The sequence below is a fragment of the Oryza sativa genome, chromosome 4, assembly GCF_034140825.1.
Source record: "Oryza sativa Japonica Group chromosome 4, ASM3414082v1".
Classification (NCBI taxonomy): Eukaryota; Viridiplantae; Streptophyta; class Magnoliopsida; order Poales; family Poaceae; genus Oryza; species Oryza sativa.
Window position 1 is genome coordinate 18,056,077 of NC_089038.1, and position 60,948 is coordinate 18,117,024.

Below are 60,948 nucleotides of genomic sequence, written 5' to 3' on the forward strand. Positions count from 1 at the left end.
CTCGTTTTATTACATGATTAATGTTGTATTAACTAATTTTTAAAAAGTAGATTAATATGATTTTTTAAGCAACTGAAAAGCGTGCGCGCGGAAAACGAGACAGGTGGGTTGGGAAAATTGGGGAAAGAACACAGCCAAAGGGTGGGCTACTGGCTACGATCTATCTCCAACAATGATCAATAAAGGTTCCGTTATATTTTTTACAAAAGTTAACATCTTAAAAAAGCTTACGCATACATTGCCTGCTTGCATCTATTAGAGTATAAATGAACTATGTTATTCTCCATTGGTTTAAACTTTCCCCTGAACTGGCTGATGCATGCAGCTCACCAATGCGAAACTTATTGACAGGATTAACGGCTCAGTTGCACCATAATTCTCAGAAAAGCTAGCCATCGAATCACTGTGCACCTTCATTATTCCCCCATTTAATCTGACAGGATCGACTAATACATCATCCCAAAACAATTAAATTAACTCTTGTCCAGCAGAGTTCACATGCAAGTAAAAGCCCTCGATTCATCCAATCCCTGAAAATCTCCTAGTTATTTTGTGTACTAGTATTGCCGGTTTAATTTACCATGGCACAGTATTATGTAATTAAGTAGCATGCAACACACCTATTAGAGGAGTCAGAACTAACCGGAAGAATATCCGGACTTATATATAACACGTGTTTTCTAGTCGACCAGCAGACTAGTTCTGAGAAAAGAAGAGAGCTAGGGAGACAAGTTGCACTATATAGTCTGAAAAGCCGCGGGCGACTTGTACAACCTTCCCTTTCTTTTTCTTCCTCCTGGCGGTCATCCCCGATTTCGCCGCAGTACTGGAAATCGCAAGGAGGGTGTTCTCCCCATGGAGAAATGTGAGAACCTGCCCCAGATTTCGCAGGAGTCGGACTAGGGGTGTAGCCATGGGACCCATCATCCTCAGATCTCCCTTCTTCTATAGTGAAATTGTAGGAGCTCCCTACCCGTCCCCTTAAAAAAAAAATCCATCACTGCATGAGATTGGAACTAAACATCTATGAGAACTTATAAATAATATTAAGTCTATGTACGATACTTCTAAATTGTCCAGGCAAACATCTTCAGGGCAGCATTACAAAGGCACACATACACCAACACGAATCAATGCGAAGTTGTTGTAGTCAACAATGCACACATATTTATTTTTTGTTGCATATAGCAACTACGGTTAAATAAGCAGGGGGCAGCCAGTCTTAGCAGCCTGTAACGAGTTGCCTAGATAACTGATGGTAGCCAATTGGAATGCAAGGCATCAGGACACCAACCGGAGCTGGCTTTTCTTTTCATAGGGGGTCGTGATGTCTTTCTACGGAATCACATGCCTATTTATTAGATCCTACTTGTGGGGCACTATTTTGTGGAATATAGGTAGTGCTTATGACCGATTTGATAGAAAAGTGGGAGTAGTGTGCATTTTTCGTTGGGTCTTCCTTCGATTCCTTATGCAGGATATCCAATCAATTAGAATTCAGGTTAAAGAAGGTTTTTTTCCTCGCCGTATCCTTTATATGGAAATCTGGGCCAGGGGCCATTCCCTTGAGAAGTTTTTTACTGTACGAGAAATTGAGCTTTATGCAAGACCTGTGTTTTACCTACACAGTGTGCCTAGCTTAACATCACAATGCAGACACCGTGGAGGTATTTGTTGGGAATAGTCCCACATTGCTTATCTATGGGGAGTTGAATCAACTTAAAAGTAAGTGAGGGGAGTCCCTCACCTCTTAAGCTACCTTTTAGAGTGTAGCAAGGTTTTCACCAGGTTGGGCTAACGTCTCTCGGTTTTGGGCCAACAGTATTGGCGACTAGAGCAGTTCTATGTTGATCTGCCCTGAGTCTTCTGAAACACAAAGAGAATGGGGAGTTTTGGGACTTTTACTGCATATCACGTGATCATAGAGAAGGGCGAGAGAAGCAGCAATATGTACAAGCCTCTAGTGAGAACAATGAAGAGAGGAAGAGATGAACAGCGTGCTTGATTAGTTTGTTGCGTGTTGTGTGCTTTGTTACATGTTCCATGAACGATTGGACCCAGGTGGCACTGCACTGGATAGAGGATTAAAATCATCCAATAAATGGAAAAAGTATTAACCGGTTCCACAAACTTCTATTCTTCTTACTTAGTTTCATTCTGCTCTTGACACAAACTACCAATCTCTTGTCAAATAATAAAAGTTATAAAAGATTTTGATCAAATCTTATCCTAAACGTCAAATATTCCGGGTGAACTAGTTATTTTTCACTACTGGTATCATGTGTCAATCCTTTCCTTAGTGATAAAGGAAAATGGTTCTCCATTCCATGCAACTTTACTACTGAAAATCCTTTTAGCTAATGAGCTGTATGGAGCATCCTTTTCTGGGTAAAGAAAGAGATGGTGGGAGAGCAAAGAAGATGATGGATGGAGATGACATGTGAGACCCACTTCCCTATGTGCATTTGGCTCTTTTCACCTCATCCGTCACCGTCGGATAGGCGGAAGACGCAAAATTGACATGTGTACCATTTCCCCCCAGAGCAGCTGAGGTTAAACTGGATTTTTCACATTTTGGTCCTTTTAAAAAACTTATTTCGCAAATAGACCCTTGGAAAAACTTATCCCAGAAATATTCCTTTTTGGGGCGCCACAGTGGCTGGCGCCGTCGTCCAACGGGACGGCGCCAGCCTCTTTGGCGCCGTCCTCCTGCCACCGTGGCACACGCGAGCCGACGTGGCAGGAGGAGGGCGCCAACATGGCTGGCGCCGCCCTAGGGAGGAGGACGCCAGCCATGCTGGCGCCGCCCCCCTCCGCCCCACCCCTCGCCTCCATTCCTGTTTCTCTATATAGAGTTGCAACATTTTTATTTTTGTTTTATTTTTTCCAATGTTTTTTCGCACTTAAGATCACGATACAACCAACTACCAGAGAAAAAAAATTAAACTCGAACGGAATATACCATTTAGCTAGATATCCGAAAATAGTATACCACTTAGCCTACTTTGCACCTTCATTAAAATTAAACCATAACTCCTTTAGCATGTTAAACATAATCACTCTACCACTATATGAAATTACTTAATCTCTAACCACATGAAATGATGTAGTTTTTTATTTTTATTTTATTTTTTGATATTTTTTCACACTTAGGAGAATACAGGAACCAACCGTAGAAAAAATAAACTTAAACGGATAAAATATGTGACTTCTAGAATTTTCCAAAGCTCTCCCGAAAAGTCATTCATGTGTCATTTATTAAAATAGGCGTAACTTTCTCATATGGACTCGAAATCAGGCAAATAATATATCCACGTACATCTACATAAAAAGTTCAGCAATATTAAAACCTCCAAATTCCGCTTGCAAGATTGTGTTTTCGAGGAGAGAAGTTTTTCGGTAGAGCTTTGGAAAATTCCACATGCCACATATTTCATCCGTTTGGGTTTATTTTTTATATGGTTGGTTCTTGTGAGTTCCTAAGTGTGAAAAAAATATCAAAAAAATAAAATAAAAATAAAAAAGTTGCACATCTCTCTCCTCTGCACTAGTTCGGAAAGAGAGGATAGGAGAGGAAAAATTTTACAGGTCACATATTACGTCCATTTGGGTTCATTTTTTCTATGGTTGGTTCTTGTGTGTCCCTAAGAATGAAAAAAATATTAAACAAATAAAAGAAAAATAAAAAATTTCGGGGGGGGGGGGGGACGGCGCTAGCCATTCTGACGCGCTCCCCCTAGCCACCTTAGCATCGCCCCGCCACGTCGGCAGGGGGACGGCGCCAAAGAGGCTAGCGCCGTCAAGTTGGACGACGGCGCCAGCCACTCTGGCCCCAAAAAGGACCATTTCTGGGATAAGTTTTTCCAAGGGTCTATTTGCGAAATAAGTTTTTCAAAAGGACCAAAATGTGAAAAATCCAGTGAGGTTAAATGAGTAGAAGGCACAAAACCTGAGCCAGCTATCCTCTGCGACTATATGGGCTAAAAAGAGAGGAAGTCCAGCAGCAATTAGAGAAATCGGCGGAGTTGCCTAGAAAATATGATGGTAGCCAATTGGAATGGAAGTCACCAGGATACCAACACCAGCCTGGAGAGTCTGCACGTTATTCTAGGCCTGATTTTACGTACATGGCAACCTTCCTGAACATTCCATCACGCAGTGAAGGAAGGCAATAAGGCATCCTCAATTCAAGCCAGAGCATAACATCTCGGTATCGAGTGCTCTAGACCAGCAAGACAAATAGTGGAGGCGCCCTGATCATTGTATGCTTCAAAATGGCTTGCATACGCTAGTAGATCGTTCGAGGGCTGGGACATTATGTCACCATCATTAGGTCCCTGGACACGTTTGGATAGGTTTAGAGTTAACAGATGGTAGGATGCCAGGATGGCATTTGCAGGTCCAGCTTTTTACTTGCGTGCGTGAACAATGAGATAATTGTACTGATCAGGGATGACCAATCCTCATCTTAATTAGTTTCCATCACTAATACGAAAACGATTTTTGTGTGTGGTCGAAAGGGATTTTCGCGTGCGGATCTCATGCCCGTCTACAATGGGGTGTCTGCGAAAATACGAAAATTTTCATGTGGGTGACGCACCCGCACGCGAAAATATCAGATTTTCGCGTGCGGTTGGCTTATGTCGCCTGCACGCACAAAAAAAATGCAAAAAAATAAAATCAAGAACCTAACCCTAGCCGCCGCCCACCTCATGGTCACCGCTGTCATTGTCGTTGTTTGCCGTTGCCTTCCGCCGCTCCTGGCCCCGTCACCGCCGCCCACCGCCGGATCCATGCGGGAGAGGGGCGCCGCCTCCAGATTATGCCGGGCGGGCGAGGGGCACCTCCACAGGGTTGTGCGCACGAATCCGCTGCCCGCCGCCGCTCCTGGCCGCCGTCGGCCATCGCAGGCCGCCGTGCGCCTGTCGCTCGCCTTTGTTCCCGGCCACCGCCGGCCGCCTCGCACCCATCACCGTGCCCCACGCCTGTGGAGAGAAGAGACCAGAGAGAGATAAAAGAAATAGGATAACAACGAGTAGGTGGAGACGATAAGATAGAATTTTTGAAGTGGTTGAGAGGGGAAAATGCCTAAGGAGGAAGGGGATTTTCGCTCGCGGTGCTCTTAAGATGATAGTCGCGTGCGGGCCTTTCAAGGGTCCGCACGTAAAAATAGGCTTATTTTTGCGTGTGGACCTCTTAAGGAACTGCCCGCGAAAATCATTTTCACGTGCGTGCATCTTAAGGATCTACACGCAAAAATGAGAGGATGATTTTTTCAGACGCGGTCAGTTATGGGCCGTCTGGAATCTGACGAGGGGTTCATCCAGGAAAATCGTTTTTTAGGAGTGCATGATTTGTTTGCTGCAAAATAGCATAGTCCACATGATTTTGTTCTCGAAATTTTTCTATATCTTCCACATATGGTAGAGGAAATCCCAAATGCCTCTGGAAAGATCCGAAGTAATTTGAGCTGTAATTGTACGTAGCGTCCACGCCAGGATACAAAAATAAGTGAAAACCGGCTCAGGTATTAGAACTGGGCAACCGAAGCAGAGCAAAGGCAGATCGCCGTGCCTTTGGTGAGAAGAAAGAACGGATTAAAGCATGAAAAATTGTGCTGGGCAACCCAACACAGAACAAATGCATCAATGCGCGCATGTGTGTCCTGTTTCCTTTGGTGAGGGGATGGACATGATCACTCAATCCATGCAGCTCTTTATTTTTGAGTCTTTGCTCTGGTTATTGACATGGTTGGTGAGCCCTCTATCAGAGCTAAGAATGGGAGAAGGTCACCATTGAAAATTGAAATTGATGGGGTTGCTGAGATTGATAGATGTTTATAGGCTGGTAGCTAATTTGTATTAGTGAAAAGTAAGTTCCAAGATGTCACAAAGATGAGCCACATCATATGTTGATTTGTAGTCAATGGATTCACAAGCAAACAATAGGCGAATGGATATTAACCATCCGATAGAAAAATAAAAGAGGAGCCAGTAAAATAAAAATAGAGCCCATCAAAACACAGAGGTTCCGGATGATTTGACAGAGCATGAAAGCTCCTCCCCTCTGGACTCTCCTTCAACTTCAATGATCAGCTAGAGAGAGAGAAAAAAGGAACAGCTACAGCCTACAGGAATGGTGACGAAAAGGAGAAGATCGAGAGATGTTATTATCTCTTTGCTTTTTAGTTGTACAGTAAAATCAAATTTACAAAATAACCCTGGAAGTACATAAAATTTTGTATGTAAAATGAAATTAAATTTTTTAAAATATAAGGATAAAAGAAATATATAAGTGGAGGATGGGGGTCATGCAGTAGCATAGATGGTGCGGCAGTTGTTCAAACAACAACAAAGTTGTTGTACAGGAAATGTCTCATTCAATACTACGTTGGTTTTTTCGTGTGAAGAAGCGAGTAAAGCTGCAAAACACAAATACCAGTTGTCGAGCATGATCAAGGTTATCTGACAGCTATTACTACCATACATTTTTGCTGCCAATGTTACCATAGTCCATAGTTCAACTTTATCTGGTCTGGTGGTCTTAATTTTTTGTGAGTTGACAGCCAGCATACACTGTCTGGCATATTCACATGTCAAAGCCACTATATTTCATAGAAAATTTCAAGACCACCAACCCATTTTGGATTTTTTTTTCTACCTTATAACACATAGTGTATATCTCAAATCATAGGCTCATTTTATATTCTGCATTAACAGTATTTTCTTTTCGTCCATGATGAATATGGGATGGCTATTTTCTAGTATCTGTCGTTTATGACCAATTTAATTAAGTCGCCAGTGTCTTGGGTGGTCAGAGGCGGGACTTAATATTTTTAGTAGTTTTAATATGCAGTAGCTAGCTTTCCTTTGCTAAATGAGAAAGGCGAAAGAGAGGTGTCGACTCTCATTTAACATTCGTACGAAAAATCCGCTGAGTTAATGATAAGTTAGTGTTTTTCTGTTTGGGCATATAGCATCTGTCGTTAAATATGTATAGCAGCCAGCCATGCAACCTCATCACTCATCAGCCAGTATAACATAAGCAAGAAAAGATGGCCATGGACAATCAGATCGAAAAACAAGCAGGATGACTGTTCGGAATGCAAGGTATCAGGATATCGGTCGGAGCTTACTCTAAACATGATTTTGCCTGCACTGTGTGCCTACCGGCATATCACAGTGCACTGGCTGCATAGAAAGGCAGGTAGTGTTGGAACAGCTCCGTGTTGGTTCCTGCCGAGTCTTCTGATCCATCAAGAAATTAAGCATCACGCCGACTGATCACTCCATTTGACAGACCCAAATGAAATCAGCGTAGTGATCAGAGAAACCGTTTTTGAGGCTGTCACTCTGTCAGACACTCGCACCTGAGATAGAAATGGATGAGCGAATCATCAATAGATACAAACCTTAAGTGGGATACAAGATCTGTTAAGGCAGGAAGTGATGAATAGATGTGCAGTGCATGTTTTGTCCATGGTGTTCTGTGTACTTCGCATATGTATACTGTGAACCATGGGAACAGGTGACAGTAAGTAGCACAGTAAAAGTCCGGTTCCCTAACATTTGTTCTTCTTTGCTTCAAAAGGAAAAACATTCTATTTTTCTTCTGTTGTTTCCTTCTTCTCTGTAACCAATATCCCCAATATATTGCAAAATCATCTCCTTTCAGTGTATTATGTTGCTATGCTTATCTGAATCTAACTTCTGTAAGTTAAATTCTCAGCACACTATATATGATTCCATACAGGTGCATGTAGGATTGAATACCAAGAACTAGACCTACTAGAGAGGTGTGAATGGTAGGAACACCAAAAATCAAAAACTTTTAGCGAAAATAAAAGTTACCGTCAAAAAACTATGAAGATCGGTCTAACCGGAGTTGACAAGTCGGTCTGACCACACAGACACCTTCAACCTTACTGGTTGTTGACGGTCACTCAGTGCAAACTTTAGTCGTTAACTCATGTATACACAAAATAAAGTTTTATATCGAAACTTAGTAGTAGGGGTTTACTAATAACCATTTCCACTAGCTTTGGTATATATATGTATACAGGTCAATTATGGATGAAAATAGACCCAACATGCAACAAAATGAATCTCCGACCAATCACACGCAAGTACAAGGATTGGAGGGCCCACATGATAGTCAAAACTAACCTAAAGTGGGAACACACCATCCTTAACCACCATAGGGGCCCACTGCTAGCCTCCTAGCCGAAGGAGCAGCCAGCAAGTGGGGCCCACAGTTTGGCCAAAATGCCGAACAACCATACTGGCCGCCCATCCTGGCCTTCCACATGTAGGTTCCTGATGCTCTCCCAATTGCGGTTGCGTAGGAGTAATCGCCATTCCAACAGTCATAACACACTATAAAAGGAGGTCTTCACTCACATGGAAAACACACAACATCAACTCAAGCGTTAGGCTTTGCTTTAGTATGTGGTGTTAGTGAGAGAGTGAGGGGAAGTTCTGGAAGGAGTACCCCAGAGTATCATAGTTCTCACCGAGAACTTTCGGAGGAGTGTCGGGTTTGTCGGAATTCTTCCACCGGAGTTCCGGAGAAGCGCCGGAGCTATTAGTATTCTTCTTGCTTGTACCTCATCGAATGCTTATTTTATAAAGTAATTGTTCATCGAATGCTTGTATCTCGTTCGTAGATATACACATGCGTTCCTTGTGTACGATACAGTTGTAATACTCTAAGGGGAAGTGTTACGGCGGTATCAGTGCGTTTACAGATTTATTTGTGTATGCAACAAATACCAACAATGGTGAAGCCTTGTGGGCGGGTCTGACCGTGCACACTGAATGACCAAAACTTGTCACCACCGCTGCTGCCGGTCTAACCGCCGAACCACCATTGGTCTAACCAACGTGAAACTGCCAGTCTGACCACCATCCACTCGCCGGTGTGATCGATGCAAACGAGCAAACACAAATCAAAGAACTCTCGAAAGTTGATTGAAGTTTGTTACTTCTATTCATTTTTACAAAGTACAATAAAAGCACTCCTCTCAAAAAATTTGACTAATCTCGAAACTCGAACTTCTTTGTAAACTCAACTCTCACAAAAGCCATAAGTGGCTTCCAAAAAGATATGAATCCAGCTTGTTCAGGAAGTCCTTGGTGACATCATCGGCACGCTGCTTAATTGGATCCGACGCCGCTAGGATTAGGATGGCCAGATCCATCTCACCGAGACAGTACACTGCCGCCGCCATCTCATCCCACCAGAACATCTTCTTGATTCGTTTGCAAGTAGTACCCATGTTTCGCTACAGATTAATTTGAAGCACCTGCAGGTAGCTGCAGCTGAAGTGAGAAATATTTTCCCCACTTCCCTAAACATTTGCAATTTTGTGTCTATTGTCCACATTTTTTTGATTTGTATTGCCTTTGTACATGTGAATCTGCTTACTTGATGATTGTGGGGAACAGGGGGAGATGATTTGAGGGTTGCTTTTTGTGATTAATGTGAATCAGCTGAGGGAGATGGTTTTTTCTTTTTAGCAAGAGATTTTGTTACATTGTAATATGAGATCCGAACAATTAAATGTACCTAACTAATGGTTTTGTGATTGTGTTTAATGCGACATCAAAGACCAAGGATTAACATTTTTGGTTTTTTTTTCACACTTACTGTACATCGATGACGGGTGTTAACATGTAAACCGTTAGAGGTCAAACTCAAATGTGTCGGATCTTCACACGTTACGCATGGGTTTTTTACATCAGCGACCACACATCCTTGACCACGCTTTTATCCATCACAGATGAGGGTTAGCACCCGTGATGGATGGTGGGTTCTGTGCTAGTGGTGGTGTCATGTGCATCCGTTAATAATACTCCCTCCGTTTTAAAATATTTCACACCGTTGACTTTTTAGCATATGTTTGATCGTTCGTCTTATTAAAAAAAATTATGAAATATATAAAACTATATGTGTACATGAAAGTATACTTAACAATAAATCAAATGATATGAAAAAAAATAAATAATTACTTAAATTTTTTGAATAACACAAATGGTCAAACACGTATTAAAAAGTCAACGGTGTCAAACATTTTGAAACGGAGGGAGTAGCTTATACTGTTTTAGTTTTTGGCATATAGCATGCGTCCTTAAATATGAAACAGGCAGCCAGCCTCATCAGTGAGCGAGATAGGCTACAAAAAAGGCCACGAGAAACCAGAGAAACTCATTCAGTTACCTAGAAAGATGATGGTAGACAAATAGGAACGCCAGGCATCGATGATGGTAGAAAATTGGAGTGCGAGGCATCAGGATACTTTGCACGGCATGACTACCTGAATAGTCGAATTCATAAACCAAGAAGGCACTGCCGAATACAATGCCTTCGCGCAGAGTCTTCTGAACCAACAACATAGCACGAGAAAAAATGATCCTGCTCCAGGTGACCTGTGTTCGGGGCTAGCCAAGAGCCAACCATTCGAGGGGATCGTCGCCTGGACATTTGGGTCTGGTTTAGGGCTGTCTTTGGAAGGCAGCCGAAAGAAACCTCCACGCTGTACAACCAGCTTTTTTGACTCTCAGTATTTCACAGAAAAAAACGGTCCGTATGTTGGTTTGTTTTGTCTTGGCATAATCAATTTCTTTTTCAGATCTGTCACAATTTGCAGATGCAAAAAGTTTGGGATCAGCAGGAAGTTGCAAAATAGGTGCAACCGGATTGAGGAATTAGACGCAAACAACCAAAAGAGGGGAATTACTTCTGTGCACTGTTTAGACCCAACTAGCAAGGCAGCCCACACACATTTGTTTTGCTAGATTCCCTTCACATTTCGCTGTAGAATCATGTAACTTAAATACATTTACTCAAGGAGTATATAACTTAATGGCTAGTATTGGATTTTTTTCCGACAATATGCATAAAGCTTGTGTATATTTGTATTAAGCAAAGGAGATTTACAATTTGCAGTTTACAGCAGATCTGAGAAAAAAAAAGAGAGAAACGGTGACAATGACTTGATGTAACAAATATTCCGATAGACGGTTGAAATAATGTCCTGTATATGTGATTACTCTCTACCATGTATGAACCATGATGCTCCCATATCCTTATCTCTGTCTAATGAGACCACAAGAAACTACGTAACAATTTTTATGTCACTAATGGATCCATTTGTTCATGCATAAGAGAATACCAATTGTAACATACCTGAAGGTAAGCATAACGCACCTTCCACATACGGAGTGTAGGCGGCGTAGCTTAGCCCCCGCGTCGCTCTGATCCGGGTGACACAGGCGACGACTCAGCCCACGCACCACCACCCGCCTTCCCTCCTCCTCCCTCGCTGCCACCTGAGCGAGCCACCAGAAACCACGCGGCTGCAAGGATGGCAGTGGCGGGGTTCTGTTCTTCTTCTTCCCCTCTTATTGGACTGTTGGGCAACCAGCGAACAATGTGCTGAGGGAGCTGACCCGCTTGTGCCGGCATGCACGGCAGTGATGGAGGCGGAGGAGGCCGCAACGGCATCCAGGGCGGTGACGGAGACGGATGGGTGAGGTGCGGCGGTGGTGGAACAGCATCGGTCAGGTCGCGGCCGTATCTGGGCCACATTGCTTGGATCATTCCTTGAGACAGCGACGATGTGGCCTGGGTGTTACGGCAAGTACGTCGGTGTCCACGATGGTGGAGGCAGTGGTAGGTCGACATTGGTTAGGTCGCAGACGGATCCGGCCCTCCACACTAAAATCTGGCCATGCAGTGACGGCTGCTCCGGTGGGTGTGCCGATGCTGTCATTGGCGACGACGAAGGAGCAATGTGGCACAACGTCGGTGGGACGGCGGCAGCTAGGGCATGACCATCGCCCATATCCCCACCAGTGACTGCAACTGCCCCCTCCTTGGCAAGGGGAGGGAGAGAATGCAGTGCGACATGAGGGCAGAGGCCCTGGCGGTTGCTTGGCGCATTGGAGGGGGAGGATTAGGCGGCTGCCGGGAATGGTAGTATGGATGCCCCCCCCTATCTCTGTCCGCCGGTTAGGATGGGGGCAGTGTGGCTGGTTGTTGGATGTTTGGGAGGAAGCATCCTCGATGGCACAAGGTATGGTGACATCGGTGGCTGCTCTCCCTCCCCTCGTGCTTGGTAGTGCCGGTGACCTGGGTGAGCGGTGGCAGCGGGGATTTTGCAGATGAGGAGGGCCCCTGGCATGGGCGCACAACGGTGGGGCATTGGTGAGGTGGCTGTATGTTCAAGGTGCTCAAATAGTGGTAGCTGCAGGTAGGACCGTAGGAAGATCTCTGGGTGAAAGCCTAGTCCGTCCAGGGCCGATAGTGGTGACGCTTTCGAGCGACAACCCTCCTAGGGGTATTGTCTCTCCTTTGTGCTCCGGTGGAATCCTTTAGAAAAAAAAATATATTCCTGGTTTTTCCAGGACAGACGACGATAGTGTCATCATCGACAACGCAACATCCCTTGAGGCATCGTTTGAAGGGCCATTTCTTTCGAAACACTCTTCAGATGGTCTATCCTCTAGCAGCAGCGCACTAGCCAACGCAAGATAGCCACGTTGGCAGGCCTCACAGGGGAGAGCGGATCCATTCTTCATTGTCGCCCTCTCTCCCCTACTCCCAAAGACATGGATGGAATGGAGTGCATTGGGTCGGCGCTCTCCTTTTTGTTCTCAACAGTGCGACATATGTTGTAGGCACATAGTGTGGTTTGTCTTTTTTCCGGGTTATAGTCTCCAGGACTATTGTGTTGTAATTTTTTTTCTACTATACCAATATGAAACATTGTACTGTCTTATGTGGTTTATTTAAAAAAAAACGCATACATGAAGTTCCTTTCTTCCTGAAAATCCATTTCCTGCAGATTTCGTACTGAAAATCTGCTCGGTTAATGACCAGTAGGTGCATCGGATTTCACACAGAGCCACTGTGGTTGAATAAGGGCATGTTTAGTTGGCAAAAAAAAATTTGCCCCTGCATATCAGATATACGGACTCACATTTAAAGTATTAAATATAGTCTAATAACAAAACAAGTTATAGATTCCACCAGGAAACTGCGAGACGAATTTATTAAGCCTAATTAATCCGTTATTAGTAAATATTTACTGTAGCGCCACTTTGTCAAATTATGGTGCAATTAGACTTAAAAGATTTTGTCTCACAATTTTCCGGCGAACTGTCTAATTGGTTTTTTTTTCTACATAGGAGACTCCAGTATGTGTCCAAACATTCGATGTAACCGCGTGAAAAATTTTGTTTGGGAACTGGACATGCCCTGAGTAGCAGCCCAACAGAGTAGCAGACACCAACCTGAGCCAGCTAAGTCAGCTGGGTTCTGCGGCAAGATAAGCTAGCACGAGCAATGAGGGAAAAAAATGGCTCAGTTGCCTGACATCGATGATGGGAGCTACAATTTGAATGGAAGTCATCAGGATATCGATGGTCGCTTCAAGATACTTGTCTTCTCTACCCCTTATCCTGAGCATCCCGTTGTCCCTTCACCAGACTTGTCTTCTCTGCACCTGATTCTGAACATCCCATTGTGCAACGCACCAGCGACTCAGCCAGAGATTTGGTCTCTGTACACCTTGCGATAGGTTCGCAGTTGGGAGGATGGGATTGGCTGGTTGCGCTGGACACGAACCGGCAGGAGGACCACGCGGCTGGGGACAAGGCGGCGCCGGCCGGACCACGTCGGAGCGGCGGACTCCGCGGTAACGGACCTTGTCGTCCTCCGCACCGCACCTACTTGGACACCCGAACAGGGAGAAGATGGACAGCGCGTCGCTGCTCATGGCGAGAGAGACAACAGGAGGAGAGAGAGGAGCAACATTAGATCGAGGCTCAGAACGGCGGACGCAGATTCGGTGACATTCCCCCGTGACCCGTGACATTCTCAGTGACATTGAGTCACTGACATGCGGGACCCACATGAGCCTGGACCCACGTGTAGTGACTCAATCATCGAGAATGTCATGGGGAAATGTCATCGAATCCCAATCCCGGAACGGCCGAATGGGCGAGGAGCCAGACGGGAGATCGAACTGCATTAGGCTTGGCCTTACAGGGCCGGCTAGGATTGGGCTGCTCATTTGCTGCATTAGGCTTGTTTGGCTCTCGAGCTAGATCGAGCTGGCTCGTTATAACTAACGAGCTAAAACGCTGGCTCAACGAGTTTAGCCGAGCCGAGCCAAGCCGAGCTAGTCACGAGCTGAGCGAGTTAACCAGTTATGAGCTTTTCGTCTACCCATACGTATGTGTAGATAGTTGTGCCCATCACAACATTGACAGCCAGATTGTCACCTCTCCACGGGTATATTGGTTTATTTTCAGCGCAGTAGGATACACCATAATCCTTTTCTTATCAAATTCTTTCTTCTAAATCTGCTGCGTCGATGATGCCAAATGTTATACGAAATATGTGCTACCGGCACGAGGAATTAGAAGTGAGCGACTAAATTGGAGCAAATGCACGCTTTGCCCTGTTTATACCTAATACTAAAAGCATATCACTTTTCACTTACTAATTTTCCTTTCAGACTTCGAAGTCGGGAAGAGATTGTCCGTTCGATGCTGCTCTTCTTACAGAAAATATGGATATGCCCGGTCATTCACCATTTGGTGAGTAAATTTTTACTATGCTGAGAGCAACCACTGCTTAACAAGTAATACGTAGCTCATGCACCGAATTGAACCAGCCACTGTCGACACTCGACAGTATGATGGCGCGGCACACGGCTGTACAGAACGCACCTTGCAAATTCGATTGCAAGAAAGAATATTGCTTGAGTTCACAGATGATTGTAGAGTGGTCGGAATAAATGTGGAAATCATCAGGAGTCGAGGGACTGGAATGCTGAAGGACTCAGGAGACATTCGGGTGAAGATCACCAAGTCCCTGTGTCGGGATAACGCATTATTTTGAATGACTGATTTCTGTTGGTGTTAATGTATGGAGTATAGATGGCCATAAGGCCCGAGGCCCCAAGGTCCGGCCCACGGCACGGCATTTTGGCCTGGCGCAAGCACGGCACGGCCCGACTTGGGTCGGGCCTGTGTCAGCCCAGCCTGACCGCCGGGCCATGCCTGGGCCTCCCCACCGGCGCGCTGGGCTGGCCCGGCACGATGGGCCAGCAGGCCAGGCCCGGCACACAAAGTATAGGGACTAAAAATAGACATATAAATGTCACTGTCCAAAACATAGGGACCTTAAATAGACTTATTTTAGTTATATATATATGTCACAACCCAATAGGAGGAAGAAAAATTAGATTTATTCTGAGGAAAAGCAGGATAGGCCGTCGTGCCTTCAGGCCGGGCCGGCACAACCCGAGTAGTGTTGGGCCGTGAGTGCGGCATGTGGGCTGGCACAGCACGGCCCGGTGCGTCGGTCGGGCCGTGCCGGCCCAACAAGCCTCGGCCTAGGCAAGGCCGGGCCTGGGCCGTGCTGTGCCGGGTGGCCCACATGGCCATCTATAGTATGGAGTGCACTCACTCAACAATGGATAGAAACTTGATTCTTTTCAACTGCAGTAGGCTTTTCATGCAAATGGCGATGCATAGTTGATACATATATACTCTTAAACTTAAAACTTGGAAGTTTTTCTCTTTGGATATATTTTGGGGAAAAAATGTTTTCGTGGAATCCAATTTCTTACTGCACTTTTAAATTATATTTGCTCAAGAATGGCTATTATGAATTGTCATTCTAGTGGGCATCTGGAGCGAGGCGGTCAAAAAATACTATGCATATACGTGAATTTAACGAAGGAAAACCTAGTGATTACTTTAAAGGTAACACCGTGCTTTAAGATATATGGTACATTCCACTGAGCATCTTGAACTGGCTCTTAGAGCTTGGGGTTATTAGAAAGCCGTTAAATCTTTTGGCAGTAATTTATGACTTCTAACTTGTTTTTGGAAATGATGTCGTGAGTAGTTGTTCCCAGGTCCGGTTGGAGAGTAAGAGCCTAAGAGGACTTGCATCTAGTACCATTTTCAATGGAACAATGACGTAATTGAACCATCAAGTGTGCAGTTTTTTCAGCGAACGTGAAATGGATCATTCAAATTTGCATGGAAAGTTGATACATTCCCTTGTTTCTCTTTTCCTCTCATAACGATATGTGGGTCTAGGGAACACATATCAGTGACACATCAAGCTCAGAATCATGCGAATTTGCCGGTGGTAAATAAGAAATAAACCCTTGAAGTATTCCACATTCTGAAAATTATTCAAGCTTTTTGGCTACAAGCTGAATGTCTTTGCAACTTGAAGTATTTCACATGAAGTCCATAATATTCAAGATGGAAGTTTTCCAAATGCGGACACATTGCACTAGGATTTGAAAATATTACAAACAGAGATAGAAGAGTCGTCTCTGCTACAATAACTAGCCTATTAATCTTGTAACAAAAACATATGTACGAGGTGAACCGAAAACCACGAGGTCCACAATACTGAATATTGATAGATATATTTGAGCAAGTAAAAAAAATGAGAGAGAAAAATAAGTCACACATCTCACTAAAAAAATTAGAGCAAGTTGCACTGTTATAAGAATCCAATTTGAGATGAGAACTTACCAAAAGTTTCAGCATGAAGCATACAAAACAAATTGCATTAAATTCACACAAACAATTAATAATGTTTCACAAATGAGAACAAAACGTATTATTTAGGACATACAGATTGATTGTGGGAATGCACATGTTCCCAATAATATATAATGAAAACATCTAGAAATAATTCAATAGCCGGAGTAATATAATTTACCTTGCGAAACTAGCGGATAACATAAATTCTTGCTGCAAGCTATTGCAGTTTGAAGATGCTAAATTAATTATACCAATTGTATGAACTCCAAGAGGCTGATGCAGATTTACATATGTTTCGGATAGGGCTGGTTGCATCCCATGATTGCTTTCTGGGCTGGTACCAGCTGAACTGAAACCTTTATTTCTTACAGATTGTAATGACATTTCCACTTGCTTCATAGTTGGCCTTTCTTCACCTCGGAGCCTCAAGCATGCCTGTGCGATAGAGGCAACTGTATTTATCTCATCCTCGGTCGCTTCCTCAAGAACTTCAGGGGCAACTATCTCAGTAATTGGCCTTCCTTTTATCTCATAAAGGAAATAAATAGATAGATTTTTCTTTGTGCCAGACTCACATTCAAAAATGGGTTGCCTTCTGAGAAGCAGTTCTAAAAGAACTACACCAAAGCTATACACATCACTCTTCTCATTCAGATGTCCAGTATGGTAGTACTCTGGATCTAAATACCCGAAAGTGCCTTGTATATTGGTGAAAACATGGGTTTGATCATTAGGAATCAATCTTGATGCACCAAAATCTGCAACTTTAGCCGTGTAGTTTGCATCCAAAAGTATATTAGAAGATTTCACGTCACGGTGTAAAACTGATACTGATGCTGCGGAATGAAGGTAATACAAAGCACCCGCAGCTTCTGTAGCAATCCTCAAACAATCATCCCAAGACAATGATGATTCCCTATTACTTGTAGCACCATGAATAATTTGATTTAGTGAACCGTTTGGGACAAAATCATACACTAATAGAGGGACTTCGGTTTCAAGACAACATCCAAAGAGTTTTACAATATGACGATGATTTATCTGTGAGAGTATTGCAACTTCATTGATGAATTGAGTAATCTCTTCTTCCCTAATGATGTTAGGTTTTTTTATAGCCACCACACGTTGATCAGATAAAATGCCTTTGTAAACCATGCCGTGCCCTCCACTACCAAGAACACGTGTTGGGTCAAAGTTGTTTGTTGCCTGTTTCAGCTCTTCTAAGGAGAAAATTTTTGTGTTATCACTAGCTCTTTCATCAGATGATATAAGCTGCTGTAGTAGAAGGCCTTGGTTTTTCCTAAAATATTTTTTCCGTTGTTGCTTCAGAATGTCACTTCTTTGTTTACGGATAAGGAGTACCACAGATAAGCTAAGTACAAGAATTCCAAAACCAGCAGCCATACCGATAACAATACCTACATTTAGGGACCCTTATAAGATTTTTTGTATTTGCTAGTAAATAATTAATGATATGCTAAAGTATGCAGTGATAACTTAAATGAAACCTTGTTCTGATATGAGTCAATTAAGAGTTCAAATATTGAACTAATTAAATAACTTGTTGTACCAGTTTTTTTTTCTTTTAGAGTAGATTCAGATTCTGTGCCAACTTCTGAATATATAAAACAATGTAGAATAGAGAAGAAAATTTGATTAATTTTCATTTTAAAAAACAGTGTCTATGCATGCAGATACATTCAAGTACAAAAGAAAACATTTTGAGAAAGAATGTGAATTTCCTTTTCATAAATTGTAGGGATGTGAAATGGTTTCTACATGAACATTCAAGTACATAGAGGTTATGGCAAAACAATATACTCAGATGATAATATATGTGTACCAGTAAGCAATGGAATCTCTTTCCGACATGGTCCAATAGAAGCATTTCCTCGGGTACCCGCAGGGCAAAAACAATCATACCCGCCAGGTTTATTGATGCATTTCCCGTAGCAAAGGTACTTACTAGAATCCTCGCATTCATTAATATCTACAATCCAATTTATAACTTATGTCAAAATATATTATGTTGCTTGTGAATAAAACAAAAGCATGATGATTTATGAAAATGCTAGCACACACTTCAATACCATTCCGAATTTGGTAGTTCTAGAGTTTTGTTTTTTTGGTTGGGAGGGGGATAACTATGCGGTGAAAACTCATTTAAACCCGATCAAAAAGTCATGTAAATCTAATTATTTTTTTTAAAACAATATCACATTTAGATACACCACCTCATCACATTTTGTGAGAGTTTACACGAGTTTCACCTAAGTCAATAGTTTCCACCACAAATTTACTCATTTTCGAGGTTTTAACCGCAAGATACTTATTTCATTTTGTTTACAAGTAGTTATAACTAACACACATTAATTAACACATTCACCAAAGTCCTTTAGCCCTTCAACCAAAGATATTGAATACATCCACCAAAATGATGGAATAAGCTAGCTGGTCAGATTTGTTTTCCTATGCCAGCACAACAAACCTAGACAATTAAACTAGTGTGAATTACGGAGATCATAACCTGATAATCAGCTTGCTGTCCGTTCCATGAACTCAAGATTTGGCTAAAAGCAGATTGGAACAAAATAGCAGATTACCTCTCATCTAAGATATTAGTGTTTTCTTAATTTAATAATACATATGTTTCATGATAATAATTGACAAGTCGTAGCTCATATGAAGTATAAACTCTAGTTTTGATGTTAGCAGTTAATACTTACCAACTTGCACCTCATATGGACTCCTTTTGTTTTACCTGAAACATAATAATTTGCTTCCGTCCTAAATGGATGCTAAATTAATTCACACCTTTTTTGTCTACTTGGAAATTCCTAAAAACTGGCAATCAATAGGTAGACAGATAATTCCTTTTACAATCCTTAAGTAGGATCATGATTTATGTTACCTATTTGAGTTATCCTTTTTTTTTGAGTAATAAATAGTTATCACAATTTTATAAAATTTTGATATCATACCTACTTATACCGCTATACCCTACCCCCCCCCCTCAATGACATGTAAATACGCTCTAGACAAAGATGCAATATTTTGGTAAATACATGTACTTTAAAGCTAAAGTATGCTAGTTGCTAATAGATGATATGTAAATGCAATACTCTAGCCAGCAAAAGCCTCTAGTTGAGAAATTTACCTTGGCAACCAAACGAATCGTTCAGGTAAGGATTTCCTTCGAATCCATTTTGGCAGTTGCAGATGTAACCGGGTCCGTTTCGCGAGTTCAAACAGACGCTATTGCTGCTTATGCACATGTAGGAATCTGAATTTGTTTTAGCTTGCTCACATGTGGAATTACCAATAGCCCAGTCCACCACAAAAGGTGGCTGGCTACCAAGATTGTCATTGAACCTTGATAGGGAATTGTAAACCGTGGAGAAATTAAAGCTGGATGTCTCGACAAGTGCTGCGTAAGCACAACGAGTCCAGTTGTAGATGTCCGTTGTGTTGAAACGACCGTCGAACCAAACCTTGTAATACCGGATCCCCTTAGGGATGTTCGTTTGGCAACAACCTATCCCAGAGCACCCGGCACTGTTGATACTCACGAGATCATCGCCTATACCACAAGTGGCCGCACAACCGATAGTTAGGTTGCTACCTACATCATTTTGTTCACCTGGGCCAAGATAAGCGAGCATACGGCACCCAAAGACAATAAACTTGTTAGCAGTGTCAGAGAAAGTGAAGGGACTCCCTTTCAAGTTCAGATCAACCATATCGACGCAGTCGATATCCTTCCTTGTCGTGTTGTAGCAGTCGTAGGACATATCCATCTTCATCCGAGCCTGACCTAACGGCAGCGAGATGCCGAGCACCTCCACGTTCCGCAGGAGCAGGGTGGGCACGCCGTTCCCGGTGTCGTTGCAGCTCAGCTTGAAGCCGGTCATGGCGCAGCCGGGCTGACCGGCGATGCCGAACGGGAAAGGGATGTCTATCTCACCGCACTTCCTCTGGCAGGATGCTGCAACAGCGGCAAGACATGCCGCCATTGCTACGGTGAGACACAGTAAAGTGGCTACCATTGTGCGGCGCAATACTAGTGGTGGCATTAGCAGCGCCTGCATCATCCCTGTTGTTTTTTGGGTGGAAATGAGGGCTTCTAATAGCTAGCAGCTCTGCATAGTGCATACACCACTGGAACTAGACTGTAGTACTATATATACTGCATGGTTACCTTGACTTGGACTTGCCCTAGCTCAAAGTCGTCTTCACCTAATATTTAGGGCATCGAGTAGAGACTGCATGATTGAACCAACAAATATGCTAACTGCAGCGTTAATTTACTTCATCCTGCGGTGTTCACAGTATAACTGATAGTATGTACTTTTTCCTAGCTCTGAACATCTGCACCGCTGACCAAGATTCTCATTCGATTTAATGTGAAGCAAGCTAGATTGTCATTAATTAGCTTGATTCCTCGAGTGGTTTATATGTACCAACTAACAGCTCTCTGTCCTCTGCTTAATTAGTTCGATTAATTAGGACCACACTGAAGATGTCTAGCTATGCTTCACCTGAGTTGTTTCAAAATTTTAAAACATCAACTCCAATAAATTAATGCATTTTATGACACAGTACAGTACCGGTGGTTGTGAACGGTTTACCATCCAGGGCATATATAACTTCGTAATATTCATTGAGAAAAATAAGAGAGCTGCATAGTAGAGAGGGATTGATACTATGTGGTGTGGTGTTAATTTTAAAAACGCGTTTAACATGCAGATGTTCACAATATAACTGATATATATGTACTTTTTCCTAGCTCTGAACATCTGCGCCGCGCGCTGACCAAGTTTCTCATTTCGATTCAATGTTGATATTTTGAATTGGTTTCACACATATTGTTCTGTTTAACATGCAAAAACCAATTCACATAACAATGTGACATATGTCATATGTCATTATCGGAATTTTTCCACATTTGACTACTCCCTCCGTTTCACAATGTAACTCATTGTAACATTTTCCCACATTCATATTTATGTTAATGAATCTAGACATATAACATCAATATGAATGTGGGAAATGCATGTAACTCATTCTAGCATTTCCCACATTCATATTTATGTTAATATGTCTAGATTCATTAACATCAATATAAATGTGAAAAATGTTAGAATGACTTACATTATGAAACGGAGGAAGTATGTCATTATCAGAATTTTTCCGTAATTTTTCTTACATTTATTTTTTTTTTATTATTATTGGCCTTATATAACATTAATTATCAAATTTTTATGCTCTCCAAAAAACATTATATATGCATGAAAATAAACCCAAACAAAGGGAGAGCGTCACTTACACTAGGTAAACACATTTTTTTATGGAAAGCTCAACATAGAAATCATATGTAGTAGATTAATTAATTGGACTTGCATCAAGAGTAAACACAATTAAATGCTTAAAAACATCATTACATACTAGTCCAGAGACCCATAAGCCCTAAACAGCAAAGTTATAGTCTATGTGCACGAACACATTCAATCAGTTATATACGAGCTGTTCAAATCGTAAGATTATATTGAACAGTGAAAGGGACTTAAACACAAAGTGTTTAGTAAAACGTGGCCAATCGGGCGAAAACACCGTTCGGCTTTGATCATTTTCCGCTGGATCCCCATCCATGGACCGTAGACGGAATTCAATACTCGAGGCCAGCTAGGAATTTATGTTTTACTCCCTACATTTACTTTTGAGAGTTATTATTGGTAATTTTTTGTGACAAGTTGATAAGCACGATCACAACACCTACCGCCTTACGGTGATCTTAGAGTCGCCAACCACCGCAACCTAGCAAAAGCTAAACCACGATGGGTTTTGATAACTAAACCGGCTAGCGAAGCCGATTCTAGATAACTACCCGTCTCGTAGTCAAAACGAAAGGTTTTCAGGACAAACCTACAAAGAGGTGTGACACTCTCGCAGCGGCGACGGGTGATTTACGACGCAAAACGATAAAGATGAACAAACTAAGCGAAAACTAAAACCAATATGTAAAACGATTCGATTGATTGATTGTAGATTGGATAGTTACAATTGAACCGGCCATGTCCCTCATATAGGGGTTAGTCTTGCCCTCTACAGGCCCTCCTCCACGTCCAACTCGGGATAGAATCCAAAGGAAACCCGAAACATGCCTTCCCAAACAAGGAAACTTCGGGACTCGGCGAAACAGACCCGTACTCGGACTCTGCCGGTCAGACCAGTCACACACCGCCGGACTGACCGGCCCTCACCCGGCGGTCAGACCGGCCCACATACGGCGGTCAGACCGTCCCCACAGAGGAAAACTGGCAGACTTCCAAACTTTGATAATTTTCCCTATTTTAATCCTAGGTGCCAAATTTGGGTGTAAACAGTTATATTTTATCTTGGCACAATGACCAAGGATAAGTAATTTTGTTATGATCCATTTAAACATGCTACTAGTATTCATTGTAAACAAGCGATTCATTAATATTTATATTTCTCGACACTCATATAGCCAATCTTGTGTGGAAGAATAGAGAGTCACGCATTAAATCCAAGAAAGTTATTATAAGGATAGGTGGTTAGATTAAAATATGCCTAAATTTTCTAGATATGGAAATATACCTATCAAAAGTAGATGGAGGTAGTACTATTTTTTACAATTGCATAGGCTGTCACGTTCAGGAGGGCCATAGTGGTTGGGGGAGGCTGATTAGCGACCAGTCGCGCTCCCCGCGCGGCCCGCGGTCAGTTTCTCCCCTCTTAGTCTCTCTTCTCCACAGCACATGCATATACATTTGTATATGTATACGAAGTTTATACATATATATATTTTTGTATATATATACTTTTTAATATGTATATATTTTTTATATTTTTATGTATAACCAATATATACACATTGTTGGAGGTATACCACGAGAACCTTCGGCCGGGAGAACCTTCGACCGGGCCTACTGAAACCAAGGACATAAGCAAAGGCGCGGGCTGGAGGCAAGCGGCGAAGGTCGAAGAGACAGCATCGGTGAAAGCCAAACGGCAAAAGCCGTGGCATCGAGTTGACCAGCTTCGCCAAAGAAGGACCCTGCCGGAGGAGCATACGGTTGAAAGCCGTGAGGGGAAAGCCTTGCCACGAAGGGCATGGGTTTTGCCAAGTATCAAACCTTGCAAGGAGAAGGCCCAGCGGGCTAACATGCCTTCTAGAGGCTTCGCCAAGGACTGGGCTGAGTCACTTGGCCATTAGGAGCCCATGCAAGCAAAAGACGCTGTATGCCCGTAAAGATGTCCCTATCATACGGGCAACCATGTAAATTCTCCTGTAAAACCTAAAATACTAAAGGAAGAGTCTATAATAGGGCTATAAATAGCCCCTTAGGGCCATGTAACAAGGAGACCTGAAAAATTTTTACTAAGCAATACAATTGTCTTTACTTCGAACCACTGTTGGGAGAACCACGTCTTTCGACGTGATGCAGTTGTCGAATCGACAACACACATATACAAAATTTGTATACGATATATACAAAGTTTGTATATATAAAAATATACCAACTTTGTATATATATATATATGCAAATGCATATAAAAAACACATATACAAAGTATGTATACGCATATGCAAAGTTTATATACGTGTATATAAAGTTAGTATACGTGTACATAAAGTTTGTATACATATGTATTAAAAACAAAAAAACTGAAAAGTATACGGAAAGAAAAAAAAGAAAATGAAACCGTCCGGCAAAAAAAAACCGCAAAAAGAAAAAAAGAAAAAACTGTGGGAGAAAAATAAGAAAAACCGCGCGGCGCCGCCACCCGTGCCCCCTCTCCGTGCGCGACAAGTATTCAGTCGTGTAACTAGTTGTGCAATAGCATTCTCGATAGCAGTTAGGCACTAACAGACATGCCAACGCAACTGGCCCTCCTGTAAAAGACCGAGGAAGATGGTGAGAGAGAGAGTAGGATTTCCCCACTCCCCACCAGCACTCGCGGAGACGCCCATTCACCCAGCGCGCCGGCGATGAGCATGGCTGTATAGTAGCAACGGAAGAAGCCGAGTGTCGGTCGGTGGCAGTGGGCATCGAGGCGGTGCACGACGTGGTTGCTGGTCAGCAACCCATCGCTCCTCGGTTGGCAGGGACAGCGCGCGGCGGTGGATCGGCGTTGTTCGGCAGAGCTGCCTCCACCACGATCCACGCATCCTCAAAATGGCAGTGGGTGTAGGCTCAACTTCGATGTCGACTGAGGCTCCTGCAACGGAGACTAAGCCGTGTCCAGCCATGCCGTGATCCCTATGCAAATTAAAGGTTGGCGACGGATGCTCCATCGACCTCCCACCATGTATCCAAGGTGCATCGGTGAGAGATTAACGGTGATTACTTTACTGCCTATCCTTGGTATAAGGTCCTGCGGCAATGGCAACATGGATTTGGTCCCACTCGTCTTCAGCGGTTTCCTGCAACAACATCGACGTACGTGATAGCAGGTGGCGTTTCCTACAGTGGCGACCCAACAGAGCATGGGCGGTTTGGCAGCGGTACACATACTCCTGGCGTGCTTCCAACAAGGATGAAAGGTCTAGAAAGAGCGACTGAGATAATGGCGTTGGGAGATGCAAGGATGGGGTGTAGGGATGATGCATGCCTGATTCAGCCCAAGCGTAACTGGGTACGTTCAGTCCAAAGGGGGCAACTAATCAATTTTTTCATTTTGTAGACACGGTTTTCTTCCATTTTTTCCGTCATGAAGCAATAGATGCAAATAGATGGAAAGTAGCAAACTAATCTAGTGCTACACCTTAAGTAGGAAAAACAAGATCTTGAGGAAAAGCAAGAAAATCTAATCAATTTACTAAATTTACTAATGGCAATCAACAATTATTAAAATAGATTGATCAGCGCAGGACGACTCGAAGGAGTGGCAAGTCAGATGGTTACGAGGAAGCATATGTAGTTATAGCTGCCCGACGACATCAGTCTAGCAGTAGTGATCGATGTTGATAGCATGTTATAGAACTGACTACGTCGACGGCTCGTCCAGAACTGCTGCCTCCTCTTATGCAAAAGATGAAGCGCTAAATAGATCTAGAAGCTTGTATCCCATTGATCCCATTGTGGAGCTCTCTAATGATTTGTGCGTACAACTATGCACACGTTGGCCCTCTATTTATAGATCGAGGGTGACTAGAGTTGAACGGGTTTACCTCGAAAATCAATTAGGTCTACTTATTAAAAAAAAAGTACACAAATCTTATCTCCCCATGGATACCATATTCCGTAAAAAAACCAACCTACTGCACAAGATGTATATGGACAAGAGTTGGGTGCACGACATCAGAAAAAATATTAACGGTGTAACTGCAGAAGGAGCTTATCAAGTCCTTTCTAATCCTCCCTCAAAACAAAATCATGGCCATTATATGTTCTACATTTTGCAGGCTTTATGGGCCGGACGGCTATTTTGTTTTGGAAAAAGTACATCGAAGGTCCCTCATCTTGTCATCGGATTACAAAATTGTCCTCCAACAACAAAACCAGATATTTGTCATCCCTCATCTTACAAAACCGGGTCACTTTAGGTCCTCGAGCAGTTCTGACTCAGGTTTTGTCCGATGTGGCAACTGACTCAGCATGGACCCACGTGGACCCCACACGTCAGCCTCTTCTTCCCCTCCCCTCCCCACCTCTCTTACTCTCTCCTCCTTTCTATACGGGCGGCGGCAGGGGAGCAGCTTGGCACGCACGCCCGCACCGCCGGTGGGTACAGGCGGCGGGGGGGGGGGGGGGGAGGAGCTACGCGCGGGCGGGCAGGCCCCTCTGCCCAGCCGCCGCCACGCTGCTCGCGCTCTCCGACGCTGTCAGAGATCGCGCAGCTCCTTCCCGTCCTTGCCGACTCCGCGCGGATAAAGGATGATGGCATCGAGCCCGATCTCGTCACCCACCGGCACCATCATTGCCTCGTTGCTGCCGTCCTCTCCCGAGCAGACTCCGTCTCCATCTCGTCACCTACAGCCACCATCTTCTTGTTGCCGCCTTCCACGCCGTGACAACGATGACAAGCGCCGCTCTACCGGGAAGAGCCCCGCAGCCACAGCGGTGGTTGGTCGCAGCGGCTGCACCCATCGCCTACGCCCAAATTATTAAGGGGATTGCCATTATTCTCGTCACCAGCGAGGGATGTGCGTCGTCGGGGCTATGCCTATCAAGGACTAGCTCCATATTTTAATGTATGACGCCGTTGACTTTTCATCCAACGTTTGACCATTCGTCTTGTTCAAAAAATTTATGTAATTATCATTTATTTTATTGTGACTTGATTCATCATCAAATGATCTTTAAGCATGACATAAATATTTTCATATTTTCACAAAAAAATTGAATAAAACGAATGGTTAAACGTTGATAAAAAGTCAACGGTGTCATACATTAAAATACGGAGAGAGTATCAACAACTGCACGGACCAGCTCTATAGTTAATTATGGCGATTCAAAGAGTTCATGTGAGCTTTTCTGCAGCAAAGAGCTAGCCAAAGACAGCCAAATACTACTATGATTCTGCATACAGGACACTGATGTCTGCCGATCTATGAACATACACATCCACATGAACAAAACAAGCTCGGCCATGAGTGTTTCGCCGACATCCCAAGGGGATGCATCCTGCAGCTCATCGGCTTCGCGGACGCCATGGCCATGTCCACCCCGGCGACGGAGAAGCTCTACATCATGCTCGGAATGTACGGGGCGCTCATCGACGTCAAGTCGGACCTCAAATCCCTCTTCACCGGATACGCACCGCCATTTATCGATGCAGTTTTCGATAAGAATAAGGGAAGGGGAGGGGAGGAGGCAGCGTCGGGACGGGGGCTTCGTCGGGGCTCCCGTGTCACCGCCGTCGTCGTGTCGCCACGCCATCAGAGGCTGTTGCTAGTGCTCCTCCCCGTCGCCTGCGCCCGTCACTCGCGCCCAGATACTCCCCCGCCGCCTGCGCCCGCCAGCCGCACCTAGCTGCTCCCCTGCCGGCCACCAGCCGCACCCAGCTGCTCCCCCGCTGCCGCCCGCGCCCGCCGGCGCACCGAACTGCTCCGCAGTCCCGCCCGAGGAGAGGGAAGGAGAGAGCAAGAGAGGTGGAGAGGGGAGAGAAAGATGAGGATGACGTGTGGGGCCCATGTGGGACCCACACCGAGTCAGATGCCAAGTCAGATAAAATCGGAGTCAAAATCGCCCGAGGGCCAAAAGTGATCCGGTTTTGTAAGATGAGCGATGTCAAATATCTGGTTTGTGGTTGCAGGAGGACTTTGTAATCCGAGGACATGATGAGGGACCTTCGATGTACTTTTTCCTTTTGTTTCCTTGAGAAGCCTCGTACCTCTTTTGTGCCATTCGTCTAACTGGGCCGTCAGTACGGCACACCACACACTCAGCTCCAGTTAAATGCATGGGTTGTACGGCCCAGAAGTAAATACAGGGACATTTAGAGCCGAAGCCACAAAGCAGGAACCAGTTTTTTTTCACAGACGAGCAAGAATCCGTGGATGTTACACAATTCTAGGTTTGCTACACTTGTATATCGATTTTTTTAAAAAAAAATCAAATAAAATAATTTTCCAATTTTATAATAATTATACACAAATAATCATACACTAATCCAACGTTTTATTTTACCTACCGGCCAAAAGCTCAAGCAAGTCGCACATATATATAAACCCGGCCTAAACGTCAAGAGTTTGGATCACCTAATTAGCAATTCGGTTGATTAATACAAGATTATCATTTGCTGGATAATGCTTCTCAAAAATACGAGTTCTTAAAAACTCTCACGTATTGTATTGCTAACATTACTAGTTATGAGTTATATATTTTCTATGTTTATTTTCCAAATATTAATTTATATTGCTAATCAAATAGGCCATCTATTTCATTTCACACATGTTTCAACGTTATACCGCCCCCTCTTATAAAGGCACGATGAGACAACGTTGATTGTTTCATCAATTCGTTGTAGCTCGTAGGCATAGCTCAACCAAACATACAACCGGGCATTTCCTGGTGTTCTTCGTTGCATGATAGACAAATAGTACTGTCAAACAAAATGGACGTTGCAACAATTGAGGGGTTTTTACTTGGTGATCTATCTGTTTTTCTATGCATCTACTGTCGTCTTGATTATAAGTTAATACTCCCTCTTACTTAAAAAAGGAAAATTAATAGTCGCTCCATCCCTTAATATTTAAGGTTTGTTAGTTCATATTTAACGCGCCAACCATAAGCACGCCGTCGCCACCTAGTCCTCACAACTTCTGCCTAGACCACTGCAGCCGACCGAGGATACTGAAAGAGGCGGGGGGAGGAGGAGGAACGCCACACTAGTAGGTGGGTCATGTACTTTTTTTTTTTTACTAAACTACCGCATCAGCGTGACAGTGTAAAGACCTCGTGGTTTGGGCTGAATGCGATGATTTGAATGGTTCGAAGACTTGAGGGGTGCCATATACTCCCTCCGTCCCAAAAAAAACCCAATACTGGGTTTGAATCTGGACATACACTATGTCCAGATTCAAACCCAGTATTGGGTTTTTTTTGGGACGGAGGGAGTACTCTATTTCAAAGTTAAGGGCGTGATTTTAGATAAATATCATAAATGAGGGAACAAAATGGGAGATTAATTATTCCTGGTCTACGTGTACATGCAATGCCAAACCCCATGGACACAACTCACAAGAAGATCATGTTTCTCTTGAGCAGGTAGGAGCTAAGCAGATGTGAGCCAAGTCTGTTCCACATGTGGGGGAATATAGCAGAGTTAAGCCAACAAGTGCATGCGTGCCAGAGGAACTGGGGGAGGCAGGAACTGGACGAGCCGAGCTAGGGAGGGCGGGCAGGGCCCTGGCCTGCCTTGAGCTTGAAAATTTGCACTACGTTTACAGTTACTTTTATATATGAAATTTCGAAATATTAGTATTTTTATCATCTACTACCTCCATCCCAAAATATTTGACGCCGTTGACTTTTTTAAAAATATTTGACCGTTCGTCCTATTAAAAAAATTTAAGTAATTGTTAATTCTTTTTCTATCATTTGATTTATTGTTAAATATACTTTTATGTATACATATAGTTTTACACATATCACAAAAATTTTTGAATAAAACGAACGGTCAAACATGTTTAAAAAAGTCAACGGTGTCAAACATTTAGGGAAGGAGGGAGTACTAACTTATGAATTATTTTAGTGTTTAGTGTTTCTCGCTCCACAGGAAGAGAGAAGATGCAGGATTGAATAGAACATCAAGTGTACATTGCCATTTCTCAAAAGATCTGACGAATATAATGTCGTTCTTAACAACAACGGGTGACGTTGACATCAAGTGTAAGAGATGTGAAATTCAATCCAATAGCGTCAGAGGAAATAATTTTTAAGTGATAGATATTGAATTATCTTTTTTTCAGGGGCAAAAAAATTATTCTAGGGCATAAAAATGGTGATTTTATAGTCGCTTAAATAGGTGTTTGATGGTGTTATTAAAATTTAAATTTTAAATTTATTTTTAGTTTGCAATACCTCCTTCTACGTCTCTACTATGGAGCTAACCAACAATTAACTAAACTAGGGAGTAAGCCCGCACAGATGCGCGGGCAATTTAGATATTCTTTATTAAAAGAATATTAAAAGATGTTATCTTACCATATTTTATTTAAAATCCATAGATTATCTTATCTCTACCCTAAAATTGACTATAGACTTTGATGATACACTAAATTTAGTTATAAGAATGTCTCTGGTATTAAAAAAAATCACCTGGTTATATATAAACTCCCCTATCACAACTACTCATTATTGTTCTCTTGAAAGAACCGGGTGCCTTTTTAATAGATAGAATTGCTTATTAAAAAACAAACTGAATATATCATTAATACAATAAAAAATCATCTCCATTTTATACCGAAGTGCACATGTCTCACTTGTGTCTAAATGTATAAATATTTTTAAATACCTCTTCTATCAATTAATAAGAGAAAACCATTAAAATTATATATAAATTTTAACACCTAGCTCATGGTCTACACACTTACAAAAAGTGTATTAGTAAGTAGGCTAGTGAGTTCTACTAGCAAGAGTGAAAAGAGTCATAGAGGAATCGATGGAATGATCGTATGTAGCTAGGTACAAACATAATAAAGTTTTAATTTTAAATTTGAGGATTAGGAGGGAAAGATTAATATTTTTAATCATACATGTGTAGGTATGTTTTTCTAGGTTTTTTTCGATGAATAGTACATATTTTTTTCTGTGGTATGGACACGGGAGATTAATATGGAGGGATCACTTTAATACATCTAAACTAATGTTTAAAAATAATGGGTCACATGACGGCTTAGGAGCATTTGTACGATGTTCAATGGCATTTTAGAATATAATAATATTCTTGCCTCAATGATTGGTGGATAGTAGTACATACACAGAATTGATAGAAGGGTTTAAGTGTAACATAGAATTGACACGTAACGCAAGACATGTATGAGTCGAGTACACTGGACTTTATATACTATATACTCAGATTAACTTAAGCTTTCTAGTTGATTTAATCATTTTTATAGTCCTTGAAATACTAAAGATATAATTATATCAAAATATTTATCTGGACATTTCTAGATTTACATTGTTGTGATAATTCATATTTTAAAATGGAGATAATGTTTTTTTAGTGCTAATCACAATTAGAGTATTCTAGTTTGGGATATTGTATGTTGCTTTAAATATTAAAGTTATGATAACGTCAATTTTTCTGAAATATTTAACTAACATTACTTTGTTTTGTGAAAAATAATATTATTTTAACATATCAATATTTTAGAACAATGAATTTTTGTGGAGTGCTAACCACTAACCAGAACTAATTATTATTTTTTATTTTTTGATATTATAGAGCTAATCTAATTACGCATGACTGTGAAGTGATATATGATGATATGATCTACATTATCTTTGTTCTACACAATATTTTTTTATTGTTGGATGGCATACGAAAGGTTCGGATATGATTTAAAGTAATGGAAGAACTATTTTTCGAATGTTACTCATGACTTAAGTGTTTTTTATTTTTTGTCATATCTATCATATTTAATTTATTTATGAATGTTTTATAAAGTGATACATGATCATATAATATACATTGTTGTTTTTTCTTTTTTTTTCACAGCTTCAATAGCATCCTAAGGTTAGAATATGATAAAAAATAAATATTTCTTATGAGTTAAAGAATGTAGTAGCTATTATTGGTATTTGATTGGTTAATTAATCACCATGACTACGATAATGAACAATGATAAAATAGACTTATGTGCAAGGTTATGGTTATTTCTCTATATGTAAATGATTTAAAAATATTATTTTTAATTGTAACAGACTTAAAAGAAAGAAAGAGATGAGAAAATTGGATAGGAGGGAAGGGGGATACGTACATACCTAGCATAGGGAGGAGGGTGGGCTGGTGGGGGTAGAGGGGAGGGGGGTGGATTATGTTTTTTTTTCTAAAAATAAATCTCGTAGATGAAAATAGTGGGTTTTCTAAAAGATAAATCTAATAGATAAAAATAGTGGGCCTACTGATTTATTAGATATCCACGTGGTAACTTAAGAGCGTTTGTAGGAGTCTCATGTGGCGGCTTGAGAGCGTTTGTAGAGAGTTTAATGGACTTTTAGTATATAATAGATCCCTTTTAAAAACCAACGTTCCGGCATTTCCAACATACAAATATTGGGACAAGACCACAGACGCAACAAATGTTATAAACACCATCTCTAGGGTGAACAACAAAAAGCATAAGATATTTGCTTCGGTACAACAAAAAGTATCTCGAGGTACCGATATCTCATGGTACCAAATCGTTTCCGATCGTTGGATCTAACAATGCACATCCTGGTCAGCTAGATCCAACAATCAAAAATGATTTGATAGTATGAGGTACCGGTATCTCGATATATTTGTTGTTGGACCGGAGCAAATCTCAAAGCATAAATGGTACCTGATCACTACCTCTGCCCACCATTTGACATCCACCATTTCAGCAACGTACATGGACGTCCAGACCATAGACATGACACTGGAGTAGCAACATGGTACATCGTCGTCAAGATGTTATCCCAAGAGTGAAATACTCGGTTGTTCTGCTTCTGGTGTAACTTGTGCTATCTATTGTCCGCGTAAAGCTTCTATCCACCTCACGCAAGGCAATCAGCTCGCCTGCCGCATCCAGACGTTGTCGCACCAATCCTGTCAACCGTCGGAGCTCTTGGGCGACTTGCGACATCGTCGGCCGCTTATCACCTGGCATAGCTAAACACCTGCTTGTGAGCTCCGCAACTTGGTGGATGACCTCCAAGTCGTCTTCTTTGATGATCTCCTTATCTATGAGCTCGTCAACCGTGCCCTCCTTCATAGCGTCTTGAAACACCGACACAAGGCACCGCGGCTTCTTACCTGTTAAAAGCTCCACAAGAACAACACCAAAACTATAAACATCACTCTTGTCAGTGAGCTTACATGATTGCAGGTACTCAGGATCTAGGTACCCGACTGTGCCTTTTGCCACGAGGGCTTCTTCGTCCATTCGTGCGATTATTGAGCAACCAAAATCGGCGACCTTGGCAATCAAATTGTCACCTAGCAGAATGTTGGCAGATTTCACATCCCCATGGAGGATAGGACGTGCCAACGAATGCAAGTGTCCAAGTGCTTGAGAAGATTCAGCAGCTATCCTCAAACGAGTTGCAAGTGATATGTAACATCTCCCGTCTTGACCATGTAACAAGTCATGTAACGTCTTGTTCGGAACAAATTCATAAACCAGAATAGGGACTTCAAACAATAGGCAGCAACCAAGAAGCTTAACTACATGATCGTGGTTGACGCGACATAGTATAAGTAGCTCCTGTCCAAATTCCATTCTCCTGCTTTCATCCATCCCTTTGCATCTTTTTATTGCAACAGGAATGCTTTCTATAAATCCCTTGTAAACTGTCCCTTGTCCTCCTTCTCCAATGATTTGATTCTTGTCAAAGTCATTTGTTGCTACCTCAATGTCTTCCTGTCTGTACAACGTAAATTCAAGGTTGCAGTCGATTTTCATCATATCAGACAGAAGCTGGCCTCCATGTTGTTGAAAATACTCGTCCCTCTGTCTTATAAGACGCTGTCTTTTGATACTTCGCCTGTGAATGATCACTTGCATTCCAAGAAGAGCAATAAGAACAGTAAAAATAAAAGAACAAATGCCTGCAGGAATGAAAACATCAGTCCATTACTTGGGATCTAAAAGCAAAAGTTTAGGAGTTAACAACACCACGAAGGGCTGTGAGATCAAATAAGACAGAGCAACATGTAGAGAAGAGCACATGCCTCATGTTTCGATTGTATCTAGTTTGTTTGGATCTTCCATTGGTTTTTTTATTACATGGCAAACGTACAATCATACACAACACTACACATGCAACATTACACTCACACCGTTCCGAATGCGCATCCTAATAAACATTCTAATAGAAATAAACCAGCGCCACATCCATGATCTTACTAAAACTCTGTTAAAAGCCCACCTACATGTACGTAATATTTATGGGCACCAGGATTTGAACTTTGGTGGGTGAAGTCAAACACCCACGACTCGAAACCACACCACTGGTTCTTCCGCATCTTCATTCGTTTTTTGATCCAGTGGTCAATAGTATCTATTATGTTAGACGCCGTTGAAGGGAAATAAATGATTTTAACGTACCATTTAATAAGTTAAGGGGAGTAATTAATTGAATGATATTGCATACAATGTTAGCCAAATTTGAAATTTATAAGAGTAAATTTTGGAAAACTGTAAGTATTTACTTAAAATTATCGCCTTCATACAACTTTAACTAGGTATTTCACAAAATATCAAACGATTTTATCAGAAAACTTCTCTATACCCTGTGTGTGGATAATATGTGCCTTATTTCCGATAGCATAAGTATGGTATGACAGGTGGGCTGAAACTTATCGAGCGTACTTCCTCTGTCCTAAAATAACTTCATTTTTTACGCACCCTACATATTCCAATACAAAACCAAAAGAGTAGAATACCCCCACTTATCAAATCGCAATTAAATTATTCCTCTCCCACTACTACAAAACCCCTAATAGGTGCTGGTTTAATGAACCAATACCTATTGACAATTTTCCAGTTCCATAGGACGAAAAAATATAGAATCAACATCTTTGACCAAATATAGGTACTAGTTCTAGATAAAAACCAACACCAATAATATTAGCGCCGGATTCTCTAAAATGAACCAACACCTACAATATAAGTATAGGTGCTGGTCCAACACCTATAAAAAGCTGACCTGAGCTGACCCAATAGGTCATGGGGTTGGGAATACTTTAAACCCCACCAAGTCAACCCACCCCTTCTTCTCCTCTCTCGCCCCCATCCTTGATCTCCTCCTCGCCTTCCTCGACACCCCCCCCCAATCCTCATAGCCTTTGCCACCACCGACACTTATCGTCCTCTCCCCATTCTCGTCCTCACCAAATGTACGCCTCCTCGGTACTCCGGCAGCTTCCATCCCCACTCACGAAATCAACAGCTCAGGAACCGCCTGATCTAGCTACCTAAAGCTTAGTGAATTCTTGATCTTGCTTGTGTAGTTCTTGATCTTGTGTGGTTGTTCATCTTGCTGGTGTTGAATTGTGATGGATGGAAAATAATAATTGAATTTTTTGATCTGTGTTGCTGATGGGGATTATGGGTTGTTTGAAGGGGGGCAGTTCGAAGCATTGGACTGGTGAGTTGATGCTTTGATGTGACATCTCTTTTCTTTTGTAATTGTGGGTTGCACAAAGGCGCCGATTCTACCTCCGGCACTAATGATGCTAGGTCATTGGATTGCAACCGGCACCTTTTAGGTGTTCTGCGGTAGTGCCTTTATCTATCCCCAATGTATTTATTCCATACTTTCATAAACGCTGAAGCAATAATTTCTTAAAAATAAACTTAACTTTGGATAAATAGGAGGAGCCAAAAATAATCTTATTCTAGAATGGATGGAGGATAAAGTTATATCTCTCTGATAAAATAATTTGCTTTGGTCCAGTTCTCTGGAATGCTCAGCTGAAGTTACCATAAACTGGTATTTTTTGTAAAAATGGTTGTTACATTTCCAAATTTACTCATCAATATATAATGTGGCAATTATATTCGATTATTTTTTTGCTGGTAGGTCAGATTTATTGTATCATCTTAATTATGTCCTTTATAATGGATCATATAACTATATATTTAAGATGTTGTGTCACAAAACTACAGATTTAACACAAGAGTTATCATAAAACAACATTTTTAAGGCCAAGTACCACAAAACTACATCCTTAATACTAGAGTTATCACAAAACTATATATTTTACAGTTTAAATGCCTACCATACAATTACGTTAAGAGTTAGAAATGTTTTAGTTGTGTACCTAACTTGATGCAAAACATAGTTTTGTGATAATTTTATTACTAAATCTGTAGTTTGATCTTTCATCTTAAATCAATATTTTTTTAATAAATTCAGTACTAACTCTCTAGTTTTATGATATACCACATTAAACTTGTAGTTTTGTGATAGTTTGATCAAAGTATATGCTGTTTTGTAAAATTTACCTTTTTATTTGAAAGATGATCTAAATTAGTTTTTAGGTCTCCACAATGGTTATAGGTAAATATTATGTTTGGGGAAAGCAAAATTGGAAATATAATATTGTAAAGAGTGTGTGCTAACTGGGTACACTAGTAGCTACATGTCTTGTGTGCATGTCGCTCTTTCATATCGATACCTATACTAATTGGGCACTTCCTACGAGCTCTCACGTTAACTAGAAAAATCCAACCGTTGATTAGATAAATCGTGGTATAGTAACCATTGATGTAAAAATAATAATTAAGCTACGCATAGCAATTCTGATGGGCCACGTTAAAGCCAATTTAATGATCGAGCAAGGAGGTTATTTTATTCTATCTTTTTTTAATAGTTATCTCCAGCACCTAGGGATAGAAAGAAACAGTGTTATCTCCTGCAGCAATGGCATCGGTGACGAACGACACAAGATGATCGATCTGGACTCCAACCAGAGGCATCAGCGCAAGCGAAATTTGTTGAAGTTTCAAACCCATGGAAAAAACTCTAGGGCACACAAGTGATGACCTTCAGATCTCTCCCATGTATTGTTTTTCCTCAATCCAGATTTGTTTCTCATCCCAAACAATATCAAACCTTTTGGGTTGAGATTTGCCATTGGCTGAACCTCTAAATTTGATAGGTCATAAATCAAGATGCGGGTCGTCAAATAAAAAATAACGCTTGCACATCCGTTGTCGCGCATGCAATCTTCTATCGTCAGAATCCTCCACCCTTGCATCTGTATTCTAAGCAAGATGCAGCTGGTACCCATCAATTCTGCATGAACCGATAGATCAATTATGCATGTCGTGTGTCATCTATTTTCACTACTGAATTATTCTTCAAGTGCACACGATGAAATTTGTATGGTCAGTCATACATGATTCTCACGGCATCATCTAATGGTTGTATGTAAAACAGTCTAAGGGAAAGAGATGTGTCTACGCAGCGACGACTAATGCACAATCAATTAACCTTCATTTTAATGCTCCCTCCATTTTTTCTTGGTCGACGAGGGCTTTATGCGGAAAAAGATATTAACTACTACCTCTGTTTTCTAGTAGTGACACCACTAACTTTTAGGGGTGAAAACGGTATGGAAATTTTCCCGACCAAACCAATACCGTTTCCGCAAAACTAATATAATAATGATATTTTTACTAATGGTTACCGTTTTTAATTTTTTTTTTAATTTCTGTCAGCGTGGCATTGAAGTTGACACTAAATAGATGAATTCATAAATACAGAAATTTTCCGACCGTTTCTGTTTGTTTTTTTAAAAAAATAATGATACAGTTTCCAACCATTTCGGACCGTTTTCATCCCTACTAACTTTTGACATGACATTTGACTATTTTTCCTACAAAAATATATATCTCATTTAAAATTATATGATGTCACTTATTTTGTTGAGATATGTTTTATAATTAAATATACTTTAAATCTGACTCACACTTCAGCATATTTACTCTATTTTTTTAATAAAACAAGTAGTCAGATGCATATTTACACTATTTTTTTAATAAAACAAGTAGTCAGATGTTATTCCTAAAGTTAATGACGTCACCTATACAAAACAGAAGTAGCACTAATAATCATGTCCGACAGTTCAGTATGATGAACAGAAAGAGATTCATCTATGGTTGATCACCTCATCTGTAATCTACATAGGTACAGCTGAATTTGCATCTTCTATTCAACACATTCTCATATCTATTATGCCAAACATACATATTCTATTAGCCTAATTCAAGACATCCATGAATTTGTTTTATTTTGATTGAAATAATAAATTATGCTGCTAATCTTATATCAATTGAATATCTGTTTTCTCATAACTTATAAGTACATTGTCAAAGAAATCAGGTCGATTAACGGATTAGCGGCATAAATCTCATGCTCACTACAAAATTTGGATTAATTATTTGATCTATATTTTTCTGAAAGAAAACTAACAACTAATAACTAATTTCCAAATGTGTTGTTCATATTATCCTTATGCGTACTGTATACAGCCCATGGCATATTATTGATATTCATGTCATTGGATATTTTAAAAGTATTATTGCTAAAGTACATTATATTGAGAATTTGTTTTAGATAGAACATGGCATGGCCGATACCAAGGACTATTCAGTATTTTTTTTTCTCTAAAACTAAGAATTAATAGATATTGAGCTGTATCTATTTGAACTTTATCAATTTAATTTTGAAATTCCAAATTGATAATTGTAAATTATAACTGACATTTTCATACTAAATCCCATAATGCATAAATGATTTTGAATTAATAAATATGGAGTACCCATCTTGGATTCTCAATTTGGCTCCCCATATTAATTTAATTCTAAAATTAATAATCAAAAAGTTGTAAATGACATGAAATTTTTTTATTCTAAGCCGCTGTGAATAACCAACATATTTAACATAACAAAAATTTATATCTAATAATAATAATAATAATAACCCGTGCAACACACGGGGTGGCGACTAGTAATTATAAAAAGAAAAGAAAGTAGTGGTTTCAGCCTCATTGGTTACCCATATTCTCTAATAAACTGAAATTGATTATTAGGAAATTAAAAATATTTATAGAAAAAAATTATATATGTGTTCTTAGTGTTAGATGGATCTCCCTCCCCTTGAGCCCAACGGCTCAAGGGGGCCTTGACCCGCGCCCTGATCGGGGGCGCCCAGCCCAATGGCTGGTGGGCCCCCGTCACACTGTGCCATGTAAAGAGGGGTGGAGGACGGGACGGGAAAAGACACAAGGAACGAGGTTCGTCGCCGCCGCCGCCACTCCACCCCATAAACCCTAACCGATCGAGGGGGCGCAGCCAGTGACGGGAAGACTCCACCGCCGCGCCACGACCTCGCCGGGATCCCCTACGACCACCACTGCCGCGCAGCACCGTCGCCGTCACGACCGCCATCGCCGCCGCCGCCCACGTCAAGCAGAGCGACGACAACGCCGATGGCTGGGACTTCCTCTTCATCCAACGCGTCAACCGGTGACATCCCTAAACCCTTTCCCTTATTCTCTATTGTTGTTCAATCATCCATCGCAAATAGAACCACCCGACTAGATCTAAACCTAGGTGATCCAATAGACAACCCTAACAATGGTATCAGAGCAATCCTAGCGTTTAGATTGGTTCGGGGATAGACATCCACAGAGAAGAAAGAAATCCAAAGAAGAAAAGCAAAGAAAAGTAAACGATCCAACGGATTGAAAAGAAAAACCCTAACCCTAGAACCTTACCTCGTCGCCGACCGTCGTCGACGCCGGCAAAGGGGGAAGGGGGGAGGGCAAAGGGCACCGCCAAGGACCTCCTCGATGGCAGCGCACGCACCCGCGGGTGCACGCGCGCGCCGGCTGGGGGCCCGCGGCGGCGCCGCCATCTCCTTCAGCCATCGGTCTCCTCACTTCACTAGGTGGAGGGGTGAGACGGTGGGGGAGAAGAGAAAAGAGACTCATCGCCACCGCCGGCTGTCGCCGACGCGCGCGAAAGTCAACCGCCGCCGGACGTCCTCACGTCGGCGCTGAAAGAGAGAAAGGAGGGGGCGCCGCGGCACAGCTGCTCGACGGCGGCGCACTCACCCTCGAGTGAGTGCGCGCACCGGCGAGGGGGAGTGCGACGGCGCCGCCGTGCCGTCGTGCCGCCGGGCCGTGCTGCCGCCGCGCCATGGCTAGGGTTTTCGGCCGAAAGAAGAGAAGAGTGGCTAGGGTTCGGCCGGCGGCTGGGGGCTCGGGTTTTGCTCTCCCGATCTCCCCGCTCGGCCGTCCGATCAAAACCCTACCAATCGGACGGCCGACGGCGGCCGGACCGAAATCGGCCCATGTGGGAGCGCACGGCGAGCCACTTTCCCGGCCCAGGCCCAGGTTGCGGCCTGGCGAAGGGGGAGGGGGCGCCCGCCCGCGCGCAAGGCGGCCGTGGGCCGACTGGCAAAGGCCGAAAAAGTTCATTTTAGGTCCCTCGGGGCCGAATCAAAAGAAAGGAAGTTTAATAAAAGTCCCTCGGCTGAAGGAAGCATTTTCAATATGTTTAATGGTTGTGTTTATTTCTAAGCAATTTGAACCAACGTGAAAATTGTTTAGAGAATTGATAAATGTGAGAAATGTTTCTGAACATGTATTTTGTATATTTTATGCAAATTACAATAGAATTTTGAATTGTTCTTACATGTTTTACCTCTGTTTAAATTTGAACCAACGGGAGAATTTTTACAAAGAGTAAACAACAGAGTTTTGTTATTGTTTATATGAATTGTATATAGATCTTCCGCTGCAAATAGATGAAATTGATGAAAATTAGTGTTTCTAAAATTAAATTTCGAACCAACGGGAGATTTTAATTTTAGGAACATTAATTATGTGCTATGATGTTGTAATTTTTCTGACCAACGTTGATAATTGCAATGTTATAGTTATGGCTTTATGTGTTATGTCTATTTTCTGCCCAACGGTGATGTAGACTTAATACATAATAATTTTAATGTTAATTTTGTTCTCACAATACATGATTATCTTAGGTGGCTACTCCTTGATGGGTTACATTAAAGATATTCTGACCCTGAAAGGAGATAACTACGAAGAATGGAAAAGAGAACTCGACCTTGCTTTTATCTTGGGAGAGGTGGACTGGGTGTTGACTACCCCATGTCCTATAGAACCTGCTGAAATTTTCAGAGGTGAAAAAGAGTCAGATGCTGAATGGCAAAAGAGAGAGAGGGACAATGCTTCCCTCATCATGTCGTATGACATTGAGCATGCGAAATGGTCTTCAGCCAACAAGAATTGTTTGGCTGCGGTAAAGAACACGATTGAGCCAACCATATTGGGCTCAATCCCAGAGTATGACACTGTCTCTAAGTACCTCGAAAGTATAAAGAGCCAGTTTACTGGTTCTTCAAAGTTTTATGCGACACAGCTGATAAAGCAGCTTGTTACAGAGAGGTACCATGGAGGTGGTGTAAAAGACCACATTCTTAGGATGAGCAACATGGCTTGCAAATTGAAGCAAAAAGATTTGGGCATCTCAGATGACTTTCTGGTCCATCTGGTTTTGTCCTCATTGCCAAAGAACTTTGACAACCTTGTTGTCAACTACAAAATAAGTACAGAGAATTGGAATATTGAAGAGCTCATCTCTAATTGTGTCCAAGAGGAGGAAAGACTCAAAGAGACCAATGGTGGCTCCTTTAACCTTGTTAAAGATAAGGAAAAGAGCCACAGGTCACCCTCCTCAAAAGAAAAACAGCCTCAGCATCTGCCTCAGAAACAACAGTTCACAGTTGAGACAAAATCAGTGTCTCCACTGCAAGAAGACAAGACATTCCAAGAAAGATCGTCCTGACTTCCTGACAGTGATCATGGCAAAGAAAGGTGAGAACATTATTACATTTGTAAAGAATCTCATTATGATTGGTTATTCTAGATCCACATGGTGGATTTATTCTGGAGCAACTATTCATGTGTGTAATTGTTTAAAGGGATTCCGTTCAATGAGGACTACGCAAAGAAGTGAAAGATCCATTAGAGTTGCCAATGGAGTTGAAGCAAAAGTTGAAGCTGTTGGAGATCTTCACCTAGAACTCGCGAATGGCTTCACACTTTTACTTCCAGATGTTTTTATGTCCATTCTTTGCAAAGAAACTTGATAATAAGTGTATCCAAATTGGATTTTGATAGATATGATTGCCATTTTGGAAATGGCAAATGTGAACTATGGTATAATAATGAATGTATTGGTCTTATGTTGCAAGATCAGCTTTATTTGTTATCTCTTTCTGAGAATGTGAATGTTGTGTCCTCGTTGACAAAAGAAAAGAAAGCGAACTCCTGATGTCTCATCGAAATTATGGCACTGTTGTTTAGGCCATATTTCGAGGGGGAGAATTGAGAGACTGGTTAAGAATGTAATTCTTCCTCCATTGGAGTTCTCAGTTTTAGAACAATGCATACAATGCATAGAATGCATCGGTGCCCAAAACACCGTATGAACTATGGATCCTCCGTGTGTGGGGGAGTCCTGCAAAGGATAAAGTATTTAACCCAAAACAGTAAGCTGCCATTTTATTGGCTATTCTGAAAGATCAAAGGGTCATCGTTTCTACTGTCCAAACAGTTATACAAAGTTTGTAGAAACGAGACACGCCGTCTTCTTGGAAGACGAAATGATTAGGGGGAGCTCGGTAATTCGAGAAATTGATCTTGAGGAGAGGCGGGTGTCTGTACCCGCTCCATCGACTCAGGAACCTTTCTTCTCTCTACCTGCTAATGTTGTGCCAGCAATGCATGCCCTTGCGGTACCAACACCTGTTGTTATCTCTCCTGTGGCAACAATGAATGAAAGTGAGGAACCTGTTCTACAGGATTCAACAGAAATTATTGTCACATCAGAGGAGGAGCTGCAACAGCCTCAAACAGATAATGTGCCAGAATAGGAGGCCCCTAGAAGGCCTGAAAGAGTCGCATATGGAGGATGATCCCATCTCATATGAAGAGGCCATGAGAAGCCATGAAAGATGAAATGAAATCAATGAAATTAAATGATGTCTGGGATTTAGAAGAAATTCCTAAAGGAGCCAAAACAGTAGGCTGTAAATGGGTCTACAAAACCAAATATGACTCCAGAGGGAATATAGAAAAGTTTAAAGTGCGACTTGTGGCAAAAGTTTTCACGCAAAGAGAAGAGATTACAATGAGACATTTTCTCCAGTCTCTTGTAAAGATTCCTTCAGGATTATAATGGCACTAGTGGCACATTATGATTTGGAATTACATCACATGGATGTAAAAATGGCATTTCTAAATGGAGATTTGGAGGAAAAAGTATACATGGCGCAACCGAAAGGTTTTGTCATGAAAGGAAACAAAAATATGGGATGCCGTATAAAGAGATCCATTTATGGGTTAAAGCAAAGCTTCGAGACAATGCTACTTGAAGTTTGATGGAACAATAAAGAAATTTGGGTTTTTCAAGAGAATTTAGAGGACAACTGTATTGATTCAAGGTTAAGAATGGGAGACTCATTTTCCTAATTCTGTATGTAGATGACGTTCTACTGGCTAGTAGTGATGTCAATCTACTGCAGGAAATGAAGAAATTCTTGTCCTCAAACTTTGACATGAAAGACCTCGGTGAGGCTTCATATGTTTGGGCATAGAGATTCACCGAAATAGAACAAAGTATGCATTGGGATTTTCTCAAAAGGCATATATATAGAAAAGGTGTTGAAGAAATTCAATATGTACAGATGCATTGCTACACCTGCTCCTATAGTCAAAGGCGAAAAGTATGGGGCATCGCAATGTCCCAGAAATCAGTATGAGCTCAATAAAATGAAAACAAAGCCATATGCGTCAGCTGTAGGAAGCCTACAGTACGTGCAAGTGTGCACACGACCTGACTTGGCATTTGTTACCGGGTTATTTGGCAGATTTCAAAGTAATCCAGGCCTAGAGAACTGGAAATTGGTATAGAAAATCTTGCGTGATTGCAAGGAACAAAAGGCCTCATGATGTCTTACAGAAAAGCAGAATCGCTCCAGATAGTGGGGTATTCGGATTCTGACTTTGCAAAAGATAATACAAAGTTAACATCGGGATACATGTTTACCCTGGCAGTAGGAGCTATTTCATGGAAAAGCTCAAAACAGACTACCACTGCAGGGTCTACCATGTATGCCGAGTTTATAGCATGCCATGAGGCTACGGGGCAGGTGAACTGGCTAATGAAGTTCATACCCGGTTTTAAAGGTGGTTGATAGTATTGAGAAACCACTAAAGTTATACTGCGATAAAGAACTCACAGTAATATACTCTCACAACAATTAGTCAAGTGGTGCTGCCAAACACATTGACATAAAGTACTATGTTGTGAAAGACAAAGTCCGGGATCAAACAATCAGTCTCGAGCACATAAGAACAGAAAGGATGCTCGCGGATCCGCTCATGAAAGGCCTACCTCCCAACATGTTCAAGGAACATGTAGCATGCATGGGTTTTAAGGGAAGCCTTATGAATCCTGGACTATAGGGCCCAAAAGTTAAAGTATCTGTTTCTGAATAGAGATGTGTATAGTGGCTGTCGAATCCATCGGTAATTAACCGTGACGATGAAACATGCTCTATATGTAAATCTGTGATGGAATAGAAAAAGCTAAAGGAAATAGTGAGATCAAGGGGGAGAATGTTAGATGGATCTCCCTCCCCTTGAGCCCAACGGCTCAAGGGGGCCTTGACCCGCGTCCTGATCGGGGGCGCCCAGCCCAATGGCTGGTGGGCCCCCGTCACACTGTGCCATATAAAGAGGGGTGGAGGACGGGACGGGAAAAGACACAAGGAACGAGGTTCGTCGCCGCCGCCGCCACTCCACCCCATAAACCCTAACCGATCGAGGGGGCGCAGCCAGTGACGGGAAGACTCCACCGCCGCGCCACGGCCTCGCCGGGATCCCCTACGACCACCACTGCCGCGCAGCACCGTCGCCGTCACGACCGCCATCGCCGCCGCCGCCCACGTCAAGCAGAGCGACGACAACGACGATGGCTGGGACTTCCTCTTCATCCAACGCGTCAACCGGTCACATCCCTAAACCCTTTCCCTTATTCTCTATTGTTGTTCAATCATCCATCGCAAATAGAACCACCCGACTAGATCTAAACCTAGGTGATCCAATAGACAACCCTAACACTTAGTGCCTTATAAGCCAATGCTAAAAAAACCACACTAAAAATATCTTAAAATCAACTTCAAAGTTAAGTTTGAAGATTTAAATTTTGGCTTTGGGTATAGCTTATTAGGGCAACTGATGGGACCTTATGCTTTGTTCTGGTTGACCACAATAGCTTATCTGGTCCAAAAGAAGAATCGAGCGTAGTAGTATTTGCATACCTATGAGAACAGGGTAGTGCCCAAAATATGCCGCAGTGCAGTGATTATCGCAAACACCATTGCAAATTCGTGGTTTTTGGCATTCATTGATACCTGTAACAAATCTCAATTAGGTGAGGTGAGAACTGAGAAGCAATGTACAAACAACTAGTTCAATTCGATGGGTACCTAATGTTCTTTACCTATGCATCCATTCAGCATATAAGGATTTCCATGAAAACCGGCAGTGCAGTTGCACCGATAGCCAACATAACCAGAAGTAGAGTTCACTGGAACACAAGTGCTGTTAGTACTAACGCATGCATATCCAGAGGCATTCTGTTTTGCTTCCAGGCATGTTAGATTGGCAACAGCCCATCCAACAGAGATAGAGTAATCCCAAGAGCCATCATATAGATGTGGTTCTCCGTCTATCGCCATAAACTCCTGATCACCACCACCACCAGCGTCATATTTAATCAGCACAACTCCTTCCTCAATTTTGATGTCAGTCACCTGATTATACTTGTCGAATCGCAGAGTTGAAGAGTTTGCTTCTGTGCAGTTGAGATGGAATAGTTTTCTGGCAAAACAACCTTCTTCGAGACCAAATGGATAGGGAACTGTGATATTCCCACATGACCGGGAACAGTTTGCCTTCTGCTGAAAAGGATTATATCCTGTTTACATGGGAAAATAACATTGAAATCACCAACATGCCTCCACAAAGTCTTGAATCGTTACATTTGCTCTACTGGGAAATCTCTTACTAATTAGAGGAACTTCTAGAAACCCTAGCTTAATCTCTTAGATGAGTAAAAAAAATGTAAATTTTTATGTAATGAAAAACGAGAAAAATTCACAAAATTGTGTATATTTTGAGAAAATTTCACGAAACTTAAGCCGTTGTATTTCAAAAAATTTTGTCATTGAATTTACAACACAACATATTTAAGCCACATTGTTGCAAAATTACAGATATTGCAAACAAGTTATCACAAAATCTAAATGGTAAAAAGACAATCATGACAACAATGAAAGGGAGGAACCTCTACATATGTAGTTATTAGACAAATATAATTATGTGTTAAAATTTGTATGTTGGCTATACCATGGCTTCTATGTGTAGCTTTATGATACATTTGAAATGTTTATACTCCGGTGCATGCTTGTTAACTAATTGATGAATTTATCTCCCTTTTCTTACAATACATGACCTTAAATTGCTTTAGGTATATCTCAAAGCTGTTAAAGGAAAAAAATCAGAAATAAAAAATTGATGGTTACAGGTGGCAATCTTGCAATCATGGCATTTGTGTTTTATTGGTTTATATTTTCTCTTAAGAAATTCTTGATGAAATCATCTCGGTGGATGGTGGAGAGAAATATACAAAACGCATGTTTCTTCGAAGAGAGAAAATTTGATTTTAAAAACAGTCGATTTTGTGCTTCTATTGCAAATTTGTGGGAGAATTTTTTTTTTTTTTGAAAAGGGGAGAGTTTATCTTGCTGCCACATTTGAAAACATAATTTTTTAGGCCATTAATGCCTTATGACACTTCTTTGTTTTTATTATTAAAAAAACATCAATTTGTATTTTGGAGATAATGTCATGTGTTCATCATGGAAGAAATTGTGAGATCCTATGATGCTTTAATCTATGTCATGAATAATTATGAAAGGTATGTGTTTGTGTTGAAATTGGGCAAAATGGTGTCGCTCTGGGTATGACCGGACGGATTGGTTTGGTAGTGCTGAATGAGCAGGACTAACCATGAACAGTGGTCAGACTGACCGGCCCAACGGTCCAACCAAGCCAGACTCAATGTTTGAGTCGATTTCGAGTTGTTTTCGTGGATTTTCTAGATTGCTTTATGTTTATTACTTTTAGATTGTTTATATATGTATTAAAAACTGTGTTTATGCTGATGTGAGTTCAGTTCTTGCGAATTTTTGTACTCATATATGGTTTCTTGGTTTTCCATGTGTATCTTTTGCTTTAGGATATGGGTGTATAACATGTGATAGATCCATACGGACAAGGACATCGTGCGGAATGCTCAGACTAGAGAACAATATGCATGGAAGTGAAGTTTCCATATGGCACACACAGGAATTTGTGTGCGTTTGGGAAACAGAGTCAAATTTGGATTGAAATCCAAGTTTGAAAAGGTTGATGGTGTAAAGTGATGTTGTTTCCCTAGTTCGAGGGGTTTCCTACGTGAGTGGGCTTTCTAGTTTAAGTTGGATTCGTAGCGAGGTTCTGGGTATGAATAGAAGAGGTGTTGAAGCTAGAGTATATCGAAATTTCGTGAGACAAAAAAAAAAGATTTACTTTGAGGCTTTGATTTTATATTGTGAGTTTAGAGATGAGTGTTTTGAGTGTACTTTGTAAGCACATCTTAAAGAAATAAAGAAATAAAGTTGGTCTACTTTCAAGAGTTTTTCTGAATTTCGGTGGTTGGTCCAACTTCTAGGGCATGAATAGTCTGGTGGATCGCACTGTCGGTCTGGCTTCTAGGACATGAACAGTTTGGTTGATCGGATAGTCTAGTGACTGCAGAGTGCATTTTCTGGCAGCACATGAATCCGACTCAGTTAAGGCACATTCAGACGGACGGACATCTACACACCGGACGGTCATAACTTCATCAGGTCAAAGGCACATTTTCATTCCGCAAAAAGATTTTGATTTTGCTAATGCTAACATTCACCTCTCTTGTAGGCTTGGTTTGTTTTTGTCTTGTTCCTACATAAACTAGTAATCTGCCCGTGCTAAACGCTACGGTGTAATTTTATTTGCCTTCAAAAAATTATAAAATTTCATGTTAGCAAAAAAAATATATTTTTATATGATCTGTGCAATTGAGTTTCAATTCAATTCATATCATATATTAAATATCTCACGCAAAGTATAATAATATGATATTGTGTGGGCACAATAAATCTTGATAAGAATTAATTATGTATAATCACTTTAGTATACAATATACAAGGGCAATATACGTCTAAAAATATAGGTTTATTCCGTTAATTTGTTGCGGGCATCTACACACTGGATGGTCATAACTTCATCAGGTCAAAGGCACATTTTCATTCCACAAAAAGATTTTGATTTTGCTAATGCTAACATTCACCTCTCTTGTAGGCTCGGTTTTTGTATTGTTCCTACATAAATGTGTGGTTTTGTGGAACAATAGTTTGTATGTAGTTTTATTACAATTTTGAGCAATTTACTCATAAAACACTACTAAGAAAAAGAGTATTAACGACGGTAAATTTGGTCGCTGAAGGTCATTATGTGGTCATTAAGATCATTTAACCACAAAAAAATTGTCGTCAGTGGTCGTTAAAGGCTCCGTCGTTAATAGTATTAACGACCACACAATATTTCCCGTTGCTACTTTATCAACGACGGTATTTTTCAACCATCGTTACTCTTATTAACAACCGCATATTAGCCATCGTGATTCTATCAACAACGGTGACATTTTTCGATAGTTATTACATTAACGACAGTGAAATTGTGTCATCGTAGTTTTTTTAATGACAAAGGCATATTCAAATTGATGACCAGACACTAAAAAAATACGTTAATAATGTTATGAAAAGTTTGGGTGATCTCATCCATCTATATGGATAGAGCAGCAACCAATTCAGGGACACGATGGTTGTGTCGTGCCCCACATCTTCTCGCCCTCATGGCGATTCTAGTAACGGACGCGATGGTTCCCAAACCATCGCGTCTTCGGTTGCCGCCTCTCTCCCCCCTATATATTGTAACACCGTGATCAATAAAGGAATCGGCTCATTCATTCCCTCTACATTCTCTCACGCTCAATCTCTCTCGCTCCAATCAATTCTATTCACTTTAACACGTTATCAGCACTTCGCTCTAAGTGAAGAGAAGAAACCATCGCTTTTGATCTCAAGGAAAAGCGAAAGAATCAGTACCAGAAGGTACGATGCCTACCTTTCATTTGATCATGGATGCCGTTCTCGGCCTCCCTCGCCATCAACGCGCTCGCCGTCTGCGCCACCTCCTCCGTCGTTCGAGGAGGAGTCGTCACCATCCCCACCATCGCCACACTGAGCGCCGGACGAGGGTTGGTGGCCACCGCCACAACCCTCGACGCTGCATCACCGTCGTTGCTGCTCCTCCAACCCTGCCACCACCAGCGCCGGCCATAAATCCTTCAGTGCCTCACCGCGTCAAAAGTCCATGGGGTACAGTAATTGTACCCACCATGGATGGACAGTCGTGGTGACGCCCACCGGCGTGCAGTGCTCCCTCCCGCTGAAGAAGAAGTAACCGCTGGCCCTGTTCGTCGCGGCCCTGACGTCCTCGACCGCACCTCCACCAACCACATAGTCAACCCATCCTCATCTCGCCGCCACGCCGGTGAAGCCGCTACTCGCCGTCTCAGCCTCCGCCACACCTTCATCGCCGTTCCCCATGGCTCTCCTAGCTGTACCCTACCAAACGGGGTGCCGGGGAATGGCGGACGGGCTCGTCCGGCCTCCGATTTCGACGAGGAGTGGGGACTGTCTGCCTAACCCGGTCGGCAAAATGCCGGCGGACGATGGGGCGGCCGAGGCGGCAGTGGATGGTGGTTGGCCACTGCGGTGGGCGGCGGATGGTGGAGGCTGGCGGTGGTGGGCGGCAGCGGAAATGGAGGCAGCGGCGATGGCGTAACAGAAGGAGAAGGTGGCGGTGCAAATGGAGGTGGTGGTGGATGCGGGAGGCGGCGGTGGAAACGGCAGCGGAAGAGGTGGAGGAAGGAGCGGCAAAATGGGCAGCGGTAGGAGAAGCGGTGGAGGAGGCAGCGCTGTATCAGCGGCGGCGGCGGCAAATACCGCAGGGCAAGCGGTTAGAGTTCTAACCGTAGCCCCCCTCTCCCCCCCCCCCGGGCGTCCATTTTCCCCCTTAGGCCCAATGGGCCGGCTGCAAAGTAGTGGTGGTGGGCCGAATCCTATTGATTTCGGCTCACCACCCATTTACCCTTTATTTTTTTTAGTTTTTAATTTTATTTTAGCAGCAATTTCATATTAGTCCCTGCTGTTTATTTAATTTAGTACAAGCAGTTTATCAGTTGTACAAATTACAATGTAATGGTCCTGTAGACCACTGATGTTATATGTTACTTAACATAGGTGTTTATTTAAATACCCTGCTTCACTAAATTTCATGTTGTCTTAATAATACGCTCTACTTCCTCGCTTCATTAATTTACAAAATTCTATAAATTTTGTACTTTGATTTAGCAAATTATCTTAATTATGTACAACATGATTAATGAAGGATTTAATGCATGTTCGACTGCATATTTTGACTCGGAAATTACTCACATGTAGATGGAGTCCTATACTTTGGTCATCACGACCATAACCTAGGCAGCAAGTATCTCGCCCATCATTAAGTGGTCTACATTTTGAGATTATTACCCGATGAGTCCTACAAATTGGCCACACTGGTCATAACTTAGGCAGCGAGTATCTCGCCCATCATTAAGTGGTCTATATTTTGAAATGATTACCTGATGGAGTCCAACAAATTGGCCATACTGGTCATAACCTAGGCAGCGAGAATCTCGCCCATCACACAGAGGTCTACATCTAACGATGATTACCCACATGTGTTACTTTCCGAGTATGTTTTGAAAAATGAGATTATTTGAAACCTGGATGAGCACAAGGTAGTGGAGTCCTAAACATTGGCTGCGGTATATTCACCGGAATATATTTGCCTGGAGACCATGTTTTAGGCGGCAAGTATAACTTGCCCACTATTAAGAGATCTACTCCACTGTTTAATTACATGGAAATTATGCTCATTGTGCCACCTAATTTCGAATTCTAACTCAAATTGTCAGGCCTATAACCTACATCTTTTCGAAACATTACAAAATATGAAGTCTTACATTTCGCATTGAGATTACAACATCAATATCATGATTTTAATAATTTACCTCCGTAAATTAATAATGTTAATCATGATTATAGGGACACGGCAGCTATAGAGTTCGACGAACTCGCCCTCGATGGGAGTAACTACCCAATTTGGGCTTCCGATATCAAAATAATTTTTTCTTCTAGTGGGATTTCACATACAAATTAGGAACCCAATGATTGGGATCCACCAGTTAAGAATAGAAAGCTATATATTGCCTTTTTCCTTCTAAGGCTCTACATCTATAAAGATCTCAAACATGAGTACATGTTGGAGACGAGTCATCTCAACTTATGGAAAGCTCTAAAAAGAGCGTTATGATTAGCAAAAGGAACTAATTTGGCCTGAGGCTAATTATGAGTGGATTCATTTACGTCTATAGGATTTTAAAACTGTGGCAAAATAAATCATGTTGTTCACAACATTTGCTCCAAGTTAATGTTTTGCGAAAAGAGCCAATGGAAGCAGAGAAGATAGAGAAAACTCTATCAACTATGTTTCCAGAGGACAAGATACTGAACCAACAGTATCACACTAAAAGGATTCAAGGGAACTTCCTCAAATAACCCTCAGAATCTGACTGGAAAACGCAAACGCAACAACATGGCGCAAATCCAATGGTCGACAGAAAGGAAAAGGGAAGGGTAAGGCACCACAACCTCGTGGCAATAGCCACTGGCATTGCAACAGGTGTGGATCTGACTATCATGTCACTAAAGATTGCTGCATCCCAAAAATATCTTGTTCTCCTGTATCAGAAAGCCCTAAAGGAAGAAAAAGCCTTTTGAGGAACTAAGATTTGAAGCTCACTTCAATCTTACAAAGGTTAAAAGTTCTCACCAAGCTCCTATTGAACCAGAGAACAACCTCGTTCTTCTCCCACAGGATACCGCTGCACTTTCTGCAATGGATGACATGCTCATCGAATACTGCTCAACGGACCCTCTTGGAGATTTACAATAATCTCGGTGTGTCCCACTTGGAGATGAAGCTGCTCTAATCTCAGTGTGCTTGAAACAGTATATTGATATCCTCTAAGTTTGCCAAACAATATTGGTTGTAATAAGTAGATAAGTACAAACTCCCTTATATTATAAGGTTGTAAGACTTGCTAGTCAATAGAGTATGTACTATTAACCTATGTAAACGTCATACTATGTATTTGATGTTTTAATTATTATATGTATGTATATATATTGGATAAAGAATTCTTAACCAAGAAATTCTTCTTTCATTATAGATGTCCAAGGATATCGCTCCGATTGGAGAGGAATTATGTCTTATGGACAGTGGTACCACAAACTCTATACTTAGGGAGATCAAATTCTTTCAAACTCTCAAAAAGAGATAAGACAAAGTTTTAACTATCGCTGGGCGCGATACCGTGATAGTTGGCTCAGGATGCTTTATTGCATCCTGATTCAACCCGTACCCTACTAAGTTATAGAGATATCCGTCAAAATGGGTTTCACATTGAAACCCATATGGATAATCGAGAAGAATTTCTTCTCTTAACCAAACAAAATGGATATGGCAAACACATTTGCGAGAAAATTTCATCTCTCACATCGGGATTGTACTATACATACATTAAGCCCATTGCACATGTTGCGTACAAAGTAATTTTTGAAAATATTGATGCATTCCGCACTTGGCATGATCAACTTGGGCACCCTGGTATCGGGATGATGAGAAAAATTATTGGCAACTCTATTGGTCATCATTTGATCACTGACAAATTTCTCAAATCCTCTGATTTCGTATGCACTGCATGTGCTACTGGGAAACTGATTTTGAGACCATCCTATCTCAAAATTAGAGCCGAACAACTTAAATTCCTCGAACGCATTCAAGGAGATATCTGTGGCCCTATTGTGCCAAGATCTGGACCATTCAGGTACTTTATGGTTTTGATTGACGCATCTACAAGATGGTCTCATGTGTGTCTTCTATCGACATGAAACCATGCCTTTGCCAAACTAATGTCTCAAATTATAAGGCTGAAGGCAAATTACCCTGAACATAGGATTCAATCAATCCATATGGGCAATGCTGCCGAATTTACACCCCATGCTTTCGATGATAATTGCATGGCACTGGGAATTCAGGTTCAACACTCTGTTCCATATGCCCACACACAAAATGGTTTGGCTGAATCATTGATCAAAAGAATTAAGCTTATTGCTCGACCATTATTGATGAATTGCAAATTACCTTCGTCGTATTGGGGTCATGCAGTACTGCACGCTGCTGACCTTGTCCAACTACGACCAACTGCATATCATGAAACTTCCCCAATGCAGTTAGTACGTGGAAATACTCCAAGTATTTCCCATTTGCGTAATTTCGGATATGCTGTATACATATCGATCTCACCACCACAGCGTACTGCTATGGGCCCACACAGAAAAGTGGGGATCTATGTGGGATTCAAATCTCCGTCGATCATAAAGTATTTAGAATCCTTAACAGGTGATCTATTTACTGCCCGGTTCGCTGACTCTATCTTTGATGAGGAACATTTCCCGGCATTAGGGGGAGACTTCAAGTACCAGAAAGAATGCTAGTAAATTGATTGGGATGCCAAGGGTATTCTAGCATCAGACCCACGTACCACTGAAACTGAACTTCAAGTTCAGAAAATTATACATTTGCAAAGACTTGCAAATAACCTGCTAGATGCATTTACTAATTATAAAGGTGTGACTAAATCTTTCATTCCTGCTCTGAATGCGCCAGAAAGAGTGGAGGTACCAAATAAAACCACTCAACTTCCACTCACTAAAAAGAGAGGAAGAAGTATGGCCACTCAGCGAGATACAATTGCTAACAAGCAAAGAAAGACAGTAAATGCAAACCAACCTTTAGTTGATACACACCAAATTGATACTATGTATCAAGCAGATCGTGATAATCTGCAACCTATCTCAGTTGTGCACAATGCTGAGACTAGGAATTCGGAAGACCATAGACACATTGTTTCGGGAGATCACGATGAGTCTATAAGGGTTGATGAAATTGCCATCAACTACTCTAAAACTGGAGAATCTTTTGATAGAAGAGCTACAATTGTAGACACTAATTTTTCTGAACAAATTGCTGATTGCCTCCAAGTTGATCAAGAACCTAGGTCTATAAAAGAGTGCCAAAAGCGCTCTGACTGGAACAAATGGAAGGACGCAATTGACGCAGAATTAGCTTCGCTTTACAAAAGAGATGTATTCTTGCCTGTAATGCCTACTTGTCGTGGTTTCTTTCCTGTGGGATACAAATGGGTTTTCGTCCGGAAACGGAATGAAAACAATGAGGTGGTGAGATATAAAGCTAGGCTTGTAGCACAAGGTTTTACACAAAAATCTGGCGATGATTTCAATGAAACTTACTCTCCAGTTATGAGTGGTATAACTTTCCGATATTTAATATCATTGGCAGTACAAAATCGTATAGTTATGCAGTTGATGGACGTAGTGACAACATATCTTTATGGGTCACTTGATTCTGATATTTACATGAAGGTTCTTGACGGAATCGACATCCCGAATCAGAAGGTAAATCATAACATGTATTGTGTTAAGTTGCAGAAGTCACTTTATGGCTTAAAACAATCGGACAGGATGTGGTACAACCGATTAAGTGAAATACTTTCACTAAAAGGATACACTAAAAATGATGATTTTCCGTGCGTCTTTATCAAAAAGTCCCCAACAGGATTTTGTTTTATCTCGGTATATGTCGATGATCTTAACATCATTCGCAATACACAAGATATTAATGAAGCATGTCATCATTTAAAGACGGAATTTGAGATGAAGGATTTGGGTCAAACCAAATTTTGCTTAGGTCTACAACTTGATCATTTACCTTCTAGAATCCTTGTGCACCAAAGTGCATATACCCAGAAAATTTTGGAGAAATTCAATATGGACAAGTCATATCCTTCCAAAACCCCTATGGTGGTTCGATCTCTAGACGTGGAGAAAGATCCATTTAGACCAAAGGAATATGGTGAGGATGTGCTTGGACCTGATTTTCCATATCTTAGTGCTATTGGCGCACTTATGTATCTTGCAAATAGTACGAGGCCAGATATTGCTTTCTCGGTAAATCTATTAGCAAGATACAGCGCTGCTCCTACCAAACGCCACTGGACTGAAGTTAAGAATGTCTTTCGATATCTTAATGGCACAAGAGATCTTGGACTTTTCTTTAAAAAGAACCAGGATTCGACTTTAATTGGGTATACTGATGCTCGCTATCTATCTGATCCCCACAATGCCAGATCATAAACAGGATTCGTATTTTTGCAAGGTGGAACTGTTATTTTATGGAAGTCTTCTAAACAGACTCTGGTAGCCACTTCCACAAATCATTCTGAAATAATTGCATTATATGAGGCATCACGTGAATGTATATAGCTTCGCAGAATGATTAACCACATATTAACATCTTGTGGTATTGGTTCATTAGAATCACCTACCATTATCTATGAAGATAATGCCCCGCTTGTGTTGTTCAGATGGAAACTGGTTATATTAAGAGCAACATCACTAAGCATATTGCTCCTAAATTATTTTATCCTCATGAGCTTCAGCAACATGGAGACATAAACATCTTGCAGGAATCAGGGGAGTACCTCCCTCTAGAAAATAACCTATTTTCGTCATATTATACTCTTTTTCCTTTGTATGAGTTTTACCCTTTAGGTTTTCACATCCAAAGTTTTTAACGAGGTAATATCAACATAAGTTATATGTCTTATCATTTTGCTTTTCCCCACTGAGGTTTTTATTAAATGATAACTGTAGACATTATACTATTTTTGGATCGTACTATGAGCTTTACTCATAAAGATCTTAAAAATAGTCAATTATATATCACGGTTCTCTCCTTATTTTTCCCACTGGGTTTTCGAAGCGTTTTACATGATGTATTTAATATACTAACTATAATTATTTCTAAGATTATCTTTACAGATATCTGGAATACTAAATGAGCAATGATCAAAGCTGGATTCGATCAAGGGGGAGTATTATGAAATATTTGGGTGATCTCATCCTTCTATTACGAAATATTCGTGGCCCCCATCTTCTCGCCCTCACGACGATTCTAGCAACGGATGTGATGGTTCCCAAACCATCGCATCTTCGGTTGCCGCTGTTAGTGATATGCCCTAGAGGCAATCATAGAGATGATTGTATCACATACTATGTTTACATATTTATGCGACATTGTTCCTTCAAATAGATAACTCATTATTGGTTAATGAATATGTGATTTTTTCATGAGACTCTTTATGTTATGTGTTGCTATTTCTAAAGGATCCCTGATCAAATATCATATGTGGAACAAATATGTTTAGATGATCAGCACATGTATTAATTGATGATCATGTCTCATGGATCATGGTATAGAGATACCAAATTAATAATGTGGACACATGTTGGTGAACATGTTGTTGGATAGACCCAACATGAGACACTGCAAGAGCCATCTGTGTTGTGTCATCAGTGATCTCATTTAGTGTTGGTGTTGAATCCTTAGACCTGAGATTATCATGGTTCTCAACATGTGTAGTTGCTTACTTAGGGACTGCTAAACGCTACTCCGTAATTGGGTAGTTATAAAAGTAGTTTTCGGGTATGCTATGAAACATGTAGTGGGATATAAATAATCAAGACGGGATTTGCCCCTCCTATGGAGAGATATCTCTGGGCCCCTCGATGTTGTAGATTATGGATGTGCATGGCCATGCCAAAGGTGATTGAGGAGTCAATCACAAGCTATATAATCTATTAACAGGTTCGAGTGAATGATTGAGCTATTAGAGGATGGCACATATCTAGCCTTGAGCTTAATCGATATCGTGAGGCAAAGGGGTTCATACAAGTATACACTAGAGGTTCAGCCGATATGATCTTTATGTATGATCGGTGGGTCAATACGTTCTGCTAGAGGCCACTGTTGACGCGTGGACCGAAAAGGAGTTTTCGGGTTATAGCCGAGTATACATGAACCTACAGGGTCGCACGCTTAATGGGCCGGAATAAGGGGATTGGATGGAGATCCAATATAAGCTTAATTCGGATAGGGATCCGAATAGGAGTTCTACGGGCCTTGGAGGCCCGAGTGATGGATCATATATATTCGTGAGTGGAGTGACCGACGGAGATATTGCATCACGTGAGAAACCCTAGCCGTCACTTCCCTCCCCGAGCAAAACCCTAGCTGCGTGCGGGTGCTAGCACATCTGGGCGTGGCGTTCCGTCCCTATACGTGTGGATACCGGTAGAGGCGCCGCTGGTTTGCGGTGCTGATCAGCGTGGGAGTATGGCGAGGAGAACGCACGAGGAGGAGAAGGTCGAGCCGGTGCGATCGATTACTTCCTCTACATCGACGCGCGCTACTTCGCGAGAGTTCCTTCGACTTCTCAGCATCTTCTTCCGCTGCGCAGCGCGTCGAGTGATAACGATCTATGATCTAATACTTGCATGATTCCTGGTTTACGCGATATAAAATTTTGATTTATGCTATCGTAGCCTACGCGTATCCCAACAGCCGCCTCTCTCTCCCCTACATATTGTAACACCGTGATCAATAAAGGAATCCGCTCATTCATTCCCTCCACATTCTCTCTCGCTCAATCTCTCTCGCTACAATCAATTATATTCACTTTAACAAATAGACCAATAACTGCAATCTTGTGGCAATTGTTTATTCATCAAACATGTATATCATAACTCATACATTATATAGTTGGTGTGTTTGACTTTATTTTTTCCAAAAAAAAAACTAATTATCAACAGAAACTAATAGTAACGATGGCAGAAAAAACAAAAATTAACTACCGTAAAAAAAGCTTTGGTCGTCGGTCACGCTTTAGCTACCAATTTTTTCTACTGAAACCTTGACCAAATACGTGTAATGACCGATATTTTTTTTACTGGTCGTTAATATTTCTTGTTCTAGTAGTGAAAATTCTAGAAATTACGACCCAAACGAAGAGAAAGATAAAATCATAACTATCCAATTTATTTTAACTAGTATGTACTTTTAATAAGATCAATCTCATTAATATGAGTTGTCTACAATATAAATTGAACAAACAACAAAAATAATTGAACCATCTTGAATACAATGAGGTAAGTAAAATCTGGAGTTGATCACGAAAGCTACATGATTTGGTCAAACCTATTCAATGTTCCACCTTTGTTAAGGTCAATAATGTGATAGTTTTATATTGGAATAAGTTAAGCTACATGTTACGCTTATGACAATTAATATTGAACTATTTTTCGATACAGATATATACATACTATTTTTATGTTTCTAAACTAGTATTTTATATAAGTCATTAATTGTGAAAGGTTTAAATGTTAACTAGATCCTGTCTAAAATGTCCTTTATTCATGACCAGTATACATATACATACTAACTGGGATGTTTGGAATTGTATATGCATGATAAAATATGTAGAGAAAAGTATTAAATTCTTTGTATACCTACAGTGTAAAACTTACAAAAGATATATCACCAGGACATTTTGCCCTGCTGATCGATAAACTTGTACATAATTATTATATATATAATTTAGGGATAATTGAATTACCTTTGTCACGAGAGCAGCCCTGCGAAATATAGGGATTTCCTGCAAAGCCAGAATCGCAGCTGCACAGATATCCAAAGTATGTTGAACTTGAATTCAAGCATGAGCTATTCGTACTGACACAGGCATAGCTCGTCTGTTTATCAAGGGCGCTGCTGCAACTTGGTTGATCAACAATACTCCAACCGAGGTCGGCAGAGTATAAACTTAATTGGATGCTATTCCACAAGGAATTGTTGCTAGAGTGAGATTCCGTTTTGTTGTGCCGGACGAATTGGAGGTCAAAGAAACTTGTACTGAATGAAAAGTAACAACATCCAGTACCGTTGCAGTTCTTCTTGGCCTCGCCTTCTGTAAATATTTCGTTGGGACATGTAATGTTGCATAGGAGCATGGATTCGTTGTACTGGATAAAGTATACATCGAAGTCGCAACCGGTGATTTGCACCGTGGCATATAATGGAAAAAAGCTTTCAGGATAGGTCCAGGTATAGTTGTAAACATCGACGCCGGGCACCACAGAGATGGTGTCGGACATGCTGACGCTAACACTAGGGACGTTGTTGTCGTCCGAAGAGCTGACAACGATGTCGTCGACAACCTGGGTGCCGCCCTGTAAAAAGAGACTCGGTGGCTGGAGGTGATTGCCGTGGAGGCAAGTGAGCTCAAAATTGGGTTGGCGGAAGCAGCCTTGCCCGATGCCAAAGGGATACTCAAATGTCAAATTGCCACAACTGGTGTTGCAGCCAGCGAGCGTCGGCGCCGTTGGAGCACCACCGGTTGGCATTGGAAGCAGCACCAGTACAAGCAGAGAGTATGCTGCAGGTAATAATAAAATCATCTTCGTCTCACCTTCGAGAGATTCACCTACCTACTAATGACTGAGGTCTGAGGATCTGGAAATTTGATCTTGGCGTTTGAACTAGTGACCCGGGGACTGCATGTCTCATATATAGAAGGCTGCGAAAGAGTTTGTGTGTTTCCTGGCAATTTCCTGACCCATTTAGGTTAACTCTAGGTCCAGCTCTATGTCTTCTATAGCTGGAGCCAACCAAACGGTTTCAGCTTCACCTAAAAACGAGATGGAGTTGGCTAGAATGTTCTCACAAAATGAACTACAGAAATGAACAGCTTCATAACTCAACTTGAGACTCAACTCCAATCCAAAACTAACTCATGAAGTTTAAGTTTAGGAGTTGGAGCTTTAGCAAAAGAGCCCATCTATTGGTTGGCAATATACATGGAGGGGACCCAACTGTCGTTGCGTGTTGCAATCGTAATAACTAGGTGAAACCCCGCGCGTTGTTGTGCGAGTTTAATATGATAATACTAAATAAAAATAATGTGTAACATAGCTAGATAATATAAACTTACGTAAGTTGATGTGGTTATGATAATTTAAATTTAAATAGTATATAGAATATAGAATGATGATCAAAATGTAGAAGTAAGTTGATGTGGCTTTATGAGGGAAGAAAATAAGATAGTTTGGATCATCTATTTGTATAGCCACTCCATAAGAATGGCAATTCCATGATCATGAACTCTAATATCCCTCCACTAATAAAGAGAATTCTATGGGACTTAGAGGTTCCACTAAAGATCAAGATCTTTATGTGGTTTCTTCCCAAGAATATAATTCTAATAAAAGATAACCTGGCTAAAATAATATGGTTGGGGGATGGGGGGGGGGGGAGAAAAACACTATTCTTTCTGCTATGCACAAGCAATCCACATCTTTTCTTTGAGTATCATGTTTCTCAATTTGTTTAGAGATGTGTGTTTTTTTGCTTTCAATATCCCTTCACCCCGTAACGCCAAAAATACTTTTGCTAATTGGCTTAGAGGTGTATCTAGGTCCATTAAAAAGATGATTCTAATTGAAGCTAATGTTGTATGTTGGTCAATTTGGCATTGTCATAATGATAAAGTTTTTAATGGTGAACAATTATCTAACCCTATGCAAGTTATCTTCATGTCGTAATATTGGCTTCACTTTTGGTCTACGATGCTACCACTAGAGAAGCAGGATACTATGCGCAATGGAGCTACACTCATAGAATCGGTAGTCAAGGGTCTCTTATTCCACTATGTGTGGCATAGTTTCATTAGAACTACTAGCTTAAAAAATCTATGTGGTTTAATGCTAGTCAATAATAAAGGAGAGTTGGAGATTTGTCGCATCACCTTTTTCCCATTTTAATTTATTTTTATCTTTAACTTTTTTTAACAAACTTGTGGCTATGTGTT

At 41.4% G+C, this 60,948-nt stretch overlaps 2 protein-coding genes across 3 annotated transcripts; both read right to left on the reverse strand.

Annotated features, from left to right (window-relative positions):
• Positions 1–4,820: 4,820 nt before the first annotated feature.
• LOC112936085 (wall-associated receptor kinase 2-like) lies at positions 4,821–20,629 on the reverse strand. Its single transcript, XM_066309796.1, has 3 exons — positions 19,741–20,629; positions 16,872–18,001; positions 4,821–4,985 (listed from the first exon to the last, which is right to left on the reverse strand). The coding sequence occupies exons 1-3, from the start codon at positions 20,627–20,629 to the stop codon at positions 4,821–4,823; spliced, it is 2,184 nt and encodes a 727-aa protein (XP_066165893.1).
• An 11,720-nt stretch (positions 20,630–32,349) lies between these two features.
• LOC107278106 (wall-associated receptor kinase 3) lies at positions 32,350–59,886 on the reverse strand. 2 transcript variants are annotated; one of them, XM_066309905.1, is made up of 5 exons: positions 58,702–59,885; positions 45,662–45,825; positions 45,349–45,592; positions 45,167–45,259; positions 32,350–33,851 (listed from the first exon to the last, which is right to left on the reverse strand). In XM_066309905.1, the coding sequence occupies exons 1-5, from the start codon at positions 59,537–59,539 to the stop codon at positions 32,707–32,709; spliced, it is 2,484 nt and encodes an 827-aa protein (XP_066166002.1). In that variant the 5' UTR covers positions 59,540–59,885; the 3' UTR covers positions 32,350–32,706. The 2 variants fall into 2 exon arrangements, with proteins under 2 accessions (XP_066166002.1, XP_015633706.1); XM_015778220.3 differs by having other exon boundaries at positions 45,349–45,825; positions 58,702–59,886.
• Between the last annotated feature and the right edge of the window lie 1,062 nt (positions 59,887–60,948).

What these genes read in the sequence shown, in the direction of transcription:
- LOC107278106 (XM_015778220.3), bottom strand. Translation starts at nt 59,539, where the DNA reads ATGATTTTATTATTACCTGCAGCATACTCTCTGCTTGTACTGGTGCTG. An exon ending in GGGCTGCTCTCGTGACAAAG is followed by an intron (nt 45,826 to 58,701) that starts GTAATTCAATTA and finishes CCATGTAAACAG; the next exon opens with GATATAATCCTTTTCAGCAG. An exon ending in GCACTACCCTGTTCTCATAG is followed by an intron (nt 33,852 to 45,166) that starts GTATGCAAATAC and finishes TCATTCCTGCAG; the next exon opens with GCATTTGTTCTTTTATTTTT.
- LOC112936085 (XM_066309796.1), bottom strand. Translation starts at nt 20,629, where the DNA reads ATGGTAGCCACTTTACTGTGTCTCACCGTAGCAATGGCGGCATGTCTT. An exon ending in CGATTCGTTTGGTTGCCAAG is followed by an intron (nt 18,002 to 19,740) that starts GTAAATTTCTCA and finishes CCCTAAATGTAG; the next exon opens with GTATTGTTATCGGTATGGCT. An exon ending in CAGCCCTATCCGAAACATAT is followed by an intron (nt 4,986 to 16,871) that starts GTAAATCTGCAT and finishes TTCTCTCCACAG; the next exon opens with GCGTGGGGCACGGTGATGGG.